The sequence below is a fragment of the Achroia grisella genome, unplaced genomic scaffold (assembly GCF_030625045.1).
Source record: "Achroia grisella isolate CSIRO2021 unplaced genomic scaffold, CSIRO_AGI_Agris_v1 utg1920, whole genome shotgun sequence".
Classification (NCBI taxonomy): Eukaryota; Metazoa; Arthropoda; class Insecta; order Lepidoptera; family Pyralidae; genus Achroia; species Achroia grisella.
Genome location: NW_026712695.1, coordinates 2,073,871 through 2,145,959, shown reverse-complemented (window position 1 = coordinate 2,145,959; position 72,089 = coordinate 2,073,871). Strand labels below are relative to the sequence as shown.

The following is a 72,089-nucleotide window of genomic DNA, read 5'->3' as shown; positions in this document are numbered from 1 at the left end:
CACATTTTCAATCTTATCAAGTAGATAGTAGGTTTTTAATTATTAATTAAATATCTAACATATAATAGTTCCTTATTTCAGGCAATTTAATATTAAACAAATAGTGACGCCTACAAATATCCTATAGATAGATAGATAAATAAATAATTTATATATATTTTCAGTAAACGTATATAGTAAGAGATGAAAATTAAAAATAGGAGCCGCAACTAGCAACAGTACAAATAGGCGATAGCTCATGTGGCTTTTGTCAAGAAATTAAACACTGATTTTCTTGATAGTATGTCTTAATACAGAACACACAAAATATATGGAATATTTCTATTAAAATCTAGAATAAATATAGGATAAAATGGTATATAAGAGTTTCTTTATTATTCTTATCGGTATGAATTAGCATGTAATGAATGTCTTTATAATGTCGAGACATGTAATTATTATGTTATTCTCCAATAAGGAGATAATGTGAAGGGTATAGTAATTAACAGGAGTAGTAGATAGGGAAATATCAGGAAAAAGGTATAGCCACATATTTGATAACCAGAGTCTCCTACGAAATAGAAATTTCATTAAAATTGATCATTTCGGACTTTTCATTATCCATTAAATTATATTTAAGTGTGTAGGTATTAGGGAGGTTGTAAAAATCGGTCAAATGTTATATAATTTTTAATAATAGTATCTAGCAATTAATTGAAATGAAATGAAATGAAATGAAATGTTTTGGCAGTGGGTTCAATTAGACTTGTGACTTTCTATAACTTACTGTTAATATACAGATTTCGGGAGCCGGATTTCTTTGCCAATTATAGAGGTCTTACTTCTGTCAGTCTCACTTGTCTGAGCATACATGCTACTATAAATCACACCGATCGAACTATGCTGTGTACTGCAACGACAAATTGTAATATACATTATAGTCATATCCGACATTTTACAGAAATTAGCATTTATCAATACAGTTAGAATAGTAGGTACATCGTTAATGCATTTGTAGCTACTTATTGTAATAGGTATCTGCACAGTAGAGATATAAATTTGTACTTATCTGTACGTGACGAAAAATTTATTTTGTTTTTTTTTGGTAGCTAGTAGTAATCAGTAATAATAATCGTAATAACATGTTGTGTATCCTTATTTTATATAATTTCAGTTATACAATTCCTATAAATAAATTCAAATTCAAAAAACATTTATTCATGTAGGACATTTTAGCCGCTTATGATCGTCAAGATAGAAGAATAAAAATGATTAAAATATCTAAACTATTTATACCTATCATAACAAATATCCTGACTGATTTATTATGAATTCGTAGCATAATTACTGGGCCCAGTATCATGACATTGTGCATACAGGCAACCTCGGTGGGCTAGCGGTTTAGCACATCGCCTTACTTCCGATGGTCGCGGTCTTGATTCCTCGCTCGATGCAAACATGAGTATACTTGTTTTGTATTGGTCTGGATGTATATTATGTATGTAGTTGAAAAATATATTTAAGTACAAGTATTTCTATCAATTTTCTAGTGCCCATAACATAAGCTCTGTTTAGCTTAGGATTATAGGAATGTATAAATTGTCCAAAGTTATTATTATTATAGGTTTTAGATAGACAAATCAATCTTAAATATTATAAAGCTATCACAGCTTCCAGTTGTAAATAATATATGTAAATGTAGGAATAATATAAGGTTTCCAAATCGTGTTTGCAAAGTAGGTCAAGATATAAAACCATACACAAAGTGGATATTATATCGGGAGTTATTTTGGAATATGCTGCAGCGGCATCTGTAAAGGTTGTCTGCCGAAATCCGGCCGACATCAGTTACGTAACTGCCGGTGGAGACCGCGAGGCCGATTGATCAACCCTAAATTAGTGGGCGCAGAGGCAGGGGGAAATGGCGCGCGGGGGTTACAGCAAACTAGGTTGGCCGCGGAAGCACACTAACCCCTAGAAAACTAGGGGTGCGAAACTCCTCCCCCTTTTCTGGTCACGGGAGCATAGCGATTGGTCCGTTCGCCTCTACCACTCGCCCCTTACCCAGATTACAATCGGTGGGGTGCGCTCATAGAAATAGTGTTACGTGTTTCTATATATACTTATTTATATATACATATAGTACATAATATATAAGTAGCCCCCCAACTTAACATAATAACCAGTGGCAAGGCACCAAATATTTTTATTAAGAAGAACAATACTTACGATATATACGGTATGTATGTGTACATCTTAGAACTGGGTCAAGGTTTTCAAACGCAAATTTTAAGAATTTTAGCTATATATATATATATATATATCTTACCTAACCTATAATATATATAATTATATCCTCGTCTTATGTAAGAGAAATAGTATCGATTGTGCTTAATGAGTGTAACTCGATAGTACAGAAAAAAAATAATTTTGATAAAGTTTCAAACAAATAACAAATGTTATCGAAATAAAATAGTGACAATAATGATGAATATAAATTAAAACGTGATTCTGAGTTTTATTTGGTGTATTTGGTGTACACCAAATGAGATTAAAAATAGTATAATAAAAATGTAAATACAATGTTAATTCACATGAAATTCATTCAACTGATACCTACTTATTATAAATGTAAAATGCTTGTAAAGTAATTTGGATATTTCTTAATTATTTACAGGGATGAACAGATTGTAATTTGTGTTTAAAAAAAATTGTGTGCAGATAGACTACATTCTGCTTTTAAATAAAGAATAGTAGTATATAGTATTTACCTAGTTATAATGTTGCGCTATAGTTATGTATCAAATTTGTCTATAGAAAGCATAATTAATAATTATTAAAATTATTATACCTATGCTATATATGCTATATAATGATCTTAACTTTATATAATGGGACTTTGGAAGGTGCAGTGGCAATAATAACACTCGGTATCTGTAATTCATACTATTATGTTGTTCAAACAAGCGAGTTAACACAACTTTTTGTACATCGAAGTAGGAGTAAATTGAATATGACAGTCTCGGTAATTTATTTATATAATAATATGAAGTTATCTTGCACAATTAATTCGTAAATAACATAGAATATATCACATAACACAATTTCAAACGACGCATATAAAGTAGTTAATATTACTTACAGTAGCAAGAAGATATATGTGTATGAAGATTCCAGGAACAAGACTGATATACATATAGGTAAATATCAGTCAGGTATAAAGTTCACGGAGCAGGCAAGATACAACAAATTATGTCTACTGGGAAAAGAAAAGAATATATAAATAGACATTAGAAATTAATGTTTTTGTATATAGGACTATAGAGATACAGTCTCTTTATGTTAAATGCCGTATTTATTTTGAATTTATGAAAGACATAGTACCTTTAATGAATCATCGAATATTACGTACCTATTTATAATACATCTTAGTTAAGGATGTAAATCATATGCCATATCCTTTTTTTGAATAAATTATTTTCTATTCTATTTAATTCTTGGTTTACGTATGCAGGCGACGATTATCACTTGCCATTAGTGGGCAATCAGCCTCTTAGCAAATATACTTAGGTACATAAAAAACTGGTAAATTTAAGATAATGTACGTGATTATTTGTTTTTATTTATTTAATGAATTAAAATCCTACTCAATCTACTTTAGGATGAAGCGAAGACGTGTCCAAAACTAGTGCGTTCACTTGATTCAGAGGTTGGCGCATAGCAGCCGCTAGCGGTCCAACTTCGCCTCAATGAACCTCGCGACGAAAGACTTTCATTTTCCATACGAGCTACTCATATGTGCTTTGCATTTTGTTTCCCGCTTTTTAACTCGTGACGTCACACGATTCATATGTATTATTTAACCTATTATTGATATGGTTACTAAATATAATATGAAGGTATTACATAATGTGTATATAATATAAAATGTGATGTAAATTTAACCATAGTACCAATACAAACAATAAAGATAGTTATTTTACTTTATTATATTACTAAAATATTAGATATTGTTAGGTTTTAGGCGTTTTCTTATTAAAACATTAATCAAGGTATGTATACACATATGTGATGTGAATGTATGTGACTTGTTCGCAGTCAGTTGATAGAAAGTAAGATTATTGTTACAATAAACCGAAAGTCGTCTGCATGGTTACCGCATTTACGCCTATTAATCGTGTAATTTCGCAGGAGTCATGATATCTTAGTCCCCTGGAATAGCAGCATATAAATGGTGTCATGTGACATTATGATAGAGATACTGTAGAGCTGACGGTAAGTCAATCGTCAACTACACCCACATGTATGCAAGTGGCTTGCCAGTTGTTTCAAATTCCATTCAACTTACATAAAAATAAACCAAATTTTTGTTATATTATAATCTTAATTTAATCGAGTATCTGCTTATGTAATACATAATATATTCGTAACTATGGAATGTGTTCGTTGAGAATAAAATAAATAAACCGGTGACGCATATTTTTTATCAGTAATATTTATTTCCAATATCGTCATTGACGTCACAATCGTAGACTGTTTAGTGTATTTCTTGGTAATTCTAAATACAACAATAATACCATTGCGACATTCTATGCGATGAAAATGTAAATAATTCACATAATAATAAATCCAGGTCGCTACGATTCGCGGAAAGGCAGCGGTCATACGCGTCGCTGATAAGTGATAATAGAAGCACGACCGTTCCGCGCGCAAGGACAAGGTGAGGAGCGCTGTAACTGCCATCAATTTACCTATAATGCATTTTAGTAACACATCCAAAGTACAAAATACTCTTCTGACACTTAGATTACTTAGGAATTGTTTTGAATATAATTTGAGATAAAGCCTCCACATTAACCAATTTCTTATTGAAAGGGACTGGGTGTAGTATTCATAAATCAATCACAAAAGAAAACACATAAATCATAAAAGGTCTAAATAGTATCGGAGACGGAGAAGGGAGTATTATTTGTGGCGGAAGTTATCATAAAAGGCCTTTGTTAGCACAATCCATGATATTATTTATTTGTACAGAATTATCTTGAAATCACTTGTTAAGTGTGCTATAAAATCTACGCGAGTATATTTCTGTTCAAAAAGACAACAATAATTTAAAAGAATACTAATTTAAAATAAATTGATATAATAGTTGTGTTTTGGTTTCATATAAAATCATTCATGTATATTTTGATAAAAGATACGTTGAAATCTGTTTAAGAAATAATATTGCGTCATATACAGTAAAATAATGTCTGGCAGTTGTAACTTAGTCATTCCAGAAATTTAGCCCTTAACATCGAGATCATAATCTGATTATAAACTGTACGTCATAAGATTTTCTCTTTCTTTTTATATTACATATATAGTATATACTTTTATGTTTTTATTTTTGATTACTTAATACTATATGTTAACTTAAAAAATTATTAATTCCTATTATTTTATCCAGTAATGGTCAAAATATAATTATAATAATATTGATATGATTAAAACAACACTGTGGATGCACAACGTTGTTCTTTAGATAATTTCGCGAACGCAGGTATCATGACTGTGTTATCAGGCTGGTGGCTATTTTAGTGACTAGCAACTCACGCCGACATAGATAACGCACGTTTGTACCTAAAAAATGCAGTTGGTCTGAATTCTAATCTATATTCATCTATTAATACCATATCGAGATCAGCACAGATAAATTTTAATAAAGAGACGTCGCCAAATGTAATGAAAATGTCTTATAAAAATAATGAAATACATATTTAATGCATATCATATAGCACTTCCTATTCATCAAGTTATGTCAGGGTGTACCCTAGGGTAGCCATTGAAAATCAGTGTTTTGTCTTTAAGTAAATTAATTTCTGACTAGTAGCGTCACTAAATGTCAATGTCGGTTATATAAATAACTAGCTGTACCCGCGACTTCGTCCGCGTAAAATAGTGACCTTGAGCAAATAATAAAAAATATATATTAATAATCTAACCCAATAAAAAAGTTTCATCGTTCTAGCTTCAAAAATGAAATTTCCATACATAATTCCAAACAATTCAATCAACAGCCAAAAACTAAGTTTCAAACTACTATCTTTAAAATGAAGATACTTCCATACATACCATACATACATTACATCTCCCCTTTCAACCCCTTATAACCCTTTTTCTTGTTTTTTTTAATGCTACTTATATTAGTGTCATCATGTACCAATGATAAGATGTCGCTATACTGTAACCATTTATGGCTGAGTCCTGTGGCGGTAGGTACTGATATTTTCTCAACAGCCTAAAAAATGGGTTTCAAGTTTCTAGCTTTAAAAAATGACAATACATGCATACAACATTTTATCTCCCCTTTTGACCCTTACAACCCATTTTCGTTAATTATATTTAATCAATACGCAAAAAAATAAGATTGAAGCTTAAACTTTTAAAAAATTCCTCTTTCAGTCTCTTATAACCCTTTTTAGCATTAAAAAGTAACCTATGTCCTATATCAAGATCTAGACTTTAAATTTCATTTAAATCAGTTCAGAAGTTTTGGCTTTTAAGACAGACAGAAAGAGTCACTTTCACTTTCATAATATTAGTAAGGTATTTATTAAATAAACTGACCCAAAAAAGCGTAAGAAAAAAGCTTCATCGTTCTAGCTTCAAATATGACGAATTTCCATAAAAACTTTTATCTGCTATTTTATTTTACCCCTTGAATGGTGACAATGTGATATTTACAAATTTAAATGTCATATTTATTTATATTTAATAAACAGTTTAAACATTTCTTTAAATTCTTTTGAAAATTGGTGGTCCAGTTGGCCAATAACATAATAAAATTTTGTTAAATCAAAATAATAGATGTGATATTCTAAATTGCAAACTATCCCTCTACTTGCGCGAACCATATCTCTGACTCTACTGGCCAGAATGGAGAAACGCGTATTCCGAACCTGAATAGCTCGGATGGAACGGTAGATGTTGTTTCTTCCAATGTTGTTCATATGTATTGACAACATTTTTAATATTATATGTTGTTTTATTCTTTAAAAATATTAATAATATGTTATTACGCTCTTGTCCAAGAGCAGGGTCATCAGTTATAGGCTATACCAGGATTATATTTATGTATTTATAAAATAAAATTGCAGAGCAAACGTTTATTCATTTAAATTCATAAGGAGACAACGGATTGACAATAATCAGTTGCGCGCGCAACGCAACGCATGCGCGCTGCTTATACAAATGACATATATGTTTATTTATGACATATGAGCGTTAATAAGTCGCATATCTAGTACAATACTGGTGTAATTCAGAAATAAAAATTTTTGAAAATAGACTTAATAACACAATTATAAAGTAGACTTTCCAAAATATCAAATTTTTTAGTTAAGCCATTAATAATAAGTGTGTATTCAACCGCATAAAGATAACCTTTTACCATTTTCAATTACAACCCTTTTTTCGCATTAAAAAGTAGCCTATGTCCTTCCTCGGCGTCTAGACTATATGGGTACCAAATTTCATTTAAATCAGTTCAGTAGTTTTGGCGTGAAAGCGAGACAGACAGACAGACAGACAGACAGACAGACAGACAGAGTTACTTTCGCATTTATAATATTAGTAAGGATTATATGTGTCTGTATTTAGATTGAATCTTTCTATTTTGGTTATCTTTGTACAATTATATGTCTCAGTTGATGTGATTAAAAAGTAATTTCTATTTAATTTAATTTTTTTTCAAATGATCAGTCAGCTGTGATCCCTCAAAAAAAATGGAATTGTTGTTCCATGAGTAAATTCCAAATAATAAGTGTTATTGTACCTAAATTTGATAAATATTTGGTTATTTCCACTAATAGTCATGCAGGCTTTCGCTTCTAATGATAATTACACCTTTCGGCCTAGTGGATATATCTTTAATGTGAACTGTGACCGTTTTACGACTATTCAATCGTCTAACAAAAGGAATTGTACCTGCGAACAAGTCTAGTCAGTTTTAGGAATCCACGCTAATGTGTCTGGCGACCTACTTGAATATAATATTCACTGATCGACGCTTCAAAACTGTCTAGCCAAATGCTGTGGTATGGACGAATTGTCGATATACAAATGCAAGAAACCCTATATGTTATTTGGTTCTATATTTAGTTGATACGACTATAATACGATAAGACTGATTAGTATTATTGTATTTTTAACATTCCTATAGAAATATAAAACGTATTGGTGAATGAATGAAAATGTCATAATAGTATCATTCATTTTATGAACATACGATTATTTATGACACTCTTGCGATGGCTCTCATTATAAATATTTTGTGTGGTAGACTTTGCAAAAAGTCGTCTACTCTGACTCACCTATTTCTATCTTCAGACAGCTTCCTTTGTAAATTTTGGAAGGGTGAGATTAGGCAGTAAAATTCTCATTTTAGTCACATATTAATGTAGCTAATGCACATCCTGCTTGTTCATTTGTATATTACCGATTTTTTTCCGACGATTACTACTTTCTATCTGAGTGTGTCGACAGCATGTCTGCTATTTTAAATAAACTAACAAATATCTAACTATCCTACACTTCATGGGTCATTATATATTTTTACCACAAAGAAGCATACGCCTTATCTGATGGTAAATGGTTGCTGCATATGATATGGTAAAATTAAGATAGTATTGCTTTATAATAGGCAGTTGCATAAAACTCTTGTACCAAACAGCAGTCATATTTAACTATTAAACGTTTTTAAAACAAAATAGACAATTTTATATTTTATTTGTCATCTAGTTGTTTTCATAAAATTATATTGAGATTCAATGGGCATCTGATAATTATAATTACTATTATTCATACCTGTCATAAGTAATCTCAATCTATTCATAATCTGAATAAAAAAGACTGGATTTGAACGAACCGGATTAGTTTTTATACGTCTGAAAATAATTTAGATAGTGACCAGCTTAAAAGCTTTCTAGTTAGCACAATGGTATACCCGTTCAGTTGCATAACTAATATTTAATAGGCCTTATTATACATGGACGGTTTATAAAACTCTGAGCCTGTCTAGCGCCAGTGGACTGATAGATATTCCATTTTCTTATAAATATTCCGTTAAAATATATAGGAATACAGATAAAAATAAATTCAGTAGTAATGTAGAAAAAATGTTTAATATATTTAGACACGTACACGAGTACACGAATGTGAACTCGTGTTGTGATACATAAAGAAAACAAGAGTTGTCTTATATGAAAATCTGACTATTGTTTACACGACATTACATGTCACCAGTGAAGTATACTATAATCCTGGTATGGATACAAGTACAGTAAACCACCTCGAGACTAAAAATTCTAATTAACTAGTATGTCTATTAATATTTAATTGAAATATCCTAAATTTCTAATTCTAATTCTTACAACGAATAGTGTAAAACATGAAATTAATTACTGCTTTAGTTTATACAAGCTTTGATTTTTTTTTTTCATGTCTGGGTTGTTGTTGCCTTAGACGTTGAGTTCATTGACCACTAGAGACAGTCTGGCCTTGTGGCCGTCTACGAATTCGTCTGTCTACTATAATGCGTATAGATTTCACTGCATAAAACTAAGGTCGGGTGAAATGCCCAAGATATATTGACCTTTGTTATTTTTTACAATTTTTAAAGTACATTTTTCTCCTTGCGTAAATACCCCAAATATGAATCACCCGTAACAGAAGCAGCGCAAAATCATTAGAGCCGTCACGTAGATTTTACGGTTTTAAACGATCGAGATTTTGAAAGTTTTCCTCAAAATGTCATTGACTTCTCGTTCATTATGATTAAGCACATTCTTATTTTGGACTACTATGTAGTAGTTTATAAAGTTATCGCGTAAATTTATATTAGTAGGTACCTATAACGAATTGATTTAGGTATATAAAAATATTGATAGTGAGAATGAGTAATATAATTATGATATATAAATGTAAGACTGTTATATGTTTTGTGTATTATCATTGTGCAGTATTGTTTTCATTTCATTTATGACAAATTTCATGTCAGAATAAAATTTCATAGTACTACTGCGATTATGATGTTTACCCTAACATCTGTAACATATGTATGTCCAAACATTTTATGGATGAAGATGGTACTTTATAATAATACATACAACATAATTCATACATAAACTTAATCTCAGTTTCAACATCATGTATATTGGAATAAATTATTGTTTCCTATGATGTAATAAAACATGAATCACATTCCTCTCTCACGGATTAGTTTAAAAAAGTAACCATCTTTTTCAATTATATTATAAACTGATCTTTAAAACAGTCGTATTAGCTATGTATTTGTATCGTCTATAAAGTATAAAGTCACCTTTTACATTCACAACCTAGCGGCAATGCATAGTACGTATGTGGCGGGTCATAGCAATTACTTTTAGCTAATATTAAGTTAAAAATGAATAAAAATAGACTAGATAATTTATGCTTTTAATGTAAAAACATTCATTTGTATAGTGAACCATAATTATCAATCATAGTAGTGTATTTATAGTAAAGATTTGTATTGACGTAATAAATAGAACCCATACAGTAGCAAGCAAGGCCGTCAAATTCTTGGAAACTATTCTTCAAGCATCAATGATCTTCGCGGATCGTAACAATAGACTGGCCAATAGAAAAATAAAAGAGTACTTGTGTACCTGCTTAACAAGTACAATATATTTTGCTTCTGAATGAAATCAAACTCGAATAAAACAAATGTTATCTATTGACTTTAATTTTTATTAAAAACATTTAAATGTTTAATTTTTCTATACACGGCATTGTTTTTGTAAACAAGTTACGCGTATGTTTATATGTCTATTACCGTTTTCCTCAAAAACTACTGGACCGAATAAACGGCCAAATCAGTGGTTTTTTGCATTACAAAGGTATCACAGATTTTGCTCTAACAGGATTGAGGTGCTAATTTTAGAAGTTTCTCTTTTGTGGAGCAAAATTATTTTATTAGATGGCACTACTTCATTCATGTTTGCTACTAGTAAAGAATAACGAAATGTTTTGAATTCTAAGATTCTTTAGATTTGAATATTTGACTGATAATGGAATGGTGCAAACGATTGCGCTAACGATTTACGTTGGCGGAGCACAAGTGGAGGATGATGAACATGAGGTTAGATCAATTTATCAGGATCGTTTTCAGGGGGACCAAGTGACCTGATATAATGCATGACTAGTAATAAAGTCACTAGTTCTTTCACATTACTAGTTCAATAACTACTTTAATCTCATATTAAGTGAACTCTCTTCTGAACTTCTAGCGTTTCGAATGCTATATATTTTATTACCTATATTTATTTGGCAGTGTGTATGGCAGAATAACACTTGTGTTTTTTGGAAGGATGATGAAATGGTCATCTCGATTGCACTACCGCTATTCGTTGGCGGGGCACTATAATCGGATTGGATGATAATGAAGTGTGGTTATTCGGCCTACTAAGCTTTTACAATTTACCAGATTTTAATCTGGTATATATGTCTGTATTAAGTTGCTATTTTTTAATAGTAATTAATTACTTGTGTATCAATTCTGATAATGAATGATAATAATTAGTTGCTTATACAGCTAGTCGAATTTGTATACAAGATAACAAGATTACTTACAAATTCAAGTTATAGAATAATTATGTAATATAGTAATGAAAATATGAAATTAGGGCAACCAAATCTGAATGTTGGGTAAAAATATCACAAATACTAGGTACATTGAAATCGCTAAATGGCATTTGAATGTTTTATTTATGATAGAATAGAAAAGCATCAAATAAACTTAATTTAAGCACTTTTGAATAGTCAATATTTTTTTTTAAATCTACCGCTTATTCTGTCTCATCACAAGAAGAATAAGAAAACTTGTGTGTTGCTCTTTTAAACAATCTTTGTAAGTTCACATTTTGCAAGTCGAAACGTGTGAATTGAAACTACCAACCAGCACTAATTTATTTAGGCTCAAATATAAAAACACAACCATTCCCTACAAGCAGCACTCATTCACGAGTATGACGGATGGGATGCTAGCCATCACTGCGCTCGACCATAGAATAGAACAGAATAGAATAGAAAATCATTTATTCAAATAAACTTAATTTAAGCACTTTTGAATAGTCAACATTTTTTTTAAATCTACCGCTTATTCGGAAAGCTGTCTCATCACAAGAAGAATAAGCAAGAAACTTGTGTGTTGCTCTTTTAAACAATCCTTGTAAGTTCACATTTTACAAGTCGAAACGTGTGAATACAAACTACCAACCAGCACAAATTTATTTAGGCTCAAATATAAAAACACAATAAGATTAAATCAGTCGTAGTGATAAGAGCAGACCAGTCCCTACAAGCAGCACTCGTTCACGAGTATGACGGATGAGCCAGCCATCACTGCGCTCGACCATATTTTAGGGAGCCCAATGACCCGGCCCACCACGCCGCCACATTTCAAGAAACGCTGTCATATTTCAAGAAAGCAGCATGAAGAAGCAATTATAATATTGTCCGCTAAAAAACTTATCCTTGTTAGATATTGTTGTCTTCTATGAATTCATCTATCCAATAATAGGTTTTTTATATAACATTTTAACATTTTTTTAATATTAATTTTGAATTACCTTTTTATTATAAATTCTTATTGGGTAAGTTTCTACTTGTACAGTCTTTAAGTTTTTTTTAAACTATCTAAGTTTTTCCTTGTATACATAATATTTTCATAAATGTAGTGTGAGGCAACGGTGAGGATATTTGATTCTTTAGCATTAACGTAATGACTCTCTTGAACCCATACCATAAATAGAACGTATGGCTCTCTTTTGTAAAATAAATATAGTGTTTATATCGGCAGCTTTGCCCCACAGTAGTATGCCATATGACATTATGCTATGGAAAACTAAAATATACAAGTTTTGCCGTCGCCAGGTCTATTAATTGCCTTATTCTTATAATTGCATAAGCAGCAGAACTGAGTCTACTGGCTAATTTTGAAATATGCGGTCCCCATTGTAACTTCGAGTCCACTGTTATTCCTAAAAAAACTATATTTTTAACAAAATTTATTATTTCATCATTAAGCTGCGTATTTATTTGTCTTATATTAGGAAGCGTGAATTTAATACACTTAGTTTTAATAAGTTATTGGTTCACAATAACTTATTATTAAATTCCAAATTTAATAATAAGTTATTGTGAACCAATGTGTACCAATTTAATATAGCAGAGATAGCATAATTTACATTGTCTAATTGATTGCTTTGTTGACCAATTTTAAACACTAACGAAGTGTCATCCGCAAATAACACTATATCTGCAACTTTCTCTACTATGTAGGGAAGGTCATTTATATAAATTAAGAAGAGAAATGGGTCTAAGAATGAACCTTGGGGAACGCCCATTTTAATATTAGTTCCCTTAGACTTTACACAATCAATATCTGCAGTTTGCACCCTATCCTCTAGATGAGTTTTCATTAGATTTAGGTCATCTCTATCTCTAATACCATAATGTTCAAGCTTGTGCAAAAGTGTTTTATGATCTACTAATGATGATAATTTTGAGTAATTCATTAATTATTAAAATTTTATATGGCTTTTTTATTTAGTTTGTATATGCCTAGAACTATATTGTAATTAACAGTTTTTGAGGAATTATTAAAGTATATATTTAATATTTACGATTTATCATTTTAACAAAACATATCCGATTCCATTCTAGAATTGGTTTCATTCCATTCCTGAAAAATTATGTACTTATGAAAAATGCGATATTTAATTGCGGTGAATTTTAGAAAAATTGTAAAACTACTATACTTACCGAAAAGCAACAGTACGGCAATTATATTTGAAACAACGATGGATAAACCCAAAACGGGCTGTTGTTTCGCTATTTAGTTTTATAATGTGTGTCATTATACGGTTTGGAATAACAAATAAACTGAGGGTTCACTTACTCGGAGGTAGTTACAGAATAGCACCATAGATAGAATATATTGTGACGTTTCATGGAAATGAATGTATCTCAGTGATACTACAAGTTACGGAGGCACGCTTAATATACTTAACGGATTTCGATGAACCTTTACATCATTACAGCTTATAGATCAGAATAACACACATACTATAATATAAAACTAATTGTGTAAATTGGGCGAAATATAATAAATGTCATGTAAAAAACACATCTGGGATCTATTCTGGCGTGTGTTGCAAAAACCGTTAGAGTTACGCGAATATAATGTATGGTGCATACTAAAAAAATAAGCACTTTTATCATCAGTTTTTGTATTTAAAAGTTCATTTAAATAGTTAGATTGATTATACTAAATAATTTGGATAAATAGTTTCAAAGTTACGAGGATGAGAAATCCGTAGTAAAATTTTATTGTTACTCTTTTACGCAATAACAACCAATCTGATTTTAATAAAACTTTAAAACAGTGTAGCTCATAATCCGGAATGAGATGCAATGAGAATTGTTGTATAAAAGAAAGAAATGTGATACAGACGAAATTGTACAGATCAGCATATTATATTATAATATTTTACTATAATATAAAATTTATAGATAGTATAAACGTTGCCATACTTATGCTATATAAACACTCTTAGGTAATGCATGTATCTCTAAATTTCCCGCTAATTCTGAATCAATGAATTGAATTGAATAACGGAAAAGGTTTTTGATAAAAAAATTGAGAGCTAATACTACTACAAAATTTCGAAGTTAATCCAACATTCTGCTTATATATTGTATCGTTTATAAAAGAGACTATCTCGGAAAGAAAAAGCGAAAGTTACAAACATGTATAGAAAACAAATAAGAAAAAATAATTGCCTCTTGAGTTTATTTCATGTAGAGTATAGGAATAATACACCATAAAATTTTTAATGAAAAATTCTGGAGTAGATGTTGCACACATATGTATGTACTACTTATATAACAAAACGTACAACAAGTAGTATATACGTTGATGATCATAATCGCCATGTAAATTACATAGGGATCTATCAGCCTGAGTATTTACTTTTGTTTTTGAACTTACTTCAACGTCCATAGCCCTATGTCAATTAACATAAATGTTATATAAAAAAATGTTTGTAAATTTTCTTAGATAGGTATATTTTTCATTTACAAGTAGGTGTCATTATCATTTAAATATTATGTAATTTTAATTAACGTCTCCTTAATAAATAAATAAATATGAGGTAATATAATTATCAGGAAAAGAACTACAAAAAATATATAATTTTTAAATTGTGTGGGAATTAGATTACGCGAATTCTGCTGTATGTAACGCGATGTTCCTGTGATCTACTCGAAATTAATACGATGTCGAGGTTTCAACCGCTACTGGTTTTCCCGGACTAAACCGTTAGGCAGGCATTGCTCTAACTACACTTAAAAGTTCTTCGGCGGCTTTAGAATGCCTTCTAAATTCCTCTCCACTTTTCATCCGGTAAAGCTGTAAAGGTCAGCTACACAACATTAGAATAATTCGTAAGAAAAAACGAATGCTATTGGATTATATTACAATTGAATATTATACCATATTTACGTAGAGTAAACCGATGTCACCCATCAATGCGTCATTGATGTGTCATATAGACCTGTAATACCTGTTCTAAATCCTATTTTGGTTTACAATGCAAAAAGTATTTCGTAACTTAGACTAATGGAAATGAAAATAAAAAATAAACGTCAGGTTCATTGATAACTACATCCGGGTTATTTATTATCTAAAATTGTTGGGCTTATAATAAATCTGTAATATAAAGAGGTATATCCTAAGTGACTGCCCTTTGAATAGAAAATTATTCAATATGTATGTAGTTCTATTTTAAATTAGATAAATATTATTAACAGATCAGTCAGTCTATCTAAATAAAAAAAACTGGAACTGACCTACACAAGTCGGACAAAACTAAGGCTAACTTGTAAAATTAAAGACACATATACAAGGTTAGTATAAAATTTTGGAATTTAGTCTTAGTTTACAATGTTACAATCGTTCTGCATAAAATTCTTAATAACTGATTGAATAAGAAAGCAGGCTGTCGGTAGTTTTATTTTATTAAAAAAAATCGTTTGTGGTTGTGATTTTGTGCAGTTCCTGATGTATTTATAATAGAGATAATATAGAAAAGTTATAAAATGTTTTACAAAACATTTTATTCTTTCTAAGTAATTAAATATTCTTAAAGAAAAAAAATTCACCTTCATTAGAGAAAGGACTCTAAACCGTTTTCATGATATCAGTGTATATATATACTACTATAAAAAGGAATTAAAATATTTGATATTTGTTTGTAGATGTATATGTTTTGTTAAACTTCGAAAATACTGGATGATATGAAAAAATCTTTTACCAAATAATAATAATAATATCTCAATTTTATAACACAAAAAGAAGGGTGTATTAAAATATATACCTAAGATATGACATTGACATGCCATTTTTGTTAAATACTGTGCAAAGCCGGGTCGCCAGTTATATGTATATAGATATGTAGAAGTAACTAACGAACTAAAGAATCTGAAACTAAATTTATTAATAGATACTTGAAACTATATTATATATTTTAGACAAACAGAAAAATAAATATGAAAACATATGGTTCACGTGTTTTGTCTGTTAAAATTCACATATGTGCACTAAGCATAACAATCTTTAATGCCAGTCGAGGTCACGAAGCGACTGGCTTGTTAAAAAGTTATGCCTAACATGGTTTTTATGCGGTTAGAAGTAGACGCCACGCAAAAAATTATTCGGGCTTCGCGTCGCGTAGCAACGTCATCTCAAGTCTCAACGGGTGGTGCAGCAGACTTAGACCGCCTAGACTGTACGTGATTGGCGTTTTGTTAAGCATGCTAAGTTAAAACTCAACTGTATAATGTATTCGAATTTTAAAAACATACAGTCATATTTGTCTAACTTGCATATTCAACAGCTGGTACGTGTATTATAAGTTCCTCTATAACCGATATTCGTATCTATAACATATGATAGATACTTCAAGGTTTTCCTTAAACGTAAAAAAATATTTATTTGAGAGAACTCATCTTTATTATGTTGTGCATTAAAAATAAAATGTTTTCACTGTTTCACTACTCAAGGAATGGTCAGGGGGCTTTTTTTAAAACTAGTAAAGTATGGACGGTTATTATTAATTTAAAAAATTAAAATATTGGTATATCTATGAAAATAGTTATGGTAAATTTTCTGTTCTTAGGCTGCAATGGTGTTTGTTCTTAAAATTAAGTGATAACTACAATGAGGATGATAAGGCGCCGCGCCGTCACGTCTTTGTAATGAAAACTTGTGATCATGATGGTAAAAGTATTTTAAATTCAAATATAATATGTAATGTGCTCTATGTATTGAATAAATTACGTAGATTTTTCGACCTTCATGATTCAGGAGTTCATATTTCCTAACTTTTTGTAACAGTGACTTACATAAAAGATCAGTCAGATCTACTGAATTAATTTTATTTAAATACTAGTTACTCACCTCGGCTGCGCCCGGATGTACGTCTTATATTATACATATAAACCTTCCTCTTGAATCACTTATCTTCTTTTTCACTATCTATTAAAATAAAACCGCTTCAAAATCTTTTGCGTAGTTGTAAAGATTTAAGCATACATAGGGACATGCAGTGACAGCTACTTTGTTTTATACTATGTAATGATAGGTAACTTTTTTTAATACCGAATTTCTCACATAATTAAGTTTATTGGATTATTACTTTCCAGTTAACAAAATAACTTGAAATATATATATATTCTACCCTGTATCTGTATATCCTTCATACACAGATACAGGGTAGAATCTCAATTAAGTGTATTAATTGTTTTCTCGTTCTTTTTTTAAATTTAAATAATAATAGATACGATTAGTCAATGAGGAGTGACCAAGAATTCATATAACACTAAATAAGGAGATGAGGCCAATTTATATCACTGGGATAAGTCTTCTTATGTATTCTAATTAAGAAAAAAATATAAGTTGTTCAGTCACTTGTGGTAAGTCTACTAACGTTTAGTGGGAATATATGCAAATTTCATGCAGCTACTTGTCCTGCCCCGTGGCTACCTTAGAAAACTCGATAAAAACCAAAACACGACATCAGTGTATATTTAACAAGTGGCCTTGGTGAAATATATGTGTAAGTATTTTCTATATAAGTACTTAAGGAATTTCGGTCACTAAAATTTTATAATTAAAAAAAACATATGAAAACATGTTTTGATATTATGAAAAAATATATGTATAAAAGAGGTGTGTCGCGTACAGTATGTGTACTATGTACCTACATAATAGTAGATATATATACCTATGTTTGTTTAAGTATAGACCTTGTAATGTTACGTCTGTGTATATCGAATATGAGTATTTAGACAGATACACGTGTAGCGCAAAATTATATACATATTATATCGCATAGATACACAATAATATTGTTAGATATGTACAGTTAATAAATACGGGTTTGTCAGAGGATATTGTTTGAAAATTAATTGTATTTGTAATGATATGAATAAAGATACATTGTGTTCGAAACAATATACAAAATATAATCTTATACATAAGTCATCTTCAAAAATTTTCGTGTCACAATGTTAGTTAACATACTCCTCCGAAACGGCTTGACCGACTTTTTATATTTTAGATTATTTTATATGCATATTTAGTAGGTCTGAGAATCGGCTACTATCTATTTTTCATATTCCTAAGTGATAAGGGTTGTCCACACCTAAATATTGTTTTTATCTATTCGATGTAATATTTTATTTTTATTATATTATGATTGAGCATTGAAAAACAACTTTATATTTTCGCCCCTCTAACATCAACCCTAATTTTTTAATAGCGATTTTAATTTATATTGCATAACCGTTTGCGGGTTTAGTTATTATATATAATAGATATTATATGTACTTTTAGATACATTTTGTTTAAAAATTATAAAATAATACCATAGAAAGAATAGTGCCTAAGATTAACACCGTGTTCATTAATAAACTTAACTTCTAAATTCTCTACGTTATTATATATAACTTTACCTATATATATACAGTGTTATGTATGCTAATAAGGGACGACTATCACTATTGCTCAACTAGACTGTCAGCTGTTGTTCTCTTAGTTTGTTTTAGAGTTTCCATCACTAAAGAGTAACAGACATATTTATTTTAGTTACAAAAATGCAATAGATATATTACTAAGAAAATAAATATTTTCTTAGTAATATTTAAAAAATATCGGATCTTAACACGAATAATTATATGGCAACTAGTCGAAAATATAAATAATGTATATTAAACACGAAAATTAAATAATAACAAAATATTTTGCGAGTTTTAGTATTTATAAGTTTGAAAGGTACCTTATGAATAAGGTACACTATGAATTTAATCATCAATAACGACAATAGTTTCCCTTATAATTTTTTTATGCCATACGTAATAATTCTCATTGAATAGAACATTTATTATTTGCAAAATATGTCAGTATCATAGTGAATGATGCAAGACTTGAAAGGAGACATCAATTGTTTGAAATAGTAATATACATAAATATATAGAAATATTGTGCCCTTCAAACAATTGTCATTTCTGAAACTTCTATATGAATATTTATGAATATAATACTACAGTATCATATTTGTTTGTAAAAAGAAATATTAATGTCCGAGTAAAAGAAAACACTGTAATATCCAAATGCAACTATCTGCACATTTAAAAAATAGTATAGTAACTTTTAGAGTTGTCAATGCTAAATATACACATAATTAGTATCTATTACTTAAAAGGGTTATAAAAGAGACTTATCGTAATGTACCTACCGACTGGCTAAAAACTAGAACTAAGAAGAAATAGAACGAAGAATTCTATTGAAAGCAAAATAATCATCGCAAATTGCTATTACTAATAATTTCGTAAGTATTTTGCGTGATTTAACAAAAATGTAGATTGCAATTGCGAAGCATCTCTCTAAAATAATAAGATAATAAGATGATCTCTAAAATAATAAGATGTTATTTTACAGAAGCTAACACGAATCAGTAGATAACGAATAAACAGGATAATTAACTGAATCATGAGTTTCTAAGTCTTAGAAAATATTAACAACTTCACAAACATTTGTACGTGCGAAGTTTCCAGTCTGCGGGTGGCACGGCGATGTTTTCCGTTGGAGGTAGTGCAACCAGCGCCCAGCCGCGTCAGCGAAACTGCTTCCAAGAAGCCACCATGTGTGACTCGGACGTTGCTAAAGGTTTCAAACTGCATTGCATTTATAATACTACTTACATACGTAATATTAGGTATTATATTGTTTACTAGCTATTACCCATGACATCGTCTGCGTGGATTTTAACTTTTTTTAAATAAAATAAATAAAACATCTAAAATAGAACTAACCTAAGTTAATTCTAATAACAATAGTTATCTGTGAAAATCTTGTCAAAGTCGGTCTAGCTATTTCAAAGATTGACAAGAACAAATATACAGCTAAACAGAAATACAAATAAATAAATATAAATTATTTTTTTTTTTATATTAATACCTAATATACTTTCAGATGTAGTTACAAGCTGTTAATTTCCAAATTACAAACAGACAATTTAATTTTATTTCTGTGTATAGATAGAGGTAATATTACTACAAGTATTTTTTTTATTAAAATATCTATGTGTTGACATGCTAGATTTCTTACAGGATATTTAGAAACAACCTATTCTGTCTTTACAAACAATTTTTGATTTACACACATTTATAATTCTAAAGGAATTATAAATGTGAAGTCTAGTCCCAAAGACAATACATGATCAATATTATCATGATTTAGTCTGTGCCTCCTCCATTATATAAATCGTATTGTAAATATCTTAAATATTTATTTTAAACAACGTCTCGGTGATGGTGTGTTGAACACATTCTCATCTTAGTCTCTTCCACTGGTTCCCTATCATAGATACCGATAGATAAATACTCTATTCCATTATCAATCACAAAAGTAGAGGTACTATAAATCAGAGGTTACTGCGTACAATTGTAAATAGACTTATCCTCTCTGATCGATCTATTACTGCATATTAAATAGATTCCTTTGATGATTTATTTAGGAATCCACTAAGAAAGGATGTCTTATATATCCTACTAGTACAGGAGACAATGACTGAAAGTAACGATACGATAAACGACTAATTAACTAACTTTTTATTAGGTCAGTAGTTGTTTTATCATTATACAATAATCTCATTTAAATTATTTATTACTCCGGCTTCCACTGCTAGAAAAGATAGACTACGTTATTTGTATGTTTCTAAAAGTCTGAAGATATCTACGCCAAGTTTGGAATGACTTTTATACATATTAGATATATACAAAAAAAAATACTATTGTGTGTATCTTTACATATTTTATGCAACTTTGATTTTTGAAGTTGATTAAAAATATTATTTTATAGGTATACAATAATTTAAAAGTGTATATTTAATCTATAGCGAACCGTTGTATAATTTAACTATAACATACAATACCTAATATATTTATTTTATGAAAAATGCTGAATATATTTACCAGTAAAGTGTTTTGTTTCAATATGCCTATCCTAAATTCCCCGAAACCAAGGTATAATCGATGAACAAGGTATTTTTCGTGTTTGAATAAAATTCAATGAATATTTATCAGTAGATGTATATATTAGAGAAATATTTGCGTATAAATAGGAAATACAACACCTAACACTTGCACTGCTGTAATATTCTAAGAATATGAATTTTGCTTGCATGTTATTAATGTACTATGAACAATTTTAATGTATGCATTCTTAGTTGTTTTTTTAATGTTTCAACACAATGCGTTTTGATAGGTTATATGCATATTTTATTATTATAATGAATAATTTCATTTTAATTAAATAATAATAATAATAATAAACTTTATTCATAAATGCACGGTACAATTAAATATAGTTAGCCCTGGCTTTCGATTTAGGTGAACCTGTGCCACGAAAGCCAGTTCCCTCCAACATTCTGTAAACATTTTTGGTACATCTGCAGTTGTGTACATAAAGAAATGAGAAAAAAAATAACTTAAATACTTTTGAATACAAAAAATATGTATAAAAGGGACGCTATTCTTTTTGACATACTAGATTGTACTGAACTTTAATTTAACATAGTGTAGAGAGAAAAAAAATCAAAGTAATAAGTATACAAGAAAAGTGAGGAAAAGAAAAAAATTAAAATTAAATTATAGTGTCCATGTGTTTGATTAGTAGTATGGGTATGTGGGTAAGTGTGTGTGTGTGTGTATGTATGTGTGTGTGTGTGTGTTATTTATATAGTTTATATAGTCATTCTTTAACTATATATGTATGTGAATATAAATGAAAAAGAAATATTAATATTTGACTATTTTTTTATTGCAAGTATTTATTAGTTTGACAGATCGTATCGTAGTAGACAAAAGTACGTACGAAATACGTTACGTAGTAAACGACGTAGTAGACTAAAATGGAAGGAAAGGTACAGGAATGAAATTTGATTTAAACTATTGTTTCTAATAGATATAATCCCCAATCAAGTCCAATATTTTTTTAATTGTAAAATATAATTTATCTGGTGCAATAAATTAAATTTTTATTTTATTTTTATAATTGTATTTAATTAAAAGTCATTTTCTAAAACTTAACTGCTTATTTCTTCAATTCTCTAAGTGCTTTCTAATTATATATTGTAATTTTAGAATTACATATTCACGTATTTTTTTTAGCTAGGCCAGATCTAGAAATCTATATATCTAGATAATAAAGTTAATCTATTATCAAAATTACGTTATTATAATCTTAATTAAATTAAGTTTTAATTGACTATCAGACACAGGATCTAGGAATGAGATTAAAACATAAAATATATGAAACACAAATTTTAAGTAGCGATGTGTGCTTTTAGCCATATGTTGTGTAAAGGCCAAAATATTTACTTTTTATAAACTTTAAAGTTTTATTTATAGCAGTTTACTAGAAAAATCGAAATCAATTTAAATGTTACGCTTTCTATAAACATTTCAGTATTTAATCGATTTTTGTCGAGTTAACTATGCTACGTGTATTCTTTTTGCTGTAGACTTATCAGCTTTCTCTTATTAACAAATCAGAAACAAAGCCGGTCAGTACATGGGCAATGGTGACTGCAATTTTCAAGTTTTATATCTGCTGCGCTAGCGCAATTGATTAATAGTTAGGAAATTACTTTTACACAAAGAGTAATATAATTAAGTAGTAATTACATTTTTTAGTGTTTAAAATTAGGTACTAGAGATGCAATCGTTTGAAGAAAAATAGATATAAGTCAATATATCAGTATATTAAATCAATTATGAACATTCTTAATCAACATCTTTAACTTTATTTACACTCATCGACTAGTGTTATGTATGTTAGGTAGTATTTATGAAATTTATAAAAAATGTCACTCATTAAAATTGTTCAAGAACAAAGTGTAAGAGCGACCATGGAGGAGCTACGAGTGAAAGGCGTGCGCTTGACCGTCCGCCGTGAGCCGCCGTCGCCGCCCAAATTGCACCGCTGCCGAAGTTGGCGTCGGTGAGGATGCAAGGGCGCCGTGCGTCTTGCCGAAATTATTCGGGGCTCGCTGCACAATCGATTTTTCCCGCCCGATGCGGAAAATTCTTCGGGGCGGGGCGGGTGTAGCGGTGAGGAGGGGGTTGAGTGAGGGGGGCATAGCGCCAGGGGGGCAGGCGGAGTGCAGCGGGGCGGTGCAACGCGCGCCGCCGTCCCGGCCGTCGGGCAGACAGTAGGACGGCGACGCCACTGTGAGTCGGTGACCACGGCGCGAAGAGCGCGCTCGCCGCATTGTGACATGTAGCGCGGCCGCCGCGCCGCAGCCCCGCGACTCCACCGCCGGTGGCGGCGCGCCGATGCGCCTGCCGTCCGGCCCGACGCCCGCGCCGCGAAACGTTCGCACATAATACGCACCTCAACCTCACAACCAGTGTCGCTTTTACTGTTACACCTGAAGCGAGCCCTTCAGCCCGTCTGTATCGACGACCGTCGTCGGATGGAACCCGGAGTGCGCCGATTCGCATCAAGGTTAGAGGAATAATTGAATGTGAGTGATTGTGAGCGCCGCCCGCCGCCGATCAGCGCGCGCCCTAGCGCACCCTTGTACTTCAGCGGTACGCAGTGTACGCGCACACTACACGGCACCGTAACACTAGGTAGGTCCGGAACACGTGAAAGGGTGCAATGGGACGTCATCAGTGACTCATACGAAATTCCATGTTTGGGCAGCGCGTTTCGTATGTATGTATGGGTATTGTAGAAAAATATATGATGATATTATTATAATGATGTGCAGCTAATTGAATGTATTATAAAAACAAAGTGCACCGTTACATTATTTATTTTCTATTATACTCTAAAACGTTTGACATTTTACTTTTTAAAGCTAGTAAAGCTACGATACAACTATAATAGGTATTACCTAAGCTAGATTTAAGACTTAGCATAATGTTTGGGTATAGCCCAATGTTTCTTATAAGGAAGACTCGGATCTAACAATGGATTTATGAGTATAATGTGCTATTACGATTAATGATGATACCCAATATTTTTTTTCACTTTGTTGGTAAATAAAAGAAAGCGTACCACTGGTGTACATAACATATATCAAGGCAATTGCTAATGGGTGTAATAGGTACGTTAATGAAGTTAAGTCGTTCGTTCAGTTAAGAAATATATCTACTTAATCGAGCAAATCGCGTCGGCCATTTAAAAATTGTGTTTTTTAAAGTTATGCTAAATTTCATTATTAACAAAAAATATTACAGTTAAAATATTAAACACTGGTTTCATATGTAAATATTAAACAATTGATTCCGAAATAATATTCCTGAAATTCATCTTTCAATATCAAATTCACATGTTTAATATATAATCATCATATTTTAATAATTTGTAATAGCTTGCAATCATAACTGTATTAATATATAAATCACTTAGTTTTAGAGATACCCAGAATTGGTTATTGTATGAGAAATCAGCTCTTTCAAGATCCGTTATTGTAGTGAACTTTCTAGAAGAAATCCATCGAAGCTTCAGATGTTGTGGTCACCATGGTAGTCACTTATAGGCTTTCACACCCAAGTCGACCGTAACAAGGATAAACTGTGGGCTGAAATAATTTGTTTGCCTTGTCGTCTAGTCGGTAAAGAAGAAATATGAAACAAAAATTGTATTTACAATACATTTTAATACAAGATTTGTAATAAAAAGCATCATTTCGTGGTAGGTAGTAAAGCTGATGAATTTCATTTTATTATTGGGCACTTCATTTTCTAAAAGAAATAAATACGTTTCAAATTATATTATAAATTTAGAAGTTTGAACGTCTTCCATCTTGATACCTCTTTGTCTAGGTATCTGAATAGAAGTACCGAAACAAAACATTATTAATATATAAAACCTACCGACTAGGCCTTATACTGAAACATTCTCTAATATGGTAATTCTGCATTTATGTATTATAAGTAATTATATTAGGTTGTAAAAGTAAATAAATAATTCAACAATTAAGGCACGTTATTATTAATTATGTGGTTGTAATAATTAATAATTCTTTTTCTATTAATATTACAAGAGATAACGGGAAGATATGAAAGTCATGGTATCAATACATTATCCGTCATGAGATACCCATCATTAGATGCGTGTGTTTACTAGATTTTATTCCATTCTCTCCTTTACTGCAGATTTTATGTGCTGGGCAAGTTTAATGAAATATATACAACAAAATATTTTTTAGAAGCATAATAGAATTACGGATATTATGAGTACATGCCAAGAGGTAATAGAATTAAATATGCATGTTCATTGAACATAAATACGTATAATGACGTCGGAAATCAATAAAATCATCAACGTTATGTATGCATAATGGCAGATAATTAGTAATTATTATAAATTGTTAAAGTATTATGATTCTTATATTGATTTTAAATATATGTATGCATTATTTCGCAATACTAAAATAAGTTTTCAACCATCACTGTATCGTTTTAAACTAACAATTAAAAAGAGGAAAGTTTAATTGAAAGATCTTTTTGTGTTAATGGTGACAGCTCCGTTAAAAACTGTCAGTATACCTAGTAAGTGCAAAAAAGTTAAAGAATGTTTAGTTTGTCAACTGCATAATATTTACGAAGAACGTCTACAAAAACTGGCCAAATGAGTATTGGACAGGTTTAATACTAGCCATTAAAGATTCAGTTAGATTTCTTTCCATTCAAACGTTTGATCTGCTTTTACCATAACATTACTCTGTATTATGAAAATTTCACACATTTGCTAAAATACTATAATAAAAGTGGGTGAAATGGATTTGTTTACAAATATACAGGTGAACGTGAAATAAAAGCGTGTTTGATTCCTCTGAAACTCCGATTATTTTTAATCTAGTTGTTAGTATTACAGTGCTAATTTTGTTGTATTACCTACTATCTACAATGCACAGTAGTTACGAACTCTATTATAATACTGTAAAAAATTAGTTTAGGAATAAATTTAATGTTTGATATATTGATTCTAAAAATGTAACATCTGCCATGCTACTCATTATAAAAAAAGGAAATAATAAACAGATAGGTAAAAAAATTCCTAAAAACTGTTTTAAAGATAAAAGATAGTTTATGTTCGTCCTTCTAGTAGAATCTATATTCATTTCAGATTTCATTCAGAGCCCTTTTTGTCATGAAAACATAACAAGCAGATAGATATATTATCGCATTTATAATTAGAATATATATAGATTTATACATAGATTTTTCCTAGATTTTTTATTTCGAATCTATATTAAACATTCAATCACACAAAATAATAAAATAGTCAATAAGGTGAGATAAAGCCACTCTTATCTCTATCTTCTTATTTAGTAATGAGACTAAATTGCAGGATAAGAGACATAATACAGGTATATACCATATATTCTAATACAATACAAATATTTTTTAATTCATATAATACACATGTAATGTAATGTAGGTTGGACTTCATTTTCCGCAATTGGCTTCTCATTATAACACACATAATACACATTCACCTATTAGTGTAATGTGTATACTATTAATAAAGATTTTCTCTTTTTAATAATTGTGAAATAAAATTGCAATGTTGTTAAAACTGTACACGAAGGAATTCGTATCTGAATACTATGGTTCAGGAAATAGCTTTGTTTTCTGTATTTTGCATTGTCACTAATTTAGCATTCTACTCAAAACGGCTGAACTAAATAGGACGATATATTCGCGCTAAACATTGTTAAAGTATTTCTCTTTTTTGTCGACAAGGAAATATAAATCCAAAGTTGTATAACTTCTTCTTGCAAAGAGCACCAGCCAAGTTTGTTTTGAGCTAAAACTGCATTCAGAATGTCACACTAGAATTAAAAAGTATAATACTGTTCAAAAGTATGTAAATTAACATTATACGTATTAAGATTATTCTTATGCTTTACTAGCGGACCTGCCCGGAAAAGCAGCACCGACTCCCGGGGTGCAATTGTGATGATGTTTTTGAAACCAATTGTTAAGTGGAATAATGTAAAGGCAATTACATTCATATACCATATATCAAAGGCATTCATATGTCTTTAGTAATAAGCGTACAAACAGAATATCAACACTGCAGATTTATCTGTAGCTTTATGCTGAATTGGTTGAGAATTGCCTTTGCGACACAACCAACCAACTTTATGTATGTTATATGTCTGTATTTCTTTAATAAAGAATTTATCTATCTATTTAATGACTGCACTTGACATTAGATAACTTAAAAAATGATCCATTTTGTTTTGCGTGATTTTATATATGTTTATATGATTGACTTTATATGATGTCTGTTTATAAAGAGATTTGATCCCTGAATAATAACTGGTCTATTAATGCAAGGTTTAAATTAGGAGAGTATAAACAATAATATTAATTTAGGTTTTGATATAGACTAAGAAAGATTTCTAATTTCTTATTGCTTCCATCATTCATTATGCAGATGTGTTATCTTGATCTCAATTAAGATTTTATAATTAGCTGGACCAACTTGTTAACAATGCTATTCGTTTCGTCTTCTGTCTCTGTAAAATTGACTACTTTCCGGATACAGGTCCCAGCTTAATTGGTCCCCATACGTCTGTTATGCATATCAAATATCATCTCTATACTCTTTTGCCCTTCGTTTCCGGAATATTTGAAGAGTTATCTTCATTATCTCTGAGACTCTTCTAATCGTAACCTTCATTCTAATGACTCTCTCTTGCTTCTTACTCCACTTCACAAATATGTCTTCATATCTCATTCTTTCACTATCCAGGCTTTATGACTGGAACGCACTGCCCGCGCGTGTTACCTAATAAATATCTGTTTGCGAAATTAGTTAATGCACGTCCTTTATTTTAATAGTTCAAATCACACGTCATTATCATATTATATTTTTTTGTTTAATATAATTTATGAATTGTCGGTGCATATATTTATAATGCTCTGTTTTTATAATTACATAATCTTAAATTAGTTATCTTTATATATTTAAGTAGCAAAGTAAATTAAATCCCAAAAATTGACTGACAAAAAATGCTTCTAGCAATGAGTCCCCATTTGCCCCATTTATCTGATTTGTTAAATAAAGATTTAATTAAAGATTTTGCTATTAATTCATTAGAGAATTAATTAGAGGATTAAGTGAAACAAAGCCATTTTGTATTTTATTACATTTGTTAAAATAAATTTTAGTTGGAAAATAATATTATATACGAGTATGTAAAATTATTCTGCTAATGAAATATGGGTAAATATATAATAAATAAAACCAGTTTATATACGAATATAATACGTATTGTAGTATTTCTAACCATAAATATTTACTATATATGTATTTAGATAGTTATAATATTTAATTGTTATGATTACAATTACCTCATGGGATAGTATGACGAAAACAACCTTTAGTTATAGTTAACATCTATCTACGCATCCGTTAATAGAAATTTGTGAGTTGCTACGGTTGCTATGACAATGGTACCATTTACTACTCAGCTATAATATAACAGTGAAATTAGTACTTATTTTTAACTTATATTAAAAGTATAAATCTAATAAAGAAAAGAAATTATACAGTAAATAACTGTAGAAGACTTATATAAAATTAAATAATTATAACAATTGAATGTGATTTTGCTCATTATAAATACTTAGATTTATACATATACATACAGGTTTAGTTTTTAGTAAACTTATGCAATTCTAACTATGATAAAAAAATAACGAATACACGTAGTAGGGAATAATAAATATGTAAGGTTTTGTCTAGACTATACTATAGGTACTATAGGTACCGCATTAGGGTTCTTAAAAAGAGTATTAAGTGATAAGTATATTAACATTAATACCCCTGCTTGTTTGCTATAATAATTAGAACATATTCGTAACCATTTATCATATTTCGTTAAAAGAATAATAATTATGATTAATGTCGTTGATAAAATTATAATAAAATTCAAATTAGACATATGAGTAAAATTTGCAAAATTATGTTGCAAATGCACCTGTATGACCATGAATTATATTTATGATACGTTTTGAGCAAAATGTTTGCTAAGTAATTGATACAACATGCTAGTGAAGTAAGGCGGGCGCGGGAACACGCCGCATCTACGCCGCAGACGCCGTCAAACTCGTAGTAATTAGCATTGACGCGAACCATTTGTATATTTCGGGCATAGCAACTATACCTATGCAGTCGAAACAGTCAACTGCCGCCACTCACTCAAGAACACATCGCACGCTTAATAATACTGCAATAACTAAAAAATACAATCTTGGGAAATCGACTCTAAAGTTAAAACATTAGAGTCATTTTCTCAAAAATACTTTTTGGAGTTAATGCAGTTCATTATTGAGCGTACAATATGTCCACCTGACTCACAATAGGCCTATGTATCTGTTATCTATACATATCTAAAACGTCTAGGCAATACACGCAAAATAGATGCGTCAGTGTGCGTCCGGACGCAGACTTTACCCTTGAACGCCTGCCTGCGCAATACTAGATAATTCAACGCAAATTGGTGCATTGATAAAAATATGATAACCTAATTAATCCTTGCAAGTTTTACAAATTTTATTTACCTAAATAAATTTGTCAATTATATTTCGTACCGAAAAAATAATTAGGTTTCATGCAACCTGAAATTATATTCTTATATTTTTCACATTATAGAACCCTAATTTGCCACTATTAGATTATAGCGTAATAAGTTATATTAAAAATGGAACACTGACTAAAAAATAGGATATACCAAATAGTAATTCAAGTACACCTATTTAGTCCAAATAGGAAATAATATTAGTTTCTAAAATAACCTGTGTCTAATTAACATAGTCTAGTTATTTATTCTGAGTACATATGTATCCAACTCCTATACTCTCGAGTTTAATATTGATAGAAACCAAAAGTTACATTTAATTTTAATTCCGTAACTTCCTGGTAATGTTCAAATTGAGACAGCTCGCTCCCGCAGCGTTTGCCATTAAATCATCATGATCATTATTTTAGCTGATCGTTGTCTACTACTAAGTATGGGCGTCTCCCAAACAAGTTCTCCTTAACTGCACCCTGAATAAAGGACTTAACAAAAAAACCCGTAAGGAACTACATTTTAGTTAATAGTTTACTAACCTATTCTCAGTAAATGTTAGTCAAAAGTTTGGTATATACAATATATGCAATATGTCTATTCGCTTTTTAATCTGTCTTTTTCCATTATCCTATACTATGTTCGTTCTACACCATTGATGTCTAGACCCCTAAACCAAGAGTAAGTATTCAAGCGTGTGTAAATTATATATACATAATAGGAATAGTTGGATACTGATGAGTATCTGGTAATAATATCTGAGATTTAGGCCTGATTTTTATGGTATCATAGTTTTTAATACTCATAAATAAATATGTATAGAGCCGTGTAGAGAGATAGTTAGATATTTTATAGTTATCTTTGGAAGACGGACACGTGTAAACCGATGTCAGTATTGCAAATAAGGCTCATTATTATTGACTATGTAGTAATTATCTACGCACCGGCATTGAAAAGACACAATTATGCCATAAGACAATTATTGTCCTTGTAGCGCACTTAGTATCACCTCATCGAATCAAATAAATTTATTGATCTTAATAATAAAAGACAGATGTAACCGAGCAATATCACTTACACAATATTTTCATAATAGTTTTTCATATTGTCTTTGTAAATATATATCTTTAAATCAAATAGGTTTGTACAATATAATGACATTGTACAAAGTCAGCTGCGTGGGTACCCCTGTATCATTTTAGTCGCCAAGTTGCTAAGCATCTTAAGATGTGTTTTGGTTGAAGGATGAGATAAGGCACTAAAATTTCAAGGTATGGGGGACTAACATGTTAATCACATGATAACGTGATGTCTATGATACTGTTCGAGTATATAAGCATGGTTACCACTTACCACCTGGTGGGCCGCGCGCATATTTGTCATTAATTTGTGATTGTCTGAATAATTGTTAAAGAAATAAATTATTAACAATTAGAACAATAACATGCAGTTAGTTAGAATCTATTTTTGAAGTCAGTTTACTAGTTAAAATTGCCGTTTTATGGACTCATTCACGTTTGACATTTTATCGATTAGCAAAAAAGCCTAGAGTTTAGTCTAGAGGTAAGTGTCCTCCATTGTCTAGAGCTAAAATATTATTAATTTGACCTTGAATTTTATTAATTCAGCCGCTTACTCATTTTCTTTGTAATGACTAGCAGTTTTCACGTGACATCGCTCTGTTGAAATATTTTGTCTCCTTTCCCATGGGAACTTCCGAATTCTTTTTAGTATAGACGTCTTTTTATAGAATTGTATGACCTTTGTGCATAATATATTAGATAATTTAGTTTCCTATATTTATACAAATAAAATGTATTTATGTATGTAATACAAATAAATATTAGTAATACATACATAAATTTTATATAATTTACGTTTTAAATATCGTATTATATTTTACATTCTTATATATGTTATATCTGTATGTTTTTTTAATATTATACAGCTTAATGTAATATTTTGTTGCTAAGGTATATTTGTAATATCGAACCTATAAAACATTTTAAGTTTAGTAAGTAGAATATTTTTTTACGGAAATAAGCAGTTTATTACCCAGTACACCATAGATTAAAATTATTATTATATATAATAACAGGTGTTTATTTATGGCTGTACCTAGCTTATATAACAACTTGTTGATCTTTAAACATAATAATTTCTAATATATTATAAGGCCCTTTGATATATTTATTTACTTGATGAGGGATGTTCCAAAGATTGTAGTATTAAAAAAGTTATTAATGTGTCAAATAATAATATAAATGAATGACAGATTTTTCGTAATTCTAACAATGGATTACAATTTTTGAAAACGTAGATACTAAGTAATTTTAGAAGCCACTTATAATTATTTTTAGTGTACAAAATGCTCATCTATATTTTCCCTTGTATATTGTATCTCTTAAATTACTTAATCTTTAAGTACATATGATATAAATAATAATATATATATACTATTATGCTAATATGAATATCAAATTAGTTAATACTTTATACAACATAGAAGTAAATTAGAGACAATACTAGAATACCAAGTCTTTAAGTAATTGTGTATTTAGCCCGTTGATGTCTATTAAACGGTTGTTCCTGGATAAGCGGAAATTATTCTTTAACATTATGGTTTATGTTGAAAATGTTATTGAAATTTATAATAATACTAACATAATACTAATACGTAGAAGTAGGCTAATAATATAATTTTTATATTTAATAAGTGCCAGATAATTTAATAAGGAAGTACCAGGAATCGTGAATGGCTTATTTATGGGTTCTATTAAGACTTGTTACTTTTGTTAAAATACAAATTATTTAAACTTATGAATATGTAAAATCGTGCTCTAAATAATATAGTATAAACTCAAAATATACAAATTTATGGTTTACTTTAAATTTTTAGCTTTAAAATTTATTTTTTATGTAATGCAGTTTATTATTACTCATGCTAAATTCTCATAATCATCATATATATGTGATTAGGGTTAGTAGTGAATAAGTGGTTTATCTCAATACTAAAAATTATATTATTTTTACTCTTATAATTGTATTCTCTTTATTATTGATTCTTTAGCACATTGTTATTACTATTCACAACAAATCCTTTTTTCTATGTAATTGGAATGGTAAACAAGTAAACAGTCCAGCTCCAGCGTAAGTAGTAACCATCGCCTATATACATGAACAGCACTACGGGTATCACGTTATCACGTGAGACTCGTGATATCACAGATGTATTAACATTCTAAGGAACTATGATGTTTCATATGCTATAATCTCATTTAACGGCTGAAATAAGTGAGACTGAGGTACTAGGTAAGGTAGACTACTTTACAAAGTCTGCCACTATATAGCGTAGCAAAGTATATAGCGTAAAAGTTGTCATCACTGTACATACGATTGATGCAAAGCCAAATAATTTACTTTTAATAATAATATATTAGTTTACTTTCGATAATAATTTACTAGTGCTGTAAATCGTTCCAAGATCCAAGCACAGCAAGAGCTATTTGCGTCATCCAAATCCTTCATTTTAAAGATTAATGCACAACGTAGATGAATTATTTGTATATATTAATTAGTTAAATATGAGGTGTAATGTAATTCAAAAATAGTCTTGTTAATTAGTATACGTGTTTTCATTAATAACCAATACTAGTGTTTTTCGTGGAAGAAAATTTGCAATAAAAAGAAACATAACAATTCTCTTTATTACCTACTAGGACCGTGGAAATTGAATAGAAATTGTATTATTATATTATAACATTAGGAATATATGTCCTGCTTCGTTACTTTGGAATGTTTTATTGTTATAGGTAGATATATAATTCATTTCAACATTAAACACCTATATACATTATCTATTATAAAATTAACATAACGATATATGGCGTATGCGTGTGTACCTGAAATACATATTTTTTTTATAAAAATAAACGGTATATTTGAAAAAAAGGAATATGCCATTACAATAAGCTTGTTATATTTACGTTTAGCAGCTGCACTCGCATAACATTTGCATTATTAAGTACGTACTTGTTATGTTATTATCTACCACTAATACGAGTATCTACACTAATATTATAAGGAGTGTGAATTTTGTACCTATGTAATTTTGCAATATTCATTACCCTCCATTACGGAGAATAATTAATGTAATATCCAGACCATCTATCTCAAAAAATCATTCACTGGATTATACATTATTTTAGATGGAGATCCTATGTAGTATATGTATGTATGTAGGTACTAACCGCGGAGTATCTATGTAAGTTTTAATGGTTTAAAACTTAGTGGTTATGAGTCCCACATAACCTTCTGATGACTTGTGAAGGTTTTTGCCTAATTAAATAACAAAAGTATAGATTTTCTTTTTTGTATTAGTTTTAGGTTGAAACTATTATAATATTAAAATTAAAACAAATAAGAATATACTTATTTGATTTAATAACACAATAACCGGTTTATAATATAAATACGACTGTGATAAATGAAATATTTGATATATTTCACTTAAAATACATTTAATAACATAATTTTAACTCTAGGCAGAAAATTACTGTTCATTATTATTATTGTAGATGTCCTTTTGTATATTGACACGAGATAATTATGATAGTAGATAAGAAATAAAAGTATGATAAAACTAAACGTTCCTGTATAGGATTATAGTATTAAAATGTCTTTAAGTATATAATTGTTAATTAAAAAATACAACATATGAATGAATAATGGTGATTTCTCATTCGAATTATAATATATTTCTTACACATTTTGGCATTATTAAATTGTAAAAAACGTAAGTAAAAACTAAAAGTAACAAAACTGTAATTACGTGTGGCGTATCATTAATATGGAATTTTTCCCAAAGCAAATACTTGCTCTTAAAATACCAGATACATTTTTCCATCAACAACAAAGCCGGTTGAATCATATTTTCTCAACAATCCGTCTAGTCTAAAATCTAATATTAAAGATACAATTGCAGAGCCACGCCGTTTTTGCAATGTTTATTTTTTAAACCTAACCTGTAGTTTTTGCATAAATAAGAATTATTAACAAATAATAATAAAAGAGATTTTAAACATATTAAATGTTCTGGACGACATGGCAGCCTTTAACTGTGTTTTAAGGTACATTAAGTGATGAATACAATAATCTGGACTCGTATCAATATTATAAACGGGTAAAATTTGTGAGTTTTAATGTTCAGTGTAATTATCGGTACTAATAATCTGTTTTTGAAAATTGTGTCAGTATTGGATATTTATTTTACCAATTACCTATAGGAACAATGAAAATATGTTGCAAAAGAGAGATGTTGATGCAGACGTAGTTGGCGAGTCAACTAGTTTTATATATTATAGACATATTTAAATACTTCAGAGATAACTGTAATTCTATATTCGCTTCTTTGTCTCGTCATTTCAGATATGCTACATAGTATTGTAGTCATGTGTCCTAAATGCATGCAGAGAAGATTTGTTACATTGGATAGCGTACTATCGCCAATTCGGATACTCACTTATATTGTGATCAAATCGAAACGCATAAAATATATGTTAAATAATACTATTGAATACAACAGATTTAAATAAAGTATATACAAATGTATTATAATTAAACTGTATTTGTGAAAGTAATCTTCAATACCTACTGCTAAAAGTCGATTATCAAATAAATGTGATTTATTAGATGTAACTAGTTTATTTTCCAATCCAAATTTTATATCATCAGTAAAGTCGATGTGGCTAACAAGGCTGGAAATGAAATATAGTTATATCTACAGAAATATTGAATGACTAATTTGGAATTACTGATGCCAAGGCAGTATTAATATTAATAGGTAACTATAAAACATTGTGTTCCGTTCTCCATAGATGTAGAAAGTTGTTTTTAATTTTTAAAGAAACTTAAATTCACACAGTGTTAATAATCTTATATAAAATATCTAGAAAGTCTCTTTGTTTTTTATATTATATCTTTATGTTATTTTGTGGAAGATATTAAATTAGAATCTGTTTAAAGCAATAAAGTGAATACCTATCTATTTTAATACATGCGTAGAGTGTCAGTCTTATGGAAGGCATAAAATGTTTGTCTAGTAAATAATTTTGGTAATCGACGTTTGTCTATTAACATTTGAAACATTGTAATACTGTTTGCTCGGACAACTCTCCTTTAATTCAAACCAGTTCAATAGTGCTGGCGTTAGGTAATAAATATGTATACATAATAAAAGTTAGTAATGATCCATCCCACATCCACGTATTGGCATCATTATGTTATACAGCTACGCTACAATATTGTGTGAGTGAGTCACGAGCGTTATCTTTGACTATACACAACACACGCCTAAGTCACCGGACGGCTGCATGGTTACATAATTTGTGCATGGCAAGGTTGACCAAATAAATGCGAATAATCAACCGACTTCAAACAGGAGGAAAATCAATCTTATTATTAATATTATAAACGCGAAAGTTTGTAAGTATGGATGGATGTTTAATACTCTTTCACGCAAAAACTACTAAATGGATTTTCATGAAACTGTACAGCAATATAGCCTGTATGTATCTATGTAGGCTATAAATTTAATACGGGTGAAACCGCGGGCTCAGCAAGTATATAACATATTTGGATATTACAACAATTTTCAAATTTTAATCTAATTATTATTGGAAGAAAATACTCCCGTGTTAACGATTTTTTTTCTATTGTTCGGTATTGTCTGTATATTTCTTTTATGACTATAAATTTATCAAACAAAATATATTTAAAAAAATAACTGAGTAAAATAAAATAAATCTGATGATACTTCGTTTTTGGCTATCCCGAAAGAAAGAGAAACAATCATTTGTAAAGCCAGAATAGGCCTATTATATCCGATAATAAAGTTTTTTTTCTTAATCTGTCTAAATCGGGGAGCAGAAGTCAGCAGAGGAATATCTGACGCCATCTAGATTTCAACTCTCTCAGCACACATGACTATATGATTATTATTTTTGAAATTGTGAAACCATCGAGAATTAAGTGCTTCAGTGTCATAACAATTATTGCCGAATTAAACAATAACAGTAATCGTCTATAGACATTTGAAAGTGGCTAATATGGCAACATGAATGGTATTTTGTAAGAATGGCAGAACGCATCATAACACATAAGAGAGATATTACAAGAAAGTACTACTCTTGGTGTAAACACAGAAAAGGATATGCTATATGGATCTGTACATTTAGAAACAGTAATGGAAGAAAGAATGATGAAACATATGTATAAAGCGAAAATGCAATGAAATATATACAGTTAAGATTTGAAAAACATATCCTAAACATTGCAAGAAATTGTTTCTATCGTCTAAAAGTCTTATACAAAATTCGTCACTTGCTTTCTGTTGAAGTTCGTATAACAGTATGTGAATCTTTAGTGTTATCTAGATTGAATTATGGAGATTTAGTATATGGTCCACGTCTATTTCGCAAAACTCAGCGCCTAATACAACGCGTCCAAAATGCTTGTTGTCGGTTCTGTTTCAGTATTCCTCCTCGCAGTCATATCTCACCTTACTTAAATAGGATGTCGATACTTGATATGGAATCGCGGCGACATTTACATCTGGCATGTTTGCTGTTCGGTCTAATAGAATATCTATACTGTAAGCTGAACTTTTCTACATTTGATAAGCGGTACCCATGTAGGTCTATTCGTCCACCTTTGTCGCTTCAACGTCACAAAACTGTAGCTTTTACTGGCAGCTTTCGTTACCGGGCAACTAAATGTTGGAACAATATTCCACCACCCATCAGAAGTATTACATCTCAATATACATTTAAAACATATAAAAACACACCTATTACAGCAACAAAAACTAAGTTGTTCTGGTGACAGAGCGCAGTAATATTCTAATTGATTTCCTTTCCATTAAGACATTTTTCACTCCTTCATGGCTATAATTATTATTTTTTTTACACATTTATTATATTCCTGTTCATAGTATTCATATATATCAAATTAAATTGTGGTATCTCGGTATTTATAAAGTTCTGGTACTCTAACTGTAATTCGTACTTTCCAAGTTCTTTTATTACTTATTTATTTCACATTATTTCGTTTAGTTCATTTTAGTTTATTAAAAAAAATATACAAGGTACATTATTCAACCTCGAGGACATAGCTGAAAATCAGTGTTTTGCTCTTTGAGTGATTCTCCACACTGAGCTATGTACCAATTTTGTATTGCTGTAGCACACACATGCAGGTTTACCCTTTATTGAACTGTTATATTGTGGGTACTTGTCATTTGATGTTGTAATTAAGCCTGTATGTGTGTACTAAGATACAAATAAAAACTATTATCTATCTATCTATCTATCTATATGGTAGAAGTCTAGACTTATCTTTCACAACCGTCTTGATTAATATTTAAAATACATTAAGAAGAAGGAAGGAAGAAGTTATGAGTATGAGAACAGCTAGGAAAGGGAATAAAGCAAGAAAGATGTATTATGATAGAGGCCTGTATAGCCACTAGGTCTATCTAGTATGGAGCATAGTATGCAGTTAGATGGATAAATGTTTAGTGTTTTAGTTATTTTTAAATATTATTTCAGACCTTTCCCAACATGATTGTCTCAAGGTGCTTATTAAAGGTGGGACGGTTGTAGGAGGTGATTGATACCTTTTATCAAACGATTATCTTTTCTTTATCATGACAGTATATTTATCATGCAAAACCGATTTAAAACATTACAACAAGCCGCCTAGCCACCGTGGTAAGTTTAGGGTAAATATGTATAAATACAATCGGATTTTATTATCCGCTTATTTAAATATAATAGATAAATAATTATTGCGTTTATTTTCAATAATTAAACGATGAATTGATTAAATGTTATATGTATATGTCGTACTGTTTTAGGTACAGTATTAAACCTGTGGAACAATGAAAGTCATAATATGTTTATTATTTTATATTCCGCTTCTTGTTAAATAAATAGAATAAACTAGAATCACTTCCGAAGGTATACTTTGTAGAAAATTATCTGCGTGAGTGCTATCTCACCTATTAAAGCAGTGTCCGTAGTAAGATGTATTGATGTCTTGATCTGATAAGGCAGTGAAATTACAGGAGACTTAAAATTCTAGTCCTTCAGAATGGTAACATATGAGGGACCATTTGAGTCGCATGACAACATAGTGTCTGTGGTGCTGTCCATGTACACATGTACATACAAGAAGAATCGTCAAATAGCTAAAATAGGATAATAAAAGTATTTTATGCCCATTAACTATTTTATGAATAAGGAATACCTGTGTCTACATTACTTATGTCATAATGAATGCCGAAATTGCTATATGCACCATATACTTTGTGGTCAAAACAGTTATAAATTAAATATATTTTTAATGAAAAAGTATTTTATAACAATAACCAAAAAGTTATATTCAATTCTTACTGATGCTACTTTAGCATTTTGGTTCATTGTGATTTTTAATCTAAAAGTTTTACTTTTATGTTAATGATAATACGATTATCAATAACCCTCTAAATTGTATGGTAAAGAATGAGACGGAAAGATTAATATAATACCGATAAAATGTAAGGTAAGCGAAGAAGCGTGAGCGAGCGCATCTTTTGGAGTTGCGACCATAGTTATTGTAAAACCAATATTTGTTAATTGATCGATAGAATATTTTCCTTGTTTAATTTTCAATACCTCGATGTTATATTAATACTAGTGAGCATGGTAAAACATAATATGGCATCCATGACTACAACACTGTAGACAGTGGTCGTATTTAAGATTGAAGGCGTATTTGTACGTTTTAACGATAAACATATTCATATAAAATCAATAACAAAGTACAATGTATGATTGGATTAAATACTCATTTAACAAATATTATATTGTATAATATAGTATTTCTAATCATACATTTCTGTGAAAGAGATTTAAAGTACATCAAGTACTTTAAATCTCTTTCACAGAAATGTATTTAAACAGAGTTAAAAAATATAGAATTCAATTTAATAAACATAATTTAAATGGATTACATATCAATTATCTCAGAAGATAAATATTACGTTAGTGTGCATTTTATTGCATCTTATTTTTCCTGATATGCTTTCATTACGACTTTAACCAATATATTGTATTCATTGAAAAAAAAATTAATCCGGACAATAAATATACAAAACTAATCTGGAAATCCAATGTTTCTAACATTGGAGTTTTATCTTGAATCCAGTACAGAATCCATTGTGTCTTGGCGTATATTTGGATCAAATGGTAGACCAATTTTTGTTTAGTATATTTATATGCATAGAAAACATCATTTACGATGGTTCGTCGATCGATATTATTAATAAATTATCTAATATATTCCATATATCTTCATAACCAAATTTATTTTGCCAACAAAATATCCCAGTCATATTATGTTACAAATTTTTATACGTATATATTTTGAATCACAACAGTCTTGCACGTATGGCTGGCTACACTTACGTGGTCCGCTATACTATCTATAAACAAATAATGCTGTTTGGTCTAATGGTGTAAGCGCTTTATTTAGGACAATGAACCCAAGCCGATTTTGATTGAAAAATGTGTTGCACATTTTTGAAAACATCCGCTCAGTATTTTTCAATATAAAGAAATGATTTGATTTCCTTAACAGAAATCTTAGTCATTCCAAATAAAATTTTGCATACTGATTATTATATTAATATATATAATACTGTTTAGTTTTGGTCGTACCATGGTAGTAAGGACTTGTCGATATAAAAAATGTAGTGAATTTATCTATCTCAATAAGGTTGCTATTAGTCCGTTAACAAATAAATAATTGAGCGGGAGTTAAAAATAGATTCAGCTTCTAGTCCACAAAAAGACGTCTTTCTAAAAATAAAACAAAACAATATTATTATAAAACGAGATATCAAAAGACTCATGCGAGTTACGTACGTAGTCAGTAAAATAAAAACAAGCGAGATGTAGGGAATGGCAGCATAGGCACGTCGACCTCTAGTTTGGCGATTAACATTTTTTGCTCCGTCTAACTTTTGGGAATCCCGATGAGGTACCTACTACATAATTCTAAAATAATAACAAAGTGATTCGTCCAGGACAGAGTACCAAGACACTCTAGAATTGGTTTAAACCTATATAAATATGTATTAAAATAATAATAATAATATTTTATAATTTCTTTGCTGCATTTTATATGATTTTGGACTTAAAGATAGATAAGTATTATTAATTTTGTTGTATAATTCTAACTTATTCAGTCTTTTTTTTTGATATATCAAATTTTCTATAATCCCCGTTAATATTTAAATAAAATTTGAAAGTTCAAAGACCAGCATTGGTATGCGTTCTTAGGCAAATTACAGAATAAGCGCGGTTTGGGAAGTTATTTTTTATGTACATACCTACTCTTACTTGTATCTGTAGATACACAGAGTAGTATTATTTACAACTAAACAGACTTTTCATTAGATGTGGTTAAGTACAACGATGTATCAGTTTATAAAATAATGTTGTCACATTTATTGTAATAGAGTTGTGTGATAATATGTGTTCATAATGTTTAGTTCATTTGTAATGTTATTAACTCTGAAATAAATACAAATATTGTAATGTAGATACTATTACTCTTTATTATTATTACACGCGGGAATCCTAAATATCCTGCACTGAGATGAATAGCATCCGCGTTCAATTTATAGGAAAGGAATGTATAATATACATATAAATTGTATATCGAAAGTATAATAAATTCCAGTAACATATATTATTTCTTAATACTAGATAGGAATATAATCATATTGTTGGTCTGTTTGGTTATATTAGCATACTGGATTTGAGCTTTTTGTTATACTGAAAAAATAACGGTTCTTAATAATGGTGTGCATAAATCTCTTGTAGATAAGATGTTTTTATAAAATACATAAATCACTTTTTTGCTAGTCTTAAATCTTAATATTAGTTACCCAATTTAAAACATAACGGACTGAAAGAGCTGCAGTTTGTATAACATTCGAAAACTCTAGACTGGTTTAGCGTGCCAGACTAAAAACAAAAAATAGGCAACGAAAACGTCAGTAGGTATATCGTAGCATATTTTTTTGCTAGACATGCATCTCTGCACACTCTACCTGTACATCAGCAGGCTTTTAACCAATATTTAACATTAATTTGTTGTATTTACTACATAAAGAGATTATTTTCTATATACTATACTATACTAAAGTAAAGTAGTTAATAATATTGTAATTTAAAAATTAAAAATATACTTTCCTTACATGTGTGTATTGTGGATTCTCCTCAAACTAGAATAACCATCTGAATCGATAGTCACAAACATTATATTTAAAACTAATGGAAACAGACCAATTCAGTCAACTAAAAATTAATGTATTTTTTTATTTCTTTATAATAATAATTATTCAATTAAAAATATGCTTTCTTAGCTAGATTTTATTAAAGTATCTATTCCAGCTCTTACAGACGTTTGGAAGTATGTACTGATCAAATAAAATTATTATTACCCTAACGTGTATAATGATCGGAATTTGGGAAAAAAAGATACACAATATGTTTCTTAATATAAATATATTTTATTAGTATAATAATAAAAACTATGTATTTATTATTAAATTGAAATATTATATAGGCTGAGTTAAGAAATGTAGATGTCGTTTAACTATTTATATCCCCTATAAGTATTATTATGTCCAGGACATTACCAAATTCAAATTCAAAATATCTTTATTCATGTATGTCTGTTACAGATTCTTATGAAATGTCAAATCTACCTTCAGTCCGGAATGATTTCGAGATGAGACGAACTGACAAGATACTCAGTTCCTATTATTTTCAAATAAATGTTATACATGTTTACCTACAATAATATCGATTCATTTTTAAATTCAAATTTGGGAGAATAGAGTGACCACCAGCATATGCTATTGAAATAGTCTGATCAAACAATATATCAATAAATTAAGTAAGTCTCAAAGATACACACAAGGACTGATCAATGAAAAGGGTTTTTATTAAAAATGGATTAAAAAATTAAAAAAGTAAAAATGTAGTCTCTGTCTTTGATTTCCTAATATCACAATATTAGGAAACTATAGAAATTCATAATTAAGATAACGTGTCTTAATAATCGAGAATATTATTGTATGTGACTACAATTAATTTATTATTAATTATACTTGTTTTTTAAGTATCAGAAGTAACTTTATTCAATGTAACGTTTTAACAAAATTTCAACATAAATATTTGTGTTTGTAACTAAAGTACAGGCAGTGAATATTTCCATCCATCTATAACATCCGCCTTCATAACGTGATACTGCTTTATTGTCTCAGTAGAGACGAGTATTCTGACACTGTCACAGTATGGAGAACTTATATACTTATAAATATGTATCTTGAACTTGAAATATATGTTACTGGAAACAAGTGATCATAGAATTATGTTTATCAGAAATAATAATTACACAATTTTTAATTAGTATCTGAATGAAAGTGGTAATTTAAGTGTAGGATAGAAGCTGTTTTTTACTGTAACTGAAACTGTTAACCCGTTACTGAATTCGTTTACATGCAACAGCTTCCCGTAAATCACGTTGTTAAGTGACGCCTGTAGTAGCCGTCATGGATTGCTTATTTCAGAGCAGATGTTTCGGATTAACTTCGTACAACTATAATTTCACTGCCATGACCCATTCGTCAAACTAATATAGTTTACAAACCTAGCTACTTGGCGGCAGAAATACGTGAAACAGAGACACCCACGCAGACGAGTTTGTACAAATTCTACGCCGTTGAACTGGGAGTGACTTAAAGTTTATATGAGTAGTTACTAAATACATTTAAATAGGCTACTAATAAACGCATAATACGTTAGATTTTAGGCGCGACCGGATGTCCAGCCGACGTTACGTATTTCGCCAATCGGTAGGCAACTGTTCAAAGATATCGCGGGCGTACGGTGTATTTTATGTATGTATGCGTTATTTCGCACGACCTTGATCCCCACGCAGCGCTCGCTATGTTGCGCGTGTTGCTTTAGGTCATCTCCACACGTTCATCTCATCATGCTGGGTGCATAACTATTAGTTTCTAGTTTGGTGCAGTAAATATAATAAAAATATCAGCTTTATGGGAAATAACAGCAATTCTGAAGTGTGTAAAATCGGCTATTTACAACTTCGTACTCGTATTATAACATTTTTTGTTTTTGCTTTACAATGAAGTGTTATAAACCCACATACAAATACACCAGTGATTAAGATGCTTTCATAAGAATAGTAGAATATCTACATTTAGGGCTATAATAATTTAAAATTCGCAATATTTTTTATAGTTCATATGGGATTTATAAAGTCTTAGAATTCTTATTATCATTTTTGTTTTTTTCCGAAAGTACTCTTAGTGGTGAATGGTCATACAAGCCTTTGAAAACCCACGTTGTTTGTAACGAAGCTACGTGTGCAATGAAAACTGTACACCTAAACGGCACTAACTACTTATACATCTGTGAAGGCTAAGTTTTCTTATGTTCTAGTTCTATACGACGTATGTACATATAAATTGAAAGGCGGTGCAGCTTATTAATTACATGGAACAATTCAATATGATCAGTTAAATAAAACAAATATTTCGTTAATATTCTTAATAAGAGTCATGAGAGGAGTTATTTTAATTAGTTACGGCAGAAATTTAAAGCTTTCAGTTTTAGTTTTTTTAATGATAGCAACTTAAAATTAAACAAGAATAATAAGTTTACTGAGCAATGTTGTATATAAAATAAAAAATGTGTGTAAAGTGCGATTCTAATTATGACGGCATGTGAGCATATATTTAAGTTTATTATTAATTGCATTATTTTTATAGTTTGTATTAAAGCGTTATTGATGGTGTAAACACGGATTCTACCAGTAATGATTAAGTAGATGACGCTGGAGACTATCAATGTAGATGTTATTCTATATGACTGCAATTAACTTAGTTACATACGTAGGGTACTTGCATAGATAATACGCACATTTAAATTTATTAGGTAGCATTTAAATTTTATAGCTGATTATAATGAATTTTGAATCTATATATAATATTTACTAACTGATGCTTGAGACTTCGTTTGGTGTTTTCTTTTATAAAAAATGCCCATGTCTATTCTTGTAATACATTCTGTCTTCATTCCAAATTTAATTAAAAAATATTGAACCATGAAAATATTACATACAGACAGACAGATACACGCTTACTGATCTATAATATTGGCATGGATTGCCACAAACATAAAATATATAGTTGAATTAGAACGATAAGTTATTTGAGTTAATGAGTCTTGTGTTAATTGGAAAGAAGCAAATGACGTATTATACTCTATTTATAACTAGCAATAACAATACGGATACCTACATATGTATAACTGAAATAATCGTGTGGTGTTTATTCGCCATCATACGTTAAATATTAAAAAAAATATGAGTATAAAAAAGATGTGATTCACATAGTAATTACAGTATTTACAATGTGTACTTTATATTTATTTCTTGTATTAAGGTTTTGAAACTCTAGGATCCAAATCTTATATTTTTTTACATTAGCTATTTATGTGAAACATTTAGCTAGTTTGTACATTTGTTGGTTGTACATTTACTTATCTTTTTTTTTATATAACCGAAAATTATATGTAGTTGCATACAAATAACATATCAGTCGTTATTACATGAGTAATGACTGAGAAATCCATAGGTGGTAAACTAATGAGATGGCATTAGAAAGTATTTTATTGGAGATGGGTACTCATCAAATCATAGAATGTTATCGGGATATTCAAATTATATAAATATAGGTAATTTAACTCACCTAACTTCCGGAATATATATTGACATTGGCAACAAAATTTCAGGTATATTATTAAACTTTATAAACAGTTAAAGTGTTAGCTATAAAAACATAACTACTCAACCGCATAATGTTGGAACGTAGGTGTTATGTGTGTGCGGCCTAATATTAGCATCGCATGCGGACTGCATGGTTAGGGCCAGAATACACATCTCTGAGGAAACAAAAAAAAATGTAACATACGTACTAACTTTTGTAATAAAAATAATAATGTAATACAATACGTACATTACATAACTGAGATATATTATGTTTATTTATTAGTCTTTTTGTAATTTGAGTACTTTCGATAACAATCTCATAATGTTTATGCTATGCAAAGAAGTTAAATAAATAAATAATTTATATCGTGTCTTATTTTGTTCAAAAAATTATGAAGTTTCTCCGATTTCGCATCGTTTTCAATTCATCTCCGCTTCTATTGGTAGCGTAATGTGTTATATATAGGTATATATGCTATCCACCACAAAAAATATTTTCAAAATCATGATTAGAACTGGAGAGCGCCTCGAGCTCCAACTCACAAATTTTACTTTTAATAATCTTATATATAAAATTCGCGTGTCACAGTTTTCGTTCCCATACTCCTCCGAAACGGCTTCACCGATTCTCATGAAATTTTGTGAGCGTATTGAGTAGGTCTGAGAATCGGCCAACATCCATTTTTCATCCCCCCAAATGTTAGGGGTATACACACCTAAATTTTTTTTTTATTTTAAGGCAAAACTACGTTTGCCGGGACAGCTAGTGTTAGTATAGATTTCGTGACACGTGCTGAGTTGTTAAGAAAATTTCTACTGTTAGTAAGATTTAATAAGATAGCGCTACTGTAGTAAGATTTACTGTTAGTAAGATTTAATAATTATTAAACATATACTTATACTAATACACATCTTTATGACTATTGTCACCGATGACTATAGCCACTGGCATGAATGTGTTCACTCCTTTATAAACGCAAGCATCACTATTGTGTGATGAAGGTCACGCACAGCGATATACTACATTAAAATATGTTGTTTAGATTTACCGGTTCCTTCCTAGGTTTATTCATATTCTGCATATAGCTAGCATTATATACATACATTCTATGATACACAAATATCCAAATTAATAATCCTTAAAAACTCTAGAGGCTGTATAATTTATTATAAAACTGTAGTACCAGCGCGATAAAGGTTACAAACGAATAGTTTTTATTTTCATTATTTATATAAGGATGAGATAATTCACATAACATCATAAATATGTAAATCTTTATACCGTATGTTTCATCACCAACAGAATCTCTTGCCCATTATTCTCAATTGCATTATGATTATGACGTATTCAAATTGCTATGCTACATATGACATTTATTTGAACATTATTAAATATCAACTGAAACTAATATAAACATTTTGATTACGTGTCAGTTTTACAGTACCTACCTAAGGTACTGTAAAAATGTTAGAACTGATTTGTAGGCTCGTGTTCTAAATCTATTAAAGAACGGAGCCACTTGCATTTCGATGGAACCATATTTGGCTGTTACTCTTTTCGGTTCATTGCTATGGCTAACTTAAACAGGATAGCGCTGAATTCTGAAATTTCTAGCTGCATAATACCAAACGTATGCATATATCTATACTTTTGTAATCCCACTCGAACTTCAACCTACTATAAATATAAATATAAAGTTGAGTCCATCTTCCCTACTAAGTTTTATTGGTGATCATATTGAATGTTAGTTATTGTGATGAAACTATAACTGTAATGTACTGTAAATAAAATATTAAAAACTATTCATCAAATTTCAATAATTCTATTGCTAATATTTGCACTAGACATTCACTTAGCATCCTATGGTATATCTGTACATACATCAAGTCGATGCCGATGCGGATGTACATATATAGCTAGTCTGTACTAATACTAATATTATAGACTTCATAGTAGGTTTGCTTGTTTGTTACCTTATGACACATTTACGAATTAAAAACAAATAGTCATGAAATTTTGTATATATTATTATGTGCATACATATACATAAGATAGAGAACATAGGCTATTTTTTGTATCGTGAAATGATTTTGCTTCAATGGATTTGAACGCAAGGGCGGTTAAAAACTATTGGTTAAAATTGTAACTTAATACCTTTATCACAAAAAAGAACAGATAAACAGAGGCACAGCATTCCATTTGAGGTACGGATTGCTAAAATAAATATTGTTTTCTTGTTATTCCCCGTATGTAGTAATATTATTTTATGTAATGAGTAAATATCAAAGAGTGTGAAGGTTTTTGAGGCACGTGATTATCTAGATGGTGTTGGATCATAACATAGGATATGTTTGTTTGTACTGAATAATATGTATCTAATGTTTCAATAAACTATAAAATAATGACATTATGTTCAGATGCAGTTAAAGAAAAATGAAATATAAGAAGACTAAAGTCTAAGAAGCATCTCTTCATCGAATAATGTGCCGCATGATGCGGATGTCACAATGTATACGAAGTCCATTTTGAAAATATTTTTTTGTACCTTTAAAATAATGTTGTAATTAAAGTGTACTGAAATTATCCCATCATTCATAATATACTAACTATACTTATGTAAAAAATAGTAGCCAATTAAAATATATGTATTAGCTGCCCTGTTTCTATCTTAATCATACGGCTAGCAAAAGAATCATCAAAATCCGGTCAGCTTTGAACGAAAAGATCTAACGTAAGATAGATATGTATATTTAAAACATATATTACAGAGAAGCTGCTCTTTTTGTAACTAGTTTGAAATATAAATCAACAATCTATTATATCGAAACCAGCCTCTAATGGCATCATTAGCCGTAGAACCACAGAAGGTCCTAGATGGTGGCGCGACTACGAACAGGTAGGCTATGGCCACGCAATATCAGTACGGTCAAAAATAGAATGTTCCGCGTCCGCGGCCTTTATGAAACGGGTGTGATGGTAGTGGGAGGGGGGCACAGACGGCCCGATGACATCACACAGAGTTGCAGCGCGGTGCGACCGCCAACTCTTGCGCAATCGCGCGCCCTTGATCTTGACTGCGCCTGAGTCGCACACGCGTGTTCGCATATACACCTACACCTAAACGCTACATACGTCTATATTTATCAACACGCGTGGACGCGCGAAACTATAATCAGAGTATATGAAATAATATCGTACTGATGTTTTGTTCTCATTAGCAAATCTGACAGTTCCGGCTGTTGAACGTACTGTAAAAGCTGTAATTAACGCCTTGGATGCTTGCAATGCCTAATTTTACCAAGTTCACTGGAGAATATAATGTCTTTTAAAGAAGATGGCTATTGTTTGTCATTTATGTAAAGGTAGGTACACAAAATTTATCCTATTTTGAAATGACTGTATTTACTTAATATATTACATTATTTTACTGTATGCATAGTATTATAGAAAAATTAATATTTTAACTAATAAATCAAAAGTAAGTGTTATTGACTATCAGTGGATTGTTATCATATACATAACAGCCTTTTTGATTTTAATAAAATAAGGTATTTTATTAATTAACCAGGTACCTTACTCTACATAAATCATGGAACAACTAGAAGCTTCACTGATACTTTACAGATTATTATATAGACGTTGAATTCTATTTATTTTTAATAGAATATGTTCAAAAAGAGTCGAACTACCAGAATATTTTATAATAGTTCACGTTAGTAAATATTTGAAAATGTAACTATTACATTACACAAATATTCAAAATAATACCTGTTAATTACTCCAAAATGAAGACGAGAAAAGTAAGGGATTTTAATTTTTAACCAATAACATTAGGTATATGAATATTAATACGATTTCATCAAAGATTCTTTTCTTTGCAATGTATATCTTGTGTGCTTATATTAATATGTATAATCTTCCTGATATTGGTTAATCATCGCCACCAATAGGTGTGTACAATGATAATGTATCGTTAGTACCTACATATTCAATTGTATGCTGATAAGTGACTTTGAGTTTAACTAACTAACGTACACTTACAGGTTTTCTTTGTTATCAAACTTACACGTGCTATGCCTTCTATTGGAATGAGATGCTTTAAACATCTTTTACGTAATTTTCGCAGAATTTCAAGGTTCTTTTTTACTCTGAAATAAATTTGCATAAACTAGTAACAATATGATTACTCGGTTATGAGAATGTTTAATAACTACATATTTAAAGTTAGAAATAAAAAGAAAGCATCAGGTTCTTTTGCAAAAGAACCTGATGCTTTCTTGATGCTTTCTTTCTGCTTTGATATATTATTTTGAAATGTTTGTGTTTGTGACTTATTATTGGATAGTACATAATAATGATTAGTGACATACCAGACTGGAGGAACAGATTGTTAGTAGTTTGATCTGATGATCCCATTGCTAGCAATGTATCATATCAGACCTCTATGAATACTTATTTTTTTTAAATTAGGATTTTTTAATAAACATCCTAATTAGAAAAAAGATTTTTAATAATATAATTATCATCTGTATTTTTTAAATAAGTAATTTTACACTATCATACGACTATTTAAAGTCCATAGCTTTTTCGTACAGAGAAAATATATTGTCACATACTTACACAATTACGACAACTTATTAAAAATTTGTTGCTATTAGTAATTCTAAAAATATATATTTGTTTTAAACATGAAACTAAATTTTCTCACGTTCGTATACCTGTTTGTGAGTTTGTCTGTTATTTGTTCTACTCGATTCCGTTTCTTTGAGAATTGTTTGCCAATATAGTAGTACAAAAAAAAAATAAAGACCTCTCTCAGCAGATCCGCAGATCAGCAGTCCATGTCATAAAATTATATATTTACTTAAATTTAGGATATACATTGATTCATACAGTCATTCGGTATCAGGGTACATCTCGTTCTGAGTAGCTGGATAAATAATTACTGTCTATATATTGTTTTAAAATTTAATAAAAAAATTGCGCTATGTTTCGATTAAGGAGAATGTAAGTAGTTCAATAATACAAAGTAGTGTAAGTGGTATTATGTCCGATTTTAAAAAAGCTGAGTGGAAATATGCTAAAGTCTAATGTAATAATTTTATTAAATATTTATTCAACGATTCCCTATCGATTCCTTTTACGTTTTACAAAAAATCAACAATTAGGCCTTATTAAGAACATTGATTAGAACTCAAAAATATTTTTCTGTCTCCTACTAAACAAAAGCTACATGCTAATATAGTGTACCTATTACATTAATCAATGTATTTATTTACATTATCTGTTTCAGCGGCGGGAGCTAGCTCAGACATGGGAAGTGAGCACTATTGCCTAAGGTGGAACAATCATCAGAGCAACCTGCTGGGAGTTTTCAGCCAGTTGCTGCACGACGAGAGTTTGGTGGACGTCACTCTTGCCTGCTCCGAAGGTGCCTCCATAAGGGCTCATAAGGTACTACATTCCTAATAATTTTACCCTGTAACATATAATATCTAATCTAATTCAAATTCTATTTGTATTAATTTTAAAATTGTAGAATTTTATTAGGTTTAAATTTATTACGACTATTTATTATTTCAAATGGTAAAAAACTTCATAAATCAGGCGATGCGACCTGACGACATGTTCATTATTGCTCACATTATCATCCTCCACTGGTGCACCGCCAGCGTAAATCATTAAGCGCAGGCGCGTGAATGATACCAATATCATCCATTAAAAAAAAAGAGATATGTTATATACGAATTATTACGGATTTAACAGCTGTCATCTTTTTGACATCTGACGAATTGACAAATGAACCCTGTAACCCGTATTTATATATAATGTCTATACAATGCCTATACAATGCCTATAAGATTAAAGGATTCATAATATCTTATACTTAATTTACATTTAGGTTTAGAATTGCTTCTGGTTATAAGTATTACAAGAAGATCAGTATTGATTATATTATTTATTATGGAATATACGAAAATAATTATATTATTTAGTATCTATTATATCAATGATTATGTAAATTGTTAATGGATTGGTGTCTTCTCATATACATATTTATTAATGTAAGATTACTTTCAAGTTGGATAATTACAGTGTGTTTACGGTACGTGTAAAGCAAAAACTTATTGTAGAAAAATATTATGTATCTACGTTATTAGGTCCTCAGATTTTCTTTTCTTAATTTATTAATATAATTTTATATCAGTATTCATATCCAATACTCAGTGTTAATCCAACCTAATTATCTTTTTAAATATTGTATATATATCGTATCGTAAATGGATATTTAATTTACATATTTAAGTTGGTAGTAGGCATATACCTTCACGAAACGTTTATAATTATTATAATATATAAAATTTCTCCCATTTATTTATACTATACCTACAATTTATATATTGTGTTAGAGCTCATTAGTGGTATTGTAACTGCATTGTGACGGAGAAATGAATATCCATTGTTTAAATAGTTGGATAAAGTCTGGCATTAGGGAAAGGCTGCCTTTACTCAGCACATTATTTGTCCTGTAAACAGGAGTGCTCGCGATTTAGCGCGGCATTTGATATGTTATGTAACATTAAATTTACTGTACTGTTTGTTACTGTATTGTTTTCCTAATAAATAAATAATAATTAAGAAGAGATAGCTTTAAGAAAGTTGTGTGCGACAACTCGTGCTTTTTTTCGTACCTGCTACTATTTTTTCTCTAATTTTATATTTCTAACTAATAAAGATAGGGCCTGGACAAAGTGCTAACTTTGTAATACACCTTATCTAATAATAAAAGGAATACAAATTGGGCAGATGTATTTTTATTCGATGCTAGATAAAAACTTCGGATATGTGACTTAAGTTCCTTTCGCAGTTGCAGGAGCAAAAATGATGCGAAGAACTTTTTTATATAAATACCTACCAAAGTCCCAAATATAGTTAAATTGCTAGGTAGATAAAGGAATGATGCCGAAAAAGAAGAAATTTAATCATCCAATTTCCTGAAAATTAATGTTACTTGGCTTTATCGGGAAACCATAATCTAAGTTCTATTTTCACTTGTGCAAAACATTTTATATTGTCAATAAACTATTTAAAATATATATATTATATTATAAATAGTTTTTTTCTCGATCTTGAAATGGGAGACCAGTATTATTAGCTATTTTAAAGTAATAGTCGTAGTCTGATTTAAATAATATAGGTACTCATAGGTAGCTACTGTTCGTGTCTATATAAGATGATTAACCTTTTCCAATAGCTAGACCGGTGTCAATTGTAGGATAAATAGTCAATGCAAATATACTTTACATTTCAGGTTGTACTATCTGCGTGCTCATCGTATTTCCGTTCGCTGTTCGTGGACCACCCGTCGCGTCATCCTATAGTTATACTCAAGGACGTTGGCTTAGAGGAGCTGAGAACGCTCGTCGACTTCATGTACAAGGGCGAAGTTAACGTCCAGTACTGTCAACTACCGGCTCTCCTCAAGACTGCCGAGAGTCTACAAGTAAGACAATTATGATTTATGTAGTTTTTGATACTGTAGGTACTGCTTATCATAATGGACATCGGAAAATAATATAAATATAAAATAAATTATACACCTGACTGAATAAATCATGACTGTTAACCTAGACAGGGTAGTCAGATGCATTGTCAATTGTCGGCGTTGCATTGTGATGACAGCAAGTTAGTCTCCGATTACAAAGAACTACGCCACGAGACTTAAAAATATTTTTTACATTACCTATATTCTTTATAGATTAGCACTACCTAAAAAGTCTTCAATCTCTTTATGCCTGCGTAATAGATATTATTTTTTTATTTATTATAAAAAACATTTAATAATAATAGAATTTTAAAATTTGGAAACGAAAAATGTTCTGTGTAGTTGATTATGTAATAATCTTATAACTAATATGTAGATAGTTGATAGGTAGATTTGTTTATGTTAGAAATTTATATTTTTTCGACTTATCTTGTATTTATATTGTTTAAAAATTTATAATTCAGGTAAAAGGTTTAGCGGAAATGACGACATTAAGTGCTGCTGGCATTGAGGCTAGAAACGTCTCAGAACCAATGGAACAGTGCCAATCGCAAGACACCAAAGAGTGTTCAGAACCCCACGAAAGGATAGATAATAGAGACAGCCGGGATAAAGAAGAGAGGCGTGAATTGAAAGATACGAGAGAATCCCGAGAGAGAGACTCCAAAGATAGTCATGAAACAAGAGATAATCATTCTCGAGACATACGTGAGTCGAGAGATTCACGAGAACATCGGGATAGGGAATCCCGTGATTTGAGAGATATCAGAGAATTGAGGGAAACTAGAGACTTGAGAGAATCCCGAGATCATAGAGAATTACGAGATTCCAGAGATATTCGAGAACCACGAGATTATCGGGAAATTCCAAGGGACCTACGTGATAATCGGGATTCACGAGATTTGAGAGAGGCGCCCGAAGCTTCACCCCCACGGATATCCCCATTACTTTCAGTGCGACGATTTAGATTAGAAGTACCAGGTGAAACACCAACACTGACGCATCCTCCTATTCCGAAAGATGAGCCACCTGACGAACCAATGCGATCATCGTCTCCTGAAGACGATGCGGTGTCGTTAAGATCAAATGGAGCTCAAAATGATAATATTGGTAAGTTATAAGTATGTTTCATTGAACAAACAATAGATGGAGATGTAAGAATGTTAGTTAGTGATTGTTTGATTAGTCGTCGTCAGCGTTATTGTGATGATATATCGGCTTCATCAACTTTACCGATCATCTGACAAAATATTTTATTTTGCCCGTCGTTACGTCTTTAGTTTATTTTTATATTTTTGTAATAGCTATTGCTATCAACAGTAGCATTAATTATAATATTAGGAATATTTTTTTAATGAAACACATATACCTAATATAATTTTATTTAGATTACCTAAGTATTTTCTCGTGCTTACGTAGATAAATCTAATAACTATATAATAAATCTCGTTTTTGTTGTGTCACAGATTTTGATATTGTACTCCTCTGAAATGGAATGATATCCGGATTTTATGATATTGATATAATTTCATAAAATACCTATATAAATTTTATTTACATCCTAATCTCAGATGTACCAATTATCTCCTACGTAATCCGGGTGAGATTTCTTTGTGGTTTATCAGGTCAGTTATTATATAAATAGAGGTAGAGAATATGAAATACAAAATTAGCTGCTGCACGATTACTATTTATTATTACATTACATTACTACTAAACATGAGGTGTTATTTAAGTGTAAATTGAAGAGACTAAATGAATCGCATATTTAAGAGAATAATATTAAAAAAAAGAATACTATCAACGTTGCGTATGTCACGATAATGTAAACGTTCTGTATACAGTCTGTTCCATGATTGCCCTTTGTCAACGATTTTCTTCTTGATTTCATTCTCTTGTTCCATGATAACTGACTATACAGTGTTAGCAACCTGTTTCTTTTAGGTGCTAATTAAATTTATTTTGAATAAATTATATAAGACATAATGAAAATATGTTTGTAGTAAACATCAGCAAAATGGTTCGAAATTTATTTTTATTTCTATAACATGACATATTAATTTTTGTTAGTAATTTAATTTAGATTAATGCACTCTTTCATGAATTTAGCTGTTCTCCTTAGCATTTTATTAAACAACCATTTGGCAACATATTTTCTCAATGGATGTATCCAGGGCCGTAAAACTACTCAATAAAAAAATAAATTCGTTTAAATCCAGTACCGACGCTGTCATTTAACTCAATATTATTTTGCAAAATAGTTTTTGTATGAAACTGTGAAAATACTTTCTTTATAATATACCATTTAGCAAGTAATTTCCTTGCATAGATTCATTTTGAAATTTACAAACAACCTCGTAAAGGAAATCTTACTGTTAAAACTTAGTATTTGTTTATATTATTTAGGTTTTATTTATTTATTTAAATGTCTATGTCTGTTTTGTCCTGTGTATTTAGTAAAAGAAGTGCCAAGACCTAACTATTTTATTAGTATAAATAGTTTAGAAATTCACTTTATTTTTAAACCGGACTAATACACATTATTCGTCGGACTATTAAAAAAAACATTCTAGTTCTCAAAACTAAATATAATATTATATTGATTGTTTAAATTTTATGCTGAAAAAAAAAACACTGAAAATGTAAGGGCTATTTTCAAGAATTTTTAGATTAATAATTTAAAAAATAATTTATATAAATTACTAAATATCTCACTATAATTAGTACTTTTACTTAATATAGATATATACTGTGATGGTATACTTAGTAATTTGTAATTTATTAAGTAATTATTTATTATAAAATAAATCTTAGATAGAATTAACAAATTGAAGATCCTAAAACAGTTATTTCTATCTAAGAACTATCTATTCAACTATATATTCTATCATTAGTGATCATATAACTATATATTCTATCATATATCATAGTTTAATTTTTTTTATCATTACAATTTATAGAATGATAAAAAAAAATTAAACTATGATATATGATACATTTGGTATGATTATTTTGCTTTTTCTTTCCAGGTTTAAACATGACTATAAACAGTCACAGCGGTGGGGTTCTTGCTTCAAGATATTCCCCAGTGGAACAGAGATTAAGTGTGCTCAGTGGTATACCACATCCTGGTCTGCCTCATCCATCTCATCCATCATTACCCAGTCCCAGAAGCGAGCCTATTGCTGGACCCTCTGGTTTACCACCTGTCCAACAAGTGCCCCTTGTAAGTATCATGTACATTTATTATTTTAATTTGTTACTAAGTGGATTTAAATTATTTTGTTTAATTCCACTACAACTAGCATGTATGAGATATAATGTGTTTTAACAGAATAATATAAAACCATTAAGTAGTATAATATACTCACTAAAACACGTATTTTTCGAAGCACAAATCACACTGGCCAGAATGACATCTATAGGCTCTTTTTACAAACAAGAAACAAGGTGGAAAGGAAGGTCTAAAAATAAATATGACTGACTTTGTACTGAATTAATAAATTGAAAAATTATAGAATACAATAGAAATAAGTAAACTTTAATTTTATAAACTTGATTTTAGGTACTTTTGTATAGTTACACTTTCTTTAATATACCACTCATTTGGAATACAGTTCTCGAACATGAAGAATGAGAAAGAAACTTGTCTGTTGCTCTTTTAATAAAAGTTATGACCTTACATTTATAAGTAAAAATATGTATGAATACAAATTATTATTAAATCTACTGTTGGTTGAATAACAACATAAATCAGACCTAATGATCTGTGTAGACTAGTCAAAAATATTAAATTTGTTTATTTATCTATTTGTGATATATAATTTTAAATAACAAACTTACAGTCACTCAAAAAAGAAGTGGACTGGGATAGAAGCAATGAAGAGAAAGGAGGCGAGTCATCAACAGATTATCGGATGCAACATGAATCGGTATGTATGTCTCTGTATGTGTATGTTGAATATTAGATGTTGTAGATTATTCATTGTTGTTTATGTGTACTTAAAGGCTTTTTAATGTGTATATTAATTATTTTATGTATATTAATTATTATTTTCAAAATCATCTATTGTTTCTTAGAGCTGACTCTACAACAAATGGAGTAGAAAATAATAATTTAAACCCCTCGATATATATTTTTAAACAGTTTATCAGCTTGAATGTCCTTTCATATATAGCTTAATACCTATATTATAAAATTTTCATCATTATCAGTCCAGCAGTCTTCATGAAATTCTAATATACAAAAAGAAAAAAGTTATCAGAAAACAAATTATGTACCATCATTTTTAGTTTAGTATTGCATGTGTACTCCTATATATGTTTAATATACAGTTTTGACTTTGTTATGATTTTTTAAGTCAGGTAATATATTGAGATACAGTGAAATAATATACATCTACATAAAATGTGGATATAAATACTAGATAGATATTAAATTAATAAGAGATTTTTTTTTATTTGATTTGATTTATTATTACACACATATTTGCATAATTACCTATATTGTACATAAGTTAAAAATATTTGTTATTAAATTAAAAATTAATATATTTTTTAAAAATACTTATGTTAATTTTGGTGCATGTTATCTCTAAATGTTGTCATCAATGATATCCTAAACTTAAATGTAGGTGTAAATAACGAACAAATTTGCATGTTGTTACGGTAAAATGCGTCAAGTTAGCCCTCTTGCTTTAGATTATACTAATTAAAATAGCTATCATGCAAATACTGACACTCTCTTATCTAAATTTGGTTCATATCTATGTAATAGATTTATCTCATTGATTTTATTGCTCTCTTTGCCTTTATTCAAATAAGTAAGTGACCTGTGTAGTTACAAATAAATAATAAGTATACACATTTGTTAGGGTGATTTGAAGACAATAGTTAACATTAATTATTTGGTTCCCTACTATAATTTTCTTCATTAACAGTTTATTTAACCAAAACCGAAATATACTTCATTTTTTATTTTTGTGACAGACTAGCTTACTGTCTGTTGTATTTATAAATTTCGTTGTTGGTATCAATGTTAAGAATATTGATTTGTTACTTGCATGCTTGTTTGATATGCTACGCTATTTTAAACATCCAGTACTATGCCTTGCTGTCAAGAAGTTGACCTTCATTTTGTTGGCCATCATTTTTTATATCCATTCATTTTGTTTATATATTTTGGGCAGTTTTTATTTTTTTTTAACTTGGCCATATACATGCATACGTGTTTAGTACGAATCAATGATTCGGTACGCGCGCGGGTTGCTATACAACAAGGCATTATACGTAGCCGGCTCCCGGCCCCCGCATCACTCCTGCACATTTTTGGGCAAAAATGAGCGTCAACTTCTTACTTAGATAGTGGAAATTTAAAACATACAGAGACTGCATCTGAATTTAGAAAGTAGTGGTAGCGATATTGCACACAGTATGGTCCTTATAAAACAGAACAAGAGAGATAAGAAGTTGATGTTCTTTTTTGTGGTTGCAGGAGTACGATGGGTCCGGTAGGGTGAGGATTGAGGAGGGGGACAGGGGTTACCCTTGCATACACTGCGGCGCGGCGTTCCCTCACCAGAGCAAACTCGCAAGACATATACTGACCACGCACACGTTGGATACTTTGAAATATCGAGACGCTATGTTAGCCAGACCTATGGGGTTACCTATGATTGGGCAGTTCAGTGAACCCACATATATGAACATACCAACAGAAGAGTCACCTATAGATTTGGATATTGGGCCTATGGAGCCGGGTAACGTAGTGCTGTGCAAATTTTGTGGAAAAAGTTTTCCAGATGTGTCATCGTTAATAGCACATTTGCCGGTGCATACGGGTGATAGACCTTTTAAGTGTGAATTCTGTGGAAAGGCGTTTAAATTGAGGCATCATATGAAGGACCATTGTAGAGTGCATACGGGTAAGTAATCTGTTATATTTATGAATTAATAAATTTAGATTATAACCCATATGATAATGATAATGATGATCATTATCTTAATTCCGACTTACACAAATCTCGCACTGCTGAAATTCGTGTGATAAAGTGGAACAAATATCTAGCTTTTATCATATGGCTCTTTCTCACCTCAATATATACTAATCATTATATTTAGTATGAAGTTGTATTCATTCTTGAGTTAAGCCACATCTACTAATATAGAAAATTAGATAAAAATAATAGAAAAATCATGGTTGCTGTGAGAATTTACTCATTACATTTCTTGGATGAACATGCCATATAAAATATTGTATGAGGATGATGATGACCCTGTACCACAAGATTTAGCACAAGCGCTTAATACAAAATGTTCTAAATCTTGTAAAAGAATTCTCGTACGGTTTCATGGTCACCATGTCTTTGATTTCTACAGAGTACTACTCTCCTCAGTGTCTTGTGTCATGTCACCCACATGATTCTTTCTTATACTTATCTCTCGCAACTCTTATCGGTGTATCACTAATATTTTCAAATTTTTCTTTATATCATTTTATTTATAATGTACCCAATAATATGTATTTCTTTTATTTATTTTATTTCAGGTGAAAGGCCCTTTCGGTGTGTTTTGTGTGGTAAGACATTTTCCCGATCAACCATACTGAAAGCACACGAGAAAACACACTATCCTAAGTACGCTCGTAAATTTCTGTCACCGAGTCCTGTAGACACTGAAGAAGAAAGTCCACATCAATGAGTTTTGGACGGCTATAGTACACAATTAGCCTATGAAAATTTATTAACCAAGAGTATAAGCTATTATTGGATATAACTTGTAGTAAGAACTGTTTCATAGCTTTTATTACCACTTATTACCCAACATATTGACAGCAAAATATGTTTTATAGGGTAATTAGTACAAAATTTTATTCCACACTCTAAATTCTAAAATTATATTTATAAAGCTTTTGACATTTGCATGAGCTCCATATAACTCCAGTTCTTCCTGGCACCAGTGTTTCATGCATTCAAATTAGAATGTACTTTATTTTGAATTATATGTTAAAATTGTAGTTATTTTATATATATTTTTAAAAGTAACTTACAGAATAATAATCAAGAGAAATATTTTCCTATTCATCAATGATATAATTAAAGTAGAATACAGTACTACCATAATTAATAACAAACGCTTTCAATACTCTTAGAACATTATTTCAGTGAGCAGTGAGTACAGAACTTACAAGATATGACCAATATAGCTATTACTGGATTAAGTAAGTAGTCAATGGTGAATGCGAAGTGATAGTTGTATGAACAAAAGGAGGACAATATGTTTTAATTAGTTAAGAATGTGATGTAAACGCCGCATCTGTGATCTGAATGATATGAATAATATTTGATATTTCACTAATAGATAATTGACACACTAAAGTTGTTACTGTCGGTTTATTTGCTGGTCGTTTTGTTTCTTTATTTGCTTTTTATTAACGTTCCACATTAGGTGCTTTCTTTACGCTTTAGACTTTTATACATAGATAACTTGTTCGAAGATGAAACCCATAGACGGCATAGCCAACGTTAGCTAGGAGAAGTTAAACTTCTCTGTACTTTTCTTTGAAATGACATCGCTTATAAATTTATTTCGCTTACTTTTCAAGATAATGTTTTAATGCCTAAAAATAAGTTTTTTTTGAGCTCTCAAAGTTTGGTTGCCATTTCAAAGCTTTTCAGTCATAGGAGAAAGTTGTAATATATCATATAATTAATTTAGAACTGACTTAATCTTTAGAGACTTGCATATTTATTATTAGTAGAATCATTTCAGAGTTGATTTTATAAACCAAATTAAAGATTGATAATGAGTGCTTTAATTATAATTATTAGAGACCATACTAAAATTGCACTCAATATAGTTAATCGTAAAAAAGTTAGGGATTTGAGATTTTTACTAATTTTATGTCTTTCGTAATACGACGCACGCTCCCCTGAGGTAATTCAAAAGCAATATTACGACATATAAATGTAAATAACATATAGTTTGATAATATCGAATTTTTAGGAAATTTATTAGAATGTAAACGCTTCGGTAGTTCTATATTTGGGAAACTTGGGGAGGGTTGTGGATGTGTGATTATGGGAATCAAAGCTTTAACAATGTTTCAGTTCTGTCCGATTTATTATGCCTCTTTGTCCATGTCTCATACATATTTGGAGATATAATATTATTCACAGAATAGAATAAAATAGTACTTCAGACATTGACAGCAGGGGCATAATATAAAATATAATACGATATGTATATATAAAGTTTCTATCTATTTTCATACAGAACAAGGTCGTTTAGTTAAGGGTGTATCAAAAGCTTTGTTTGTATTTTATTGTGGTATATAACAATGAATAGAATATTTTGTTCGTTTCAGGTTTTTACTGTTTCTTGGTTATTACTACATTCAATACACAAATCTTTTGATATTCATCACGATTACTGTGTTCAATAAAATCAACAGAGTCAAATACAGGGATATTTTATGAATCATAAAGTTAATTTTATAATGACACCATTTTGTTTCAACATTTAAATGTGTAGCCATATCATCTGCTGCTACCAATAACTACATAAGTACCTACATATAATCTTATAAGATATATATTATATATACACATCACAACCAAAAAATGTATATTAAATTAAAGCTTTGATTTGGAACTGATTGAATGTTGGCTCACTTTAGTCTGTAAGTTTCTTCGTAAATTATTTACTGACACCATTTTGATTTGCTGACGGTACACGGGGCTGAAAATACGGTATATAGTTTAGACGTGAATAAACTATTGTATTTTCCTTATGTACAAAATTAATTCTACTAGTCGATAGAAATTCATAATCGTTTGGTACATATCAGTCGTATATATATAAAAAATGCGGTGTGGTGTTATTTGTTTTTAAATTGTCAAATTTATTAGGCTATGATCATTAATTTTATTTAAAATAATATAGTTTTTTGAATGTAGGCGTTTAAAATGTTTTATATATCTAATATTAGTAACATACCTAATAACTGGTTATTTTGAAATTTATCAAAGGAAAGTATTATGATTATAATATAGGAAAAGATCTGTGATATATAAAAGTAAGAGTGCAACATTTGGGAGTATAATTCTATCTCAGGTATTGGTTCTAAATATTTAGTATTTACACCAACGGATCGTGATATCGAAATTTAATTCATATATAAAACTTAAATTGCAATAAGAAGTAAACGCGGTCAATTTATTCGGAAATATAGAAAGAAACGATATATTAAAAAGTGACTGAACATTTTAAAAGGATTTTTGTGAACAAGGAAATTAATATAAGTATTTATAATATATTTTGATATTTCTTGACAGATCTCATTGCTAATTTATAAGTTTTAGAGGTCAAGTAGCGGTTAAGGCGTGTATTATTTCGTAATGGATGTTTCAATTTATCTAAATAAAAATTAAGTAAAACATGCATCTCTATTAGTGTACTTAGAAAAATATTTTTCGGTTAAAAACGCCTAACATTCCAAAACGATTCCAGTGTCACTTGAAACTTATTTTAAATGTGAAAGCCACCGATATTGTATAGGATATCATATTATTTGTAAACAATGAATTATTTACTCTAATGATAGCCAGCCCTGAGTACCGTGGCACATCAAAATGTATCTTTATTTCATTTCAGTGGAATGTTAAGGTGTTAAATATTGAAATAATGATATGGTAGTATATTCAGGATGCTTCCAAATATGTGTATGTTGAATTGTCTACGAGTGTTTTATTTAAGTTACGTTATTCGTAGTAGTCCGTGGTTTATACTGTCGTCAAAAACTTAACAACACAAACATTCCTTATAAACCAGTGCATCTTTTAGTTGTTATTACTTAGTTGCTTCGCTGCTGCGAGGAAAATGAATATTTGAAAGATAAATTATTCGTATTTTATGAAATTATGGAATGATGTTTCGCGAGTTCACGACAAAATTTTGCGGGAAGAAAAAAAAATAATGTCGGTCTATTGTTAAAATTCACATCATGTTAACTGCATATTAGATGATAGATTGGTAGATGCGCTATTTCCCGGAGTTAGAGTTCGGATACGTATAAGACGAAGTATAAAGTTAATTAGAAAGAATCATAAGAATGTTGCGATTTGAAAAGCTGCACTCTTTTTATTTTTCGGAGTCGATCGTTACCAAACTTTATAGCAATATTGTAACCTTCATTAATGTTCCTCTTCTTGTTTTAAGAAAGATTGAATATTTACAACTTACAGAAATAATAGCAATAATTAAATGGTTAATAGTAATATGAATTAACAAATTTGTACGAGTTTTTATCGAAATAGTTTTTATAATAGAACAGAATGCAGTTTGAAATACTATTTTGTTTCCTAACTTTCAGAGGTACTATTTATTAATTAAATATTAATAGAATTATATTTCTATGTATTCTCTTGTATATAGGCAGTGATGAATGTTGTTAGTGACTTGTAACATACATACTTAATAGTTTATATGACCCTCAAGTGCAGTTATTCAAATTTTAACATTTACCAGTTGTTGCCACGTCCCTGCGAAGTTCACACGCCATTAGCACAAATAAAAATAATTAATATACATTTACAATTATACATTTCAAATGTAGGTAGACTATTGTTTCCGAAGTACCTACTGAGCATGATAATTTGTAAGAAAACACCAGCACGAAGTATTTCATGTGTTGAAATAGATACAACGTAGATTCATTTTTATATATATAATAAATTGTGACCACAGTTTTATATTTAGAGTGCCTCTTGCCTATACAAGACTTATATAAAGGCTGCAAATCACTGAATATACATAGTATATGTAGCGCATAGAGAACATATGTAATTTTTATGGTGAAAATTGTAAGTTGCGTTATGATATGTGACTTGCACGGTTACTTGTCCTTTATTATTTATTATTATATTGATTGCAGCCATGCAGATCGGCAATTACATTTGTAAAAAGCACCTACCCAATAAAAGCTAAACTGGAACTGGCTGTAGGTATAGAGTATACCTACATTTATCAAATTATTTTTAATACAAATTAAGAAAATAATTATAACCCATGAATAAATCATATCTGAAATTCTTTTTATACTTGGTAAATTTAGATTTTTTTTCTTATTTAATACCTATGTTTCGTTATATTTTAATGTGAACAATTTGATAATTGGCATTATAGGTAATATATCTACTATAATAGGTAATACTTAAACAATTAACACAAAATCATTTCTATTTTATCTAATTGTTATTTCTTTGAAAATAAATTGTAGTGTTAAATAAAACTAAATATACCAAGTAAAAAAATCCATCATAAATAAAAAAAAATCATTTAAATCAAATATCTGTAATATTGGATACTTGTATGATTTTCGAACAAATGCAGATTTAATTTTATGCAGAGACATATTTTAATGAAAATATGTATTGGATACTCGATACCAAGAACACGTTTAAGCTTTATGCGGGATACTACATATATTATATAGAGTTACGAACGATTTTACGTCATCAAATTATTGTAGATTCCTATATTTATCCTTGTCAATTTTAACCCTAATCTCTTTGAATATTTTTTGATTTCTTGTTTATTATTAGATGTCATTCGAATAGATAACATAATAAAAACTGGTTGGTTTTGTTCTGTGATGACAAAAAGGGCGCTTTTTATGAAAGAAGCCAGCAACGCGGTGTCAGATGTAGTAGTGTCGTATTTATGTCTATTATCAACCTCCGTATCTAGCGCATTCCAATCGGGTGAACTCATACAATGATTGTAGATGACTGTAGATTTATTTTCATCATCATTTTGTAGAGTCCAGACGTCTGACGTTTGACCTTACAGCGTTTACTGATTTCTGTATCTTAACACTTCTAATTTAACGGTTTAGATGTATATTTTTTTTCGTCCAGTAAGATCGAGGTGTGACCGCAGGCCGCGGAAAATGAAACTGGTAGTTTAACTTACCATTTTTAAGTGGCATACCTAAATATAGAACTTATATTGCAATTTTCTAAGTTCCTGTAGGTGTATTAATTATTGTATATTGGTACAATTTGTTTTAATAATTATAATGTGTTTATTATAAATTATTTAGGTTTAAAACTTTCTTGATTAAAGTTTGTAATAGCATAATAATATACCCACGGCAAATTATTAGCACATATACTATTGATTGTTTTAGAATTTTTGTAACTATCAATTATAGCAATGGAGAATATTGGTTAAGTTACATATTTTCTAAATATACTCATATTATGAAATTCACATTATATTATGCTACTATAAACTATATTCAGCACAAGTTCAAATAACGTAGGTCCACTTTATTTATAGAGCTTAAATAGTTGTTGTATCTTCATTGAAAAATCAATAATTGATTTTTTCTTAAGCTGTTTATTTAACATTCATTGTTGACATTTTAGATTAGATAAAATCTGTTTTGCCTTATCATTATTAATAGTTCATAATGTTGTAACAAAGAGCAGTACAGTTTTGTTAAAAATAGTTACAGTACCATATTATATCACGGACGAGGTTCAAAATGGTGTAATGTTTCGTCAATTGTGCAGCAGTCTTTTAATAGAGACCTATCGCTGTCGATCATTGTAACTTTTGAAACAAATATAAGCATATCATAGCTGTAAAAATACAATTTTGACAAATAAAAGCTCTACAATCATTACAGAACTGTTCTTTCATTTAATTCATACGTCTCCATTACTGCCACACACAGGTATGTATACAAATACATAAAAAGAGTTTTCACATATAAATTATTAGTCTAATAAAACTTCTTTAATTACAGATGTGTCTGGATATGTCGTGTGGATCGCAGAGTATCCCTAGTCCTATACCGGCTCGTAGCCCCACAGCTCTGCCCTTGTGGTCCCCACTATTGGCGCTACAAGCGTGCCGCATACGACGATACCTCAGTGACGACTGCATGGCCTACCAAAATCGACATCTGCTCCACACAGAGCGACGTCGCTGCGGTGTTTGCCTTGCATCCTTCCCTTCTGCATGGCTTCTTGAACGTCACGCTGCTCTGCAACATGCTACACAAGCCACATGTGATGACAAACCATTCGTCTGCGAACAGTGTGGTCAGAGTTACAGGTATAGATCTGCCTATGTCAAACATAAAGAACAAAACCACCGAGCCAGACTCCCAGCTGACAAGCTTTTCACGTGTGACGTCTGCGGCATGCAGTTTCGTTATCTCAAATCTTTCAAAAAACACCGCCTGAATCATACCTTAGAAAGATTGCATACGAAAAATACTGATCCACCGGAAGGTATCGATCAGGTTTCTAGTACGAATGAAGCTTTAATAGGACAGTGTGGAGAAATGGATCTCTCAATCAAAAAGAAGAATAGAATAGAAGAAGCAAAAACTCCACCAATAGAACTGATGCGGGACGCGGAGCAAGATAGCACAGTGGACTCTAATGGCGCCTCTGATTCGATAGTGACAGTCGACGATTCCATCGAATGTAGAAACTCAGAAAGTGACAGTAAGCGAGAAGATGATACGGCGCCAGAAAGACGACGTCGTGTCCCTGTTTCATTCGCCAGTGTCAGTTCCATGGCAGATAGTTCGGAAAGCGAGTCGAGGGGTGATAGCAGTAAAAATGAGAGCTCAAGTTCACACTCTGGAATCCTTGGATTTATGCAGAACGATGATAGACAAAGGGATAGAGAGAGAAGATTTGCGTGTCCTTTCTGTGGGAAATGTGTAAGGTCAAAGGAAAATTTGAAATTACATGTCCGTAAGCATACCGGGGAGCGGCCATTTGTGTGTTTGTTCTGTGGGAGGGCATTCGGAGGAAAGAGCGACCTGACCCGTCATCTGCGTATCCACACTGGTGAGCGGCCTTACCATTGTGAGGCATGCGGTAAGTGCTTCGCGCGGGCAGACTATCTCTCCAAACACCTCACCACCCATGTACACAATACTCGCTGATTGACGCCCGCGCCGTCCAATTTCTGATCTTGGCATGCCTTCAAAATAAATACCCAGTACCCAGTCATATTATAACAATAAATGGGAATATTTTTTAAAAATATTTTAAAACTTTACACAAATAAAATAAGCAGGATTTATTCAATATGACACACCTGTGTTTTTGGAGTGATTTTATCTATATTTAATAATTTTAATAGTTGATGACGAGAGCAGACAGCCAGTAACAGAACAGTGAAGCAATTTTCGCTCGTAACACTTTTTATAATTCTGTTAATATCGTAATTGATTAAGGATTATGGCAGATTGTCAATTTTTCCAATTGCATACCTACCACACTTGTTTTTGCTTAAGTTTACCTACTTATTGCATTTTGATTACAAGATTTGAACGCACATTCACATGTGCAATTCATATATTATTGGAGAAAGAATTGGCGAGAATTTATACTTTTCTACAGCAATAATTACTGGATTTCCAGTTTTTATTGCTTTATATTAAATACTTACATTTTAAAGCCATATTTTGTACGCCGATTTAATTTAAGATTAAAAAACTCATTCCATTGAAAGTTTACTAGAAAATTGATAGTCGAGAAGATAGGTAAGTAGGAGAATGCAAAAAGCTGTGATTCGTATGATTAAGACCAGTCAAACATGTTTTAGAACATCGAAAAAAATGTTTTATGTAATTTAACTTAATGTTAATGTTTACATGTAATTATAGATATAAGAAATCTCTCTGTGCCAAAACATGTACCTCATAAAAGATAAACACTGATGTAGATAATTGAGGATTTTTTTTAGATTTTTGTTGATGACCGATGTGATATTCTGAAGACGCAGAGGCTGACACGTAAAAGGATGATTGTACGGACCGCAACCCTTGTGTGCCTTCAGTTTATTTCTACGTCAGAAATATTAACTTTATAAACAATCTATTACTTGTTTTACAAATTAAAACCTAACTACTCTTCTATAAGATACTGTTTAGTAAAAAATACTCGCCCGCAATCTTTTCATAGATATCTACTTAGTACAATAAAACATGGCCATTTTATCTTTTTAAGACGAATATAACTGCCGATATTGTGATATATAGGTTCATATATTTATTTTCAATGGACATATTTGTTTGATATATATTCTCATATACATACGTTACATGAGAAATTCGTTATCTAAGTACATTAATAATGCTCTAATACTGATATTCGAGAATAAAACTAGCAGTCTATGTTCAGCAAGATTAAACTCCATCGCTAGGTGACGCCATCCAAACTTACATGTTATAGGTACTTATAAACTAGGTAGACACAATCTGAATAGAAGAGTGCAATAAGTATTTTCTGATATTATGTGTATCTGTTATTATGTAGACGTTTATATATCTGCAATAATGATCCCATATATACCTATATATTATCATCATGTAAAGAAATTGATGGAGCTACCAAATCCTTGCACCGCTAAAAGTAATTTCACCAATTTGTTTTAGGGAATTTTATCTTTATCGAACACGAGTACATATATTTTTGATATAGAGGTAATAGTGGTTAAGTATGTCATAAGAGTAATCTTTGATGCAATAATTTAGATTACGATAGCCATAATGAAGTCCGTTTGATATCAACATTTTGACTTGTCTAATTTTATAAGTCCAACACCAAATGTAATTTCCAATTGTTGCAAAACGGATTGAAAAACATTTCGTTGTAAAAAACTAAATAACGTTGAGTTTATATTGTATGCCAATTGATACTTCAAAGATGAAAGCCGCTACTGGTAATGTGGGTGCCACTTTATCGTATATGAACACGAGTGTAATATTTTGCATTGTGTATTTTATATGAAGTCACTGCGTGAAATCTAAACAACGAAAAATAATAAATAATCATATAAATGTTTGTAAAAATACCGCTTTAAATTATTTTACTAATAAATAAAATAATGATTATTTATTTTATTTATTAGTAAAATACTTTATTCTTTATTACCTTATCGGTTTTTTTTATTGTCGCACGGTATTTACTGTGTGATTAACCTAGGTGTACTGCGTGATTAATCTATGTTATGAATTATTTCTGCAACTAGTTATGTATCAGGCTATTCCCACCGCGGTAACGATGATATCTTAATATTTTCTTACTTTAGAGTACTCGTTGCAGATTGCCTATATGAAGTATCTTTGGTTTATGCTAAACATATAAATAGGGACCACAATAAACCTTAGAACTTACCCACTTAAGTTGTTTATTTTCATACAGACATGAAATAACATTTGTATATGATTATTGAAATTATGTCACAAGTAGACATTATATGTACTCTACATTCGTGTAATCAAACAATCCATATAACTTCAAAAAGATTTACTTTGTTTATTCATCCGATTAAACTACTAACAAATATTCAAACGGACTTAAACTCTTGTCAATTAAGTACATAGGGTAAGTGGATATGAATTGTTATTATATATTTTGAACACAAAGGATTGCGTTGGCCAGTATTTTTTGTACTAAATATTACAATAGTGTTTATTAATGTAAGTTACGTATCGATTTGTACTTTTTACAGTTTTAAATAGTCAATGCAACGAAATAACCAGGTACAGGTAGTATATTGAACGAATATATTTATAGTGTAATTCTTTTTAGTTAGTTAGTATTGCCGGTTTCGAACCAACAATTCGTAATTAATGACATTTGTTTAAAGTTAAAAACGTACAATAGTAATATGAATTGGAAATTTATAATAAATATTATTAAAACTTTGCCAGAGGGATATATTAAGTAATTTTAGGTAGTTGAAAACTCTTAGTATAAATGAGAAGCAATACTCTGAATTATTATTTTTACTACTGAAATACTCTAATTATACTGCAGGGTTAACTTGAATCCTGATGTTGAAACTTGTCAAATAGTAATCGATGAGCACAAAGATTATCCCATTGATTATAAAATTAAGAAATAATCAAGGAATTTTAATAAATACGATATAAATTTTCGAGTCCAGCCTGTACCTACAAAGTTTATACCACGATACCATCGAAATAAACATCGTAATACACATTAAGATTGTGTATATTGTAGATATTTTGCCATTGAATTAAATTTATATAACATAAAATATTATTCAAAATTGATGTTGACTGTTTTTTATAATTATATCAGCGGTAGTTACTTGATGTTGTGGTGTAATTTAGTGTCTTATAGATTTAAGGTCATTAACCACTCAAAGTATTTACATCAAATTCAGTATTCACATCTGTCCAAGTATTCACTGGAAAATTTTGATACCATTTAAAATGTAGAATGTATCAGAAAGTTATACAAAAATGTTAAGTCGATAGCTTTGAGTGGTTCATTATTTTGAATTCTCGTAGAGTTAAAAATTGGTGTGGTATTCTTTATATCTATCTGTTCATGTAATATACATAACTATAATAATATAGATAATTTAATTTTAATCAGATTATAAAAATATACAGAGCACAGCGATGGTTTGTAAATATGCGAGTGCTAACCAGGACAAATGTGATAAATTAGGATAAAATGGTACTCTAGATTTGTTTATGATTAAAGAATTTCCATTTGTCACATTAATTTATAACAAATATTCGTGTTGTGGGTACAGATAATTTATAATTTTCTTATGAGACATGTTGTTTTACCGTCGACTGTGAGCTTAACGGGCATTATTTATTATACACTTGTTTTACTTTATATTTCGGAGGACTTCCGAGCTCTGGTGTGAGAGAAAATTTGTGCGTGTCAGATGGAAGCGACGTGCGCTGGATGGTTATGTACTGTAGGACGCACAAGAAACATGTTTATATCTCCGTCCAATTATAATATTGTGTGTCTTATTTCAAATTAGTTTGAACTGATATGCCTGGCATTGACAAAAATTCCAACGAGTTAGTTAATAATTGATTTAGTAATAATAAATTGTTTCTTATCAGTTCTAATAGTTGATATTAAAATAACCATTCTACTGAAAGCATGATTCGAGAAGGAAGATGGAAAATACATAGTTGTAAGAATGATGTAATTGCACAGTAATTTTATTTAAAAAATAATTTCTTTTTGTTGCGGCTCAAGCTAAAACTTAATTATGGAATGTAATAACATAATATAAGTTGATGCGATGATCTCTTTCGATTCTGTAGTAGGTAACTAGTGTATTTGTCTAATTATTAGAATATTCTATGGTTGCCGAAACGCCATCTTTAAACTATATTTTAAAAAGTTACTTTAAAATTCTAATAGGAATTATTGTCTCTTTTATTTGAATTAATAGTTTTAATATTGTTGATAAAATAGTTTGGGAGCCGCTGCGGAGGCTTGTTCTGTTTACTATGATTATTTACTTACTGAGCTAGGGCAATGTTTGTAGTTGTAATATTCGATGGTGAGTGCTGTGAATGTGATAT

General features: G+C 30.2%; 1 protein-coding gene across 2 annotated transcripts; it reads left to right on the top strand.

Annotated features, from left to right (window-relative positions):
• The first annotated feature begins 23,951 nt into the window (after positions 1–23,951).
• LOC131841827 (protein bric-a-brac 1-like) lies at positions 23,952–69,994 on the top strand. Of its 2 annotated transcripts, XM_059190173.1 has the most exons (8): positions 23,952–24,133; positions 51,431–51,591; positions 53,450–53,641; positions 54,148–54,793; positions 56,713–56,909; positions 57,529–57,615; positions 59,178–59,607; positions 60,231–61,076. In XM_059190173.1, the coding sequence occupies exons 2-8, from the start codon at positions 51,451–51,453 to the stop codon at positions 60,380–60,382; spliced, it is 1,845 nt and encodes a 614-aa protein (XP_059046156.1). In that variant the 5' UTR covers positions 23,952–24,133; positions 51,431–51,450; the 3' UTR covers positions 60,383–61,076. The 2 variants fall into 2 exon arrangements, with proteins under 2 accessions (XP_059046156.1, XP_059046155.1); XM_059190172.1 differs by lacking the exons at positions 59,178–59,607; positions 60,231–61,076 and adding an exon at positions 66,498–69,994.
• The last annotated feature ends 2,095 nt before the right edge of the window (positions 69,995–72,089 follow it).

What these genes read in the sequence shown, in the direction of transcription:
- LOC131841827 (XM_059190172.1), top strand. Translation starts at nt 51,451, where the DNA reads ATGGGAAGTGAGCACTATTGCCTAAGGTGGAACAATCATCAGAGCAAC. An exon ending in CCTCCATAAGGGCTCATAAG is followed by an intron (nt 51,592 to 53,449) that starts GTACTACATTCC and finishes TTTACATTTCAG; the next exon opens with GTTGTACTATCTGCGTGCTC. An exon ending in AGACTGCCGAGAGTCTACAA is followed by an intron (nt 53,642 to 54,147) that starts GTAAGACAATTA and finishes TTTATAATTCAG; the next exon opens with GTAAAAGGTTTAGCGGAAAT.